At 49.1% G+C, this 62,900-nt stretch overlaps 1 protein-coding gene across 3 annotated transcripts; it reads left to right on the top strand.

Moving 5' to 3' along the window:
• The first annotated feature begins 27,122 nt into the window (after nucleotides 1–27,122).
• CCSAP (centriole, cilia and spindle associated protein) lies at nucleotides 27,123–47,874 on the top strand. 3 transcript variants are annotated; one of them, XM_047825911.1, is made up of 4 exons: nucleotides 27,123–28,386; nucleotides 43,140–43,408; nucleotides 44,958–45,173; nucleotides 46,145–47,874. In XM_047825911.1, the coding sequence occupies exons 1-3, from the start codon at nucleotides 27,996–27,998 to the stop codon at nucleotides 45,132–45,134; spliced, it is 837 nt and encodes a 278-aa protein (XP_047681867.1). In that variant the 5' UTR covers nucleotides 27,123–27,995; the 3' UTR covers nucleotides 45,135–45,173; nucleotides 46,145–47,874. The 3 variants fall into 3 exon arrangements, 2 of the variants coding, with proteins under 2 accessions (XP_047681867.1, XP_047681868.1); XR_007145433.1 differs by having other exon boundaries at nucleotides 27,126–28,386; nucleotides 44,958–45,220; XM_047825912.1 differs by lacking the exon at nucleotides 46,145–47,874 and having other exon boundaries at nucleotides 27,351–27,482; nucleotides 27,946–28,386; nucleotides 44,958–45,707.
• The last annotated feature ends 15,026 nt before the right edge of the window (nucleotides 47,875–62,900 follow it).

Consider the following 62,900-nt stretch of genomic DNA (forward strand, 5'->3'; position numbering starts at 1 on the left):
AGTTTGGTATTTAGTATCTCAGCGGTTGTTTCACTCCCAGCTAATACCCAGTTATTATTACCTTTTTTTAATGTTTATTTATTTTTGAGAGAGAGAGAGCATGGGGGTGGGGGGAAGGGACAGTGAGGGGGACAGAGGATCCCAAGCGGGCTCTTTGCTGACAGCAGACAGCCTGATGTGGGGCTCGAACTCAAGAACTGAGAGATTATGACCTGAACTGAAGTCAGACGCTTAACCAACCAACCCACCCAGGCGTTGCTGGCTATTACTGATTATTAACATGAGTCTCAAATTTTCTCTGGTTTGTCTATATTTTCTTGATTTTGTTATTTTTTGATAATGAGTATGGCATTTATTCATTCAATAAGCACTATTGAGGACTTCTAGACAGCCAAAGCATAGTGCCCCAGTTTGGATCAGGTTCGGTTGTAAGAGACACAAAATAACAGTGGCTTAAATAAGATAAAATGCCTTTCTCTTTCCTCTAAAAGCCTGAGGATAGACCATCCAGGACTGGAATTGTGGCTCTACTCCACAAAGTTCTCAGACACCCAGGGCCATCTCTCTTGCTTCGCGTGGTTTTAATTTGCATCAATGATGCAAATGTGGTCCAATGTGGCTGCACAGGTCCGGTCGTCACACACACATTCCAGCTAGCAGGAAGGAGGGAGGCAACGGACGTGACTAGCTGTCTTACGGAAAGCTCCTGGAAGCTGCTATTTAGTGCTTCATTGGTCAAAACGTGGCCAAAATACATCGCTTCAAGGGTAGCCCAGAAAAGTCGTTTTTATTCTGAGCGGCCCTGTGCTCAACTAAAATGTGGGCATTCCATAAAGGTGTAAGAAAGGAGAATGGTTTGGGGGGCGGATAACGGGCACAGTTCTTTAGGGATGCTTTATTTATGTCTATCCAATTCAGCAAACATTTATTGAGCAACTATTAGGAGCCAGGTACTGGCGGGACAGGTCCTGGAAGTGTCCTCCCTGGCAAGCCCTTATCCTCTCCTTGTGCTCCCTCTGATGAGGCAATCATTTCCTCTCCTCCTTCGGATCTGATTTGGCTTTGCAGAGATAGAATTTAAAAAATATATATTTGTATTTATTTATTTATTTTTTGCGGGGCCCCTGAGTGGCTGTCAGTGGAGCGTCTGTCCGACTTCAGCTCAGGGCAGGATCTCATGGTTTGTCGGTTTGAGCCCCGCATCGGGCTCCCTGCTGTCAGCACAAAGCCCACTTCAGATCCTCTGTCCCCGCCCCCTCTCTGCCCCTCCCCTGCTCACGCTCTCTCAAAAATAAATAAAACATTTAAAAACAATGAGAACAAAAGGTTTTTTTTTTTTTTTTCTGCTAGCCCTACCTCCGGATGTTGAACTCTGATGGCTAAGTGATTCTGTTTTACCCGCCTGATGCTCTGATTCTTTATGAAGAATCCCCTGGCCTCCATTTAAATTACCTCCAGGACTTGAGGGTGAATCGTCAATCAGTATTAAATCTCTCAGACTCAGAGTCACAGACTCTTAAAGCTAGAAGGGTCTCAGGGAGCGCTGAGCCCCGAAGCCCTCTGTAGACACAGGAGGACCCGTCAAGCCCAGAGGCGGGCAGAAGCTTGCCGGGGCTCTCAGGTGCCCGGGGTTCGCGGCCCTCCAGCCCCCGCTGCCTCCCTCCACTGATGGCTCCTGGCAGAGATCAGCACGCTGGGCAATCCCAGGCCTCAGTCACACGTCAGTCACCCAGGCAGTGCTGGGGGAGGAGGTCGTAACTGACTGACGTAACTGACGCTTCATCCCGTTCCTTAATCCCCAGGTGACCTGTCCCAGTTCTGCAGATGCGCATTTCTGAGCCCTGCATGAGGAAAAACTCAGATTTGGATTTGTATCCTCTTGCTCCCCGGGCCCCTCCCCCACCTCTCCCTGCTCCTCCCTCCCAGCCGCCTCAGTGTCACCTCTGCAGCCCTTGCCTACCAGTACTTTGCTACCGCTGGGTGCAGGGGGAGGGCCAGGGTGGCTCGGCCCCCTGCCCATCGCAACCTCTCCCGGGGAGGCCCCCACCTGTGACTTGTTGTCCTGGAAGTGACACTCCCAAGTCATACATGATGGGGTGTATGGAGGCAGGATTATCCCTCTACTAGGGATAATGACTTGGATGCCAGTGACCTCTCTTGAGTGGGACGGAAGGGCTGAAGTCAGGCCCCGGGGCGCTGGGGATCAGCCCGGCCCTGACACACGGGGGGAGGCGGTCTCAGAGGTGCCCCGGCCTCTCCTCTGCCCCCTGCCAGGGGACAGGGTGCTAACTGCCGGTCATACCACCTCCCGTCTTCATGTCCCAGCAGAGGGAATGGGGTGGAGTGAGGGATGGGGTGAGGCTCCCTTGCTGGGGCGGGGTGGGGGGAGGGGAGAGCCTGCCAGACCAGAGGCAGGACCCTGGTGGGATCTGAAGGGACAGAGCAGCCCCACCAGAGAGAGCATCACCCAGAGAGAGAGCCACTACCCTCAGCCTCCTTTGCCAACGGGGATCACCCCCCCCACCCCCACTCCCCGGCGAGCCTGGCTCCTGGTCCCTCCCTGGCCCCTTCCCTGCGGCACCGTCCCTGGTCCCTGTCCCCAAAGTGGTGTCTAGAGGGCCAGGAGGCAAAAGCAGAAGAGCAGGCGCCCTACCCACCAGCCAGCGCCCTGGGCACCACTGGGGCCTCCGGCCTGAATCCTGGGGCGCTGCAGCCGGTGGCCAGAGCTGTGCCCTCCGTGTGCCAGCACATGTACAGATGGGGCGGCGGAACAGGTCAGGAAATGAAGAGTAAGGGAGCATCGCGATCCCACAGACACAAAACCAGCCCCCTGCCTGCCTCTCCCTGGGGAAACGGATCCGGGTTCATCTCACTGAGGGGCTTGGCATCTGGCCCGGGGTGAGTTGGGGCTCTCTGAGCCCTCTGGTCTGGACCCTCCTTTAATGCACCGGGTGGGGGGTGGGGCACACATGTTGCTGAACTGGGCGGGGGGGGGGAAGGGTGGTGTCTCATCTGTTCCACCAGGAGGCAGCGAGGTGATAGGAGCCCCCCCTCCACCCCCGCCTTCTCCCCCCCTGCTTTGTTGCTGCCGCATCTGTCTCTTGTGCAGGTCAGAATTCCTCGCAGAAAATCTAACGAAAGGAGAAAAGCACATTTTCAAGCCCGAACAAGAAAGATGCTTCCCGGAAGTTATGACGTCATTGCATGTGGGGGCACTGTGCTTTTGTGGTGAAGAAAAAGGATGGTTAGTATTCCTGTTAGATGCAGACTGGTGGGTGGGTGGGTGGGTGGGCGGGTGGCCAATTTCTCGAGCATCATCCTAAGTGGAAGGCATAGCTGCTTCTCCCCCCAGCTATTCTCCTGGAGTTCATTTGCAAAAAAACTTGCTCTGAGTTTTCCTACAGGAAAAGAACGTACCCTGTTATTTTATGAGAAGGGGAAACACAGGCCACAAATCCCTGGTCCTCTTGGCCCTCGTCTGCCACACCCTTCCCCATCCCTGGCCACGTGGCTGCCCGGGAGGAACCCGCTGGTCGATGCTCACCCCCACAGGACGGCATGAAACACTCCCCTGACTCCCAGCTCGCTTACGGGTAATGTTTTCAGGGCACAGACAAGAGTGGGGTGAAGCGTGTTTCCAGGTGCTGCTCCCCAACAGACCCGTCCTAATCTGGCGCGTTTTGGATGCGATGGGAGTGACATCATAGGCCCGGCTACAAAAATGGCCCCAGGTCGCCAGCAGACTGAGCCTCCCAAAACTGTAGAGCCAGAGGTCTGTTGGGCCACCTGTCAGGTCGACCCTTAAGGCCACAGACACAGCCTCAGTGGGGTTCCCCCTGGAGCATGTACTCCTACTGTTTCTTCCTCTGTTTCCCAATCCTTGTCAGAAACCTCAGTGTCTCAGGTCAGGGGAGGGCTGTGGGGAGGTGGGATTAGACTTGGTCAGTGAATCTTTTTTTTTTTTTAATTTTTTTTTAATGTTTATTTATTTTTGAGACAGAGAGAGACAGAGCATGAACAGGGGAGGGGTAGAGAGAGAGGGAGACACAGAATCCAAAGCAGGCTCCAGGCTCTGAGCTGTCAGCACAGAGCCTGACACGGGGCTCGAACTCACAAACCGTGGGATCATGACCTGAGCCGAAGTCAGACGCTTAACGGACTGAACCACCCAGGCGCCCCAGCCTGTGTTTTCTTTTTTATGCTACGTGAGAATATCACCCATGACAGAGCCACGGCCTTTGGTCTTTGAATGAGCTCGCGCTTGAGGAAAAGTGTTCGATATTCCAGAGACGGTACCTGTTCCTTCCTCGCCCGCGTGAGTCAGGAATCCTTGTCTCTGGCAGACGGAATATACCCCGTCTCCTCAACTGAGAATTCTACTCTGGAAATAAACACATTTGTACGCCTGACTTGGATCCTCTGTTCCCCTCTCTCTGCCCCTCCCCTGCTTGCCTGCTCTCTCTCAAAAATAAACACTTTCCGGGGCGCCTGGGTGGCTTGGTCAGTTAAGCGGCTGACTTCGGCTCAGGTCATGATCTCGCAGTCCGTGAGTTCGAGCCCCGCGTCGGGCTCTGTGCTGACAGCTCAGAGCCTGGAGCCTGCTTCCGATTCTGTGTCTCCCTCTCTCTCTCTGCTCCTCCCCCACTTGCACTCTGATGCTCTCTCAAAAAAAAAAAATTGAATAAATAAATAAGCATTTGTTTTTAACCAAGATGCCAATTCGAATTCAGTAGATCTGAGATGATCAGAGATTCTGGCTTATCACCAGGTCCCTGGTGATGCGAGGCCGCCGGCCTGTTCCACGGAGGGAAGGCGGTGTCTCCCCATGTGTGGTCCTCAGGCCGTCTGCATCGGAGCCCCTGGAAGCACCTGGGCTCCCCTACAGCCAGAATCTAGGGGAGGACCCCCCGGCACCCGCAGTTCAGTAAAAGCCCCAGACGACTCCGGTGCAGACGGATGCCGGTGAGCAGCTGCTGTAGGGACGAGAAACATGGTCACTCGTGGCAGAGCTGAGGTTGAAATGGCCCATGGGCTTGTGCCGCTGCCGTGTGCGATGGTGTGCTCCTTCTGTGCCCCCAAGTTTTGGCCTCCTGACTCCCCAGAATAGATCTGCTTCATGGGATGGCTACCATAATTAGCCAATAAGGTCAGATCTTGGTATAAAGAGGCCCTAGGGGGAACTGTGGCCTGAAGGAAAAATGACTCAGGAGAGCATCGGAACCCGGGGCAGGATGGGGAAGGACCCTCACCCTGCTTTGTTTCATGGAGCCTCCCCTGTACCTCCAGCACTGGGCCCAGAGCAACCACCTGGGCAGGCAAGGAGGCCAGGGGACCCACGGGAACCATGCACAGCCGGCAGGCAGGAGTCCGGGTGCCGACAGGAGATGCAGCCTTGGGGGCTGGGCCAGCCCTGCGGGTCCCCCATAAAGCACTGCCGAGAAATGCAGGCTAGCCCGGCACACGCTGCCCCTGTCCCAGCCCCCAGGAGGACCCACGCTGGGTGCTTTGCACCTATGCTGGGTGCCCCGCCCTCCGCCTTCTCCCTCTCCCCCTTCGTCCCTGGAATATGTGGGGCGCACCTGCTAAATGTTGAGTGGGCACTAAAGAGAGAAGAGCCAGCAGAGGTCACAGATTATGGGCCGACACAGACAGCTGAGCAAGCTCCTAGATCCGCTGTGATGAGTGCGGCAAGGGTGGTGGGGTTGTCTGCTGTGGTGCAGGGGGAGGGGGCTGCTGGAAGCGGCAGTTGCCCGGAGTCAGCTCTGGAAGCTGGACAGTTTGATATTCTAAGGCGGAAGGTCTTTCCACCCGTAAGCAGCACGGCACCGGGGCACTTAGGCTGAGCGAGGGCTAGGGGAAGATGAGGCCAGAGAGGCAGGCAGGGGCCAGATCAGGAAAGGCTTTCTGAGTCCTGCCAAGGAGGCTGGCTTTTCCTCTCGCAGGAGCCCCCCATCGGGTCGTCAGCAGGGGAGCCTTGAGTGAGGTCCCCGAGGCGGCCGTGAGGAAGAGATCCTGGAGAAAGCATGCACGGCTGACCGCCTTGGAAAGAAGGGCCGTGTTGGTGAATCAGTCCTGCACTTGAACTAGTAGAGGTTTTGGCGGACTGAAGTGCCCGTCACGGGTCAGTTTTTCTCTTACTGCCCTTCAAACCCCGGTTGAAAAAAAGATATTGGTGCCCCGGATAGATCTGTTCAGTGAGGACAAAGAGGCCGTCCATCCACCACGAAGATGGAAATGTTAGCAGTGGTGGCGCCCAGCCCTCAGTTCATTTGCAAACAATTGACAGGGAAGATACTCCCCGCGGTCAGAGAAATGGTTAGTATAGTCATGACTAAAGAAAACAAAAAAAAACTGACCTTAAAAAATCCCAATAGGAAAGCAGGCAACAGATATGTACAAACAAATCATAATTATAGATATTGCTTTATTTTAGAGAGAGAGAGAGAGAGTGCATGAGTGGGGGAGAGAGGCAGAGAGAGAGAGAGAGAGAGAGAGAGAAACAGAGAATCCCAAGCAGGCTCCACACTCAGCACAGAGTCTGACGCGGGGCTTGATCCCATGACCCTGGGATCATGACCTGAGCCCAAATCAAGTGTCAGATGCTCAGTCAACTAAGCCACCCAGGTGGCCCCCCGAAACAAATCACGATTTAAGATACATATTCTGTAGAAGCACAAAGGACATGAAATAAACACACAAACCAAAACACGTGAAAAATGTTTAACACTGTTCGTGATCAAAGTCACGGCCATTTAGGCACTGAGAGTTGGCGCTCTTCGCGTATCAAATTGGCGATATTTAAGAAGCTAACACGCAACTCTGGACTGAGAAGACTAGCGGTGTGGGCAATCTCCCAGCATCCCGGTGGGGGGGGGGGGAGGGAAATGGGGAAACTTTTCCGAGAGCAATTTAGACAATTAAACCCCAAAGCCATAACAGTGCCCTGGCCCAGTTTGATAAGCTTACACTGCGTGGTGTAGGATGGACCACTGAGCAACCACTAGACGTATGTACTGAAGGATCTTGAACCGATCGAGGGAAATGCCCACGAGGCATCTCACATAAAACCAGTATATTAAACCACAAAATCGGCAGGGTCCCAATTTTATTGTTTAAAATGAGCATACACTTAAATAAGTGCTAGAAGGGCACACAACCAAGCGGGGGAGATTATGAGGATTTTCTTTTAATGCGATTTCCCCCTTCCCCTGTATTTTGCAGTTTTCTACAACGAATGTTTTCCTAATTATGTTTGAAAACTTAGTCTACGAAGCCTCCTCGCCCCATCGAGTGACACGGTCCTCAATGCCACAGCAGGTTGATGCTGGCCTCAAGCTGTGGTTTGGGGCAGGTGGGGTGGCAGGTGGCCCTTTGTGGGCCAGGTTTGCAGAGTGTCACCACATCATCGGTCCCCGCGGAGGGCCTGTGACCACAGAAAGGAACCCCACCAAACCCAAACTCACGTCTCCCTATCTCAGCGTCCTACCTGCCAGGTCCCCAAATTACCCGCAGCCAGCCCCATTCCGTATGAAGGAAGTGCACTGGAAGGAAGGTTGCAGTTAAATTACTTACTCTTGTAAATTTTGCCCAAACCAAGGACTTTCTAAAAACATTGCTAGAGGGGCGCCTGGGTGGCTCAGTCGGTTGAGCGTCTGACTTCAGCTCAGGTCATGGGCTCATGGTTCATGAGTTCGAGGCCCACATCGGGCTCTGTGCTGACAGCTCGGAGCCTGGAGCCTGCTTCGGATTCTGTGTCTCTCTCTCTCTCTGTCCCTCCCCCACTGGCGCTGTCTCTCTCTCTCTCTCTCTCTCTCTCAAATTAAAAAAACAAAACCAAAAGGACAGAGTTTGGAGAGCTTCCTGGTTGGTGAACACATGGGAATTTGGGGAGAGTGGTATCCTCAGAGAGGGCACGAGACCTCCTCACCCTTTCCCCATACCTTGTCCTACGTGTTTCTTCCATCTGACTGTTCCTTGTATAATGAATCGGTGATCTAGTACATGAGATGTTTTTCTCTGAATTCTGTGACAGGCTCTAGCAAATTGATCAAACCCAAGGACGGGGTCACTGGAACCTCTGATCTATAGCTAGTTGGTCAGAGGCACAGGTAACAGCCTGGGCTTGCGACAGGCATCTGAAGTGGGGGGCAGTCCTGTGGGACTGAGCCCTTACCCTGTGGGATCTGACACCATCTACACCAGGTAGAGAGCGTCAGAATTGAGTCGAATTGTAGTACACCCAGCTGGTGTCTGAGAATCGCTTCTTGACGGTGAGAGGAAGAACCCCACACGGGTCGGGACGGGCATTAGCATCATCAGATATGAAGCCAGCCCCTGAGGAGCTCAGGTTCTCGTTCAGAGCCCCAAACCTGCAGGACCCACAGCATTTTGTCCCAAGCTAGATTCCTAAGTCTTCCAGGGCACCAAATGAGCAGGGACCCTGGAGCTGGCCTCTTGAGTCAGAAAAACTCTGGGTCCCTTAGAAGGTTGAACCCTATTCATACGAGGTCCTTGGAGTCACGGCTCTGGGGTCTCTGTCCGGGATGGGTCCTCACACACCTGAAAACTTGGCCAATGAGAGCAGGGCCTTCGTTCCTACTTTCCCAGTGGGGCAGCTGGAAGGGGAAAGGGGGGATCGGCACGTTTGTTCAAAGGACTTGCTGAAGTCTGAAGGCTCGGATTCCTGAGCTCTGAGTGGAAGCCAGACCCTTGTGGGGAAGGACAGACACAGGGAAGGTATTTTTCTTGGATTCCTGGAGTGGGTTTGGGAACCAAGGTCATCAAGTGGATGGAGATCATGATTTACATTGTAGTTGAGGAGCGGGTGGGTGGGTGGAAATTGGGGTCACCTAAGAGACAGAAGCCATGCAATTTGCTTCGTATATGGCCGGCCACTTCTCGAGCAGGAGGCTTTGTTCTATCACCCAGTTGTCTGCGCTGCCGGCAGGAAAGCAATTTCGGGCACTCATTTAGAAATCAACATCCTTCCTGCAGCAAATGCATACTCGCCCCGAGAAGGATCTGGCTCATTACATTTCTCCGGGGACCAGAAACCTTCTCCCAGGCTTGTGCTCACCCAGCACGGCTCCCGCATGACTCAGGCAGGGACAGACGCAGGGCACACTGTTTCAGGACATAGGTGGCCTTGTAGACGGCAAACGCCGGGCGGAGCCCTGCTTCCCCCCACACCCCCCGCCCCCCCATCGCTGTGGCCCAGCCCCGCTCTCACTTCTTACAGAGCTGAGGGATGGGGCTAGAAGCTGACTCTGTTGCCCATTTCAGTTGGGTCTTGCCCTCCACCCCCCACCTCTGGGGACATAGCCAGTGATAAATAGTATCACAATAAGGCCACCAGTGTAGTGGTGTCACGTGGGTTAACTCAATTCTTCGAACAGCCTCCTGCTTAGCGCACAAGCCCAGGCATGCAGGGTGCTTAGTGGACGGTTGGCCAATCGGTCTCTTTGACCCCCTAGATCTCCGAAGTGCATGCTGGGTCTTTTCAGACCACCGCTTTACTCGCTACCTGGGATTACGCAGAATACCTCCGGGTAAGGATTTTCGCAGTTAGGATTAATCCTGCTGGCCACCCTTCAAATAAATTCTGCAGCCAAGTCCTCTTCTGTTTCTCTGGAGAAGCCAAATCTGGACCATCAGCCCCGTCAGTGAGAAGGTGCTGAGCCCGAGGCCCGAGCCCCTACCCGCCACATACACAGATCTGTTTCTGTCATGGGCTTGGTTCAATGCAAAGCATTCGTGCAAAGCAATGGCTGAAGAGCTTAAAACATTTCTCCTCTTTCTCGTCTCCGCTGACCCCTGTACGTCCAGGGGGGCCCTGAGTCCCTCTGGAGATGTTTGGAGCTATTTATAAACGTGACACAGGATGATGCCTGGCTTGGCAAGCGGGTCACACAGAACTTGAAGTTTTGGGAGGAGGAAACAGATACCCCGGTCCGAATCTGGCCATGATATCATTTACCTTCTAGTTCGTGGTGGCCCGCTGCCCGGGAAACGCCACCTGATCCCTTGAGGGATCCAGGGCTCCGTGGGAAAGTTCAGTCCCTGAGGACCCCAGCTGGTCGGTTTGGAAATGTCTGGACCTATAACACGCACGAGGGTTGGAGAAGACGCTAGCACTCGGTTTTCTTTGTCGAGTGATGCCCCCAGAGAAGCGCTCGTGTATTATAATGAAAACTGGAGTTTCTCTTTGCCTCACCGTCCTCTGCATTGTCCTTTTAGGCAAAAGCATAATCCAGGGCACAGCAAGATGCTTTATGAGTTTCAGACTTCAGACCCAGGTAGTCTATAACTGCATTCTAAAGATGCCCCCCGGATATAATTTGGAGCCCTTTGTGGTGATTTAAAATTTTTGAAATGTTTATTTATTTTTGAGAGAGAGAGAGAGAGAGAGCACTAGCAGGGGAGGGGCAGAGAGAGAGGGGACAGAGGGTCCCATGTGGGTTCTGCACTGACAACACAGAGCCTGACACGGGGCTCGGACTCAAAAATGTGAGATCATGGCCTGAGCCAAAGTTGAATGCTCAATCGACTGAGCACCCCTGGAACCCTTTTTGGTGATTTTAAAAGAATCACAGATGATACCTTAGATCTAGATAATAGGAATATTAAACAAGATTGGAACCAGGCTGGCATGTCATTTAAAAAAAATGTTTTTTTTAATGTTTATTCATTTTTGAGAGACAGAGACAGAGCATGAGCAGGGGAGGAGCAGAGAGAGAGAGAGACACAGAATCCGGAGCAGGCTCCAGGCTCCAAGCTGTCAGCACAGAGCCCGACGCGGGGCTCGAACCCACGAACCGTGAGATCATGAGCTGAGCCGAAGCCGGACGCTCAACCGACTGAGCCACCCAGGCGCCCCTCATTTTTTTTTTAAAGGAAAATATAGTAGATCCCGAGAAACTGTAGGTCTGTGTGACATTGCTTTCCAGAAAACTCCTGAGATTCATTGTTGAATATATGATTTCGACTATGAGGAAAAGATTTCTGGGAGTCTGCACTAGTTCAGAAAGAGTAGGTAAGTCATGCCAAAGTGATGCTATTGCTTGTTCAGATTGTGGTGCTCAGTCAATACCTCCAAGGGATCCCGCAAGGGTGTTTGGTCCGTTTCATATGGCATCCGACATAAAACCCTATGCATGAAATGGAGAAATGTGGGTTGGGTAGTGACACGCTTGGACAGGTGAGAGATGGGTTGCTTGAACAATGATGTTTGGAAACTGGATTGATATCGTAGTAGAGGGTGGAGTATTCTGTTCTAGTTTCTCAATGTTTGGAAATGGAAAACCTGCTTGCTAAATTCGTAGGCACTTCGAAAGCGACAGGCAACTAGTCGGCAGACAACCAAACTTGACAGCCAAGCTTGACAGCCTGAAATGGCGGGCTCAGATCAATGCCTGGTGGGCATCAATGCCAACCAGGATGAATGCCAAGGTTGGATTTAGATTTTTAAATGCGAGAGAAACACGTTGGCAATTCATGAGAAGAATCACTGGGGAGTTGAATAGAACACATTGCGGCGTGATTAAAAGAGATACACAATCCCGCCCTACCTTCCTGAAGCATCCGTGTCAAGATCATGTTCAAGCCATAGTACATGAAAATCAGTTTTCACTTAGTTTCTGTTAGTCCGCATCTCAGTTCAAGTCTGGGCTCTGCATTTCAAGATCCGGGAACAGTGATGAATTCTGGAACATTGAGCTGGGTGCCCAGAATAAGGAGGCGTGTGGAATGCCATACCAAGGAGAGTGAAGGAAACTTTTTTTAGAGTTTATTTATTATTTTGAGAGAGAGAGAGCATGAGAGTGTGTGCTTGTGTGCACACAGGCTGGAGAGGGGCAGGGAGAGAGGGAAAGAGAGAACCCTAAGCAGGCTCCCCACCATCAGCCCAGAGCCCGACGCGGGGCTCGAACTCGTGAACCGTGAGATCATGATCCGCACTGAAGTCGGACGCTTAACTGACTGAGCCACCCAGGCTCCCCAACAAAGGAAACTTTTTCATTTTGAAAACATGTGTTTTAGTTTTTTACTGCAGAAAAACAAACCCGTGTTATAAAAATTGGGAAAAGTAAAGAGCAGTGGAGAAGAGACACTTGTCTTCTCCCCAGGGAAGAGTTGCTTTTATACTGGAGAAGGTGAGGCCTGTGGAGAGGGGGAGGGGGAGCAGGGTGGAGGGAGGGGGACACTTGGTTGAGAGTCAGGGCTTGGCCTCTGAGATTCAGTTTCCTCCTTATCCAAATGAAGGGCTTGATTAGGTGACCCTTCAGGCCACTTCTAATGTCGTCAATGACTTACTGATAGGACGGGACTGTCTCCTAAACACTTGAAGGGCTGGGAGGTAATCCCAGATTGATCGACACACTTCCAGGTTCCCGAAGATAAAACTAGAATCAGAAGGACAGGTAAACTAAGAAAACTCGGGATAGTTTATTATTAAGTAAGCATTTATTAGGGGCGGCCTGGGTGGCTCAGTGGGTCAAGCGTCTGATTTCGGCTCAGGTCACGATCTCACAGTTTGGTTCCTGAGTTGGAGCCCCGCGTCGGGCTCTGTGCTGACAGTGCAGAGCCTGCTCGGGCTTCACCGTCTCCCTCTCTCTCTCTGCCCCTCCCCTGCTCGCTCCCTCGCTCTCTTAAAAATACACAAATAAACTTTAAGAAAAGTGATTTACGTTGAAATTGCTGTCACAGCTGCAGCCTTGGAAGGCAAGATCTCCCGAACGAAGTGCAGGGAGAGTGATGCATCGGACGGTCGTGCTTGGTCCCCGTTCTCATAGTCACGGGCTGCTGGGAAAGAAGCAGGGGGCCCTTCAGAGCTGTTCCCATAGCCCCTCCCGCACTTCCCCAGACACTAGTGGGCTGTGCTCCTTCAGGCTTTCACTGTCATCCCTGCCTTGACCCTGTGTCCTCGAAATGTTCGTCCAGCTCCGGTTTCTTCTCAAATGCCCCTCTTCAGAGAAGCCTTCCTCCCACTTTAAATTTTCTCCCATACCAGGAATCATTCTGTCAACTCGGCCACTTGTGGGTTCCTTTTGTCCGCGTGGAGGGCAGGCTTTGTTCATGTTGTAACATCTGTTCCTACACCGGTGCTGACCCCACATCGGAGGCTCGGGCCATATTCATTTTTTGAGAGAGCGTGAGTGGGGGAGGGACGGAGAGAGAGAGACACACAGAATCCGAAGCAGGCTCCAGGCTCCGATCTGTCAGCACAGAGCCCGACGTGGGGCTCGAACTCACGGACCGTGAGATCATGACCTGAGCCCAAAGTCGGATGCACCTGATTGAGCCACTCAGGTGCCCCTCTTTGACCATGGTTTCTGACACAGGGCTCTTAAATCCCTTGGAATTTCTTGGATGATACATGTGTCTGTTCTTTTTTTTTTTTTTTTTTTTTTAGAGAGAGAGAGCCTGGGGGAGAGGGGCAGAGAGAAAGAGACAAAGAGAGAGAGAATATCTCAAGCAGGCTCCACACTCAGTGTGGAGCCCAATGGGGGCTCAATCCCACGACCCTGGAATCATGACCTGGGCCGAAATCAAGAGGAGGACGCTTCACTTACTGAGACACCCAGGTGCCCCTGGAGTGTCTGTTGTTCTAATGAGGTGACTCCGAGTGGGCTGCTGGAGAGCTTCAGGATGGAGGTTGGTGACCCGCAAGACCAATCTAAGACCACGATTTCAGTCCTGCCTGCCATCCTCTGGGAAGGGGAGAGAGGCTGGAGGTTGAGTTAATCATCCGTCTTGCCTACATGAAAAAGTCTCTACAAAAATCCCAAACCTACGGGGTTCGGAGAGTTTCTAGGTTGATAAACACATCTATATGCCAGCAGAGGCACACTCCAGCTCCATGGGGACAGAAGATCCTGGACTCCAGACCCTTCTGGATATTGCCTTATGTGTCTGTTCATCTGGCTGCTCATTGATATCCTTTATCATACCCTTTGTAACAGACCGTCAAATGTTAGTACGTGTCGCCCTGAGTTCTGTGAGCCATTCTATCCCGCAAATGATCAAATCCAAGGAGAGGGGTCACAGGAACCTCTGATTTGCAGCCAGGTGGCACAGAAGTTGTAGGTAACTTGGGGACAGGTGGTGACCTGCGATTGGCCTCTGAAGTGGGGGCCATTTACGGGACTGGGCCCTTAACCTGTGGGATCTGAGGCTGACTCCAGGTAGATAATATCAGAACTGAATGGTAGGACACCCAGCTGGCGTCACAGAATTGCTTGGTGTGTAAAAACCTATGCATGTTGGTGTCAGTAGAGCGCTGAGTGTGGTGGTCACGTGAGAGTAAAAGAGAAACACACAGGGCGTTTTTCTCCAACTGGTCCCCTCCCTTCCCCTTCTCCTCGTGACCTGGATGCTATGTGTTGGGATGGCCTTGGGGCGGCTGTGTCACAAGATGGGGAGATCCAGGGTCCCTGACTCACTGCTGGGAGGACAGCCCCCTCTTTGAGTGAGAAACAGGCTTCTATTGTTTTCGAATATGCAGATTTTGGAATCTGTCTGCTGGAGAAGCTGGCCTGACCAGGTAGGAAATGCTCACAGGAACTACTAACCTTCTGCAGATGAGATGAACAGTGAGTAAAAACTTTAGCAAATATTCTTGTTTTTCTAGAGGGCGAGGATTGATACCTAAGATTCCATCTAAAACAAAACCCTAGGGGTACCTGGGTGGCTCAATGGGTTGAGCATCCGACTTCGGCCCAGGTCATGATCTCGCGGTTCATGAGTTCGAGCCCCGCGTCGGGCTCTGTGCTGACAGCTTGGAGCCTGGAGCCTGCTTCGGATTCTGTGCCTCCCTTTCTCTCTGCCCCTCCCCCACCTGCCCTGCGACTCTCTCTCTCTCTCTCTCTCTCTCTCTCTCAAAATAAGTAAACATTAAAAAAATTTTTTTAAAGGAAACTATATTTCTATCTGTTTCACCCGTTTAAGCTCCCTTGGTCAGACTTTCTTTAGCAAAAGATTTCCGTGTGTTTTCTTTAAGGCGTAAAATGTCAAAGCTTCTAGCATTTACGGAGTGCTTGTGAAGCCCTCAGTGTGCGTCTCACTGAATCCTCCACGACGTCTCTGTGACACGAGTGTTATCATTCCCATCTCTCAGGGTCTGGCAGCTTAGGCTCAGAGAGGCAGACGCCTCGCCCAGGGGCACGCTGGGAGTAGGTGGGGAAGCTGGGTGTTCAGCCCAGCTCTGTCCAACTGCAGGGCCCTACATACTAACTGGTAAGTGACCTCACTGATCTAATTGAGTCTTCCACTGAACAACCGAATCCCCAGCAAGGGTTTTCTGTGGTCCACACCTAAGCAGCCGGTCACATTTCGGGCCCAATTCAATTTGTAAGAAAGTTCTTCTTTTTCCGGGGGTGAAAACTGCCTCCCAGGCCGCCAATAAATGCTTAATGAATCGAGCCACCACGGTCCTACACTAGAACCACTGGATTATGTATGCATCTTTCCATTTTAAGAAGTCAAAGGATCTGTACGGGAAAAGGAAAGAGCTCAAGAAGAGTTGCCAACCAGCCATCACCGACTGCAGAGAGAGGTGCTTATTATAAAGTCGTGTATTTCGACATCATGGCAAGGACGGAAGTGCAGTGCTGGCTCCTGATGTCCCTGCAGCCCCCTTGTGCCGGACTTTCATTGCTATTTAAAAATTTTTAAAAAATGTTTACCCATTATTGAGAGCGAGCGAGGGAGAAACACGGAGTGTGAGTGGGGGAGGGGCAGAGAGGGAGACAGGATCTGGATCAGGCTGCAGGCTCTGAGCTGTCAGCACAGAGCCCGACTCGGGGCTCGAACTCACGAACCGCGAGATCATGACTTGAGCTGAAGTCGGTCGCCCAACCGACCGAGCCACCCAGGCGCCCCTCATCGCTATTTTAACACCCTGTATCTCTAAATTATGTATCTGAAACGTCTTTATTGGGAATCATGAACAACAGTGCTCTCCTGGTTCATCTTTGGGGTTTATGTCAGGTAGGCTCTCCCAGAATATATATATATATATATATATATATACTCATTTAATGAGTAAAATGAAAGAGAAAATTCTGGTCCCAGCTCTGACAATAAGTGTGTGATCTTGTGAAACTTATTTACCTTCACTAAATGACCTTATAACAATTTTTTTTAATGTTTATTTTTGAGAGGGGGGAGGGGTGGAGAGAGAGGGACACAGAATCCGAAGCAGGCTCCAGGCTCCGAGCTGTCAGCACAGAGCCCGACATGGGGCTTGAACCTGTGAACCAGGAGATCATGACCTGAGCCGAAGTCCGACACTTAACTGACTGAGCCACCTTCACTAAATGACCTTCTAAACGTATTCTCGGTTTTAAAGACTAGAGGAATGTGGAGTAACCAATATTTAAGCAACGTCAGGAGATCCATGAAAGGAGATGTGTTCCATCTACTCCCACCCACTCCTGCCAACAGGGATTCGAATTTAACTTTGTAGCAATGATCAGAAGGTTCAAACACTTTTTCTCTACTATCTACACTTTTCCACCAAGAGTCCTTTGCTCCACTGTGTACTTGTGCTTATTAATCTCTAATATTGAGAAGGTAGCGTGCCCAGTTCACAAGATCACCCTCGCTCTGGACACCAGCTCCAAGTTTGGGACGCCCCAGGTTTGATAATTCCTTAGAAGAACTCACAGAACTCACTGAAAGCCAATGGTTGCAATATAACGACAAAAGGAAGCGTTGTGTGGGGCAGTCCGGGAGGGTTCCAGAAGCAGGGCTTCTGGTTGTTCCCTCCCCATGGTGTCACGGGCAGTGCTAACTGCTCCCAGCAATGATGGGTGACGTCATTTGTGGAATATTGCCAACCAAGGAAGTTCACCCACGCCTCAGTCTCTATGGGGGCTCCTTCGTCAGCTGTGTATGTAGCTGGTCTCAGTTTCCAGATCTTTTGGAAGTTGAGCTGATATTGCAGGACTTAAAAGCGCCCCTCATAAATCACATTGTTAGACATTCTGGTAGGGTCCAAGACGCCCAAGCAAACAAAGACACTCAGCGGTCAGGACATTCCAAGAGCTTGGAGATTACCCACCAGGGGCTGAGAGCAAAGGCCAGGCCTCCTTCTGGGCCAGGTTAAGTCCTTACTATGCCTATGGAGAAGTTTTCTTTTAGAGAAGTTTGTGAAGGCCAATGTTTACAAACTATCTTGGCTTTTTTTTTTAAGTTTATTTATTTATTTTGAGGCGGATTGGGGCAGAGAGAAAGAGAGAGAGAGAGATTGAGAATCTCAAGCAGGCTCCTCACTGTCAGCTTGGCACCTGGCGTGGGGTTCGAACTCACAAACTGTGAGATCATGAGCTGAGCTGAAACTAAGAGTCAGACGCTTAACCTCCTGAGCCATCCAGGTGGCCCTAGAATATCTCGTTTCCTGTCTGAGACTCAACAGAGTCCACTGCATCATCAAAAAGCAAATGCATTTGAACATCCACCATGGTGCTCGGAAAATCCTGTGCTAATTGTCCACGAAGTTTACCCTGCCATTCTGAGCCCTGTCTCATCTATCGGCAGACATGTTTACGTGCCCCAGCAGCCCAGGCTAGATGAGGCAATGGAGGTGTTATCGCCCCTTGACCACACAGGGGGCTGAAGCTTTAAGCTGGCTTCTGACCAGCCATTTTTGTCATGGTTGCCAACTCCCAGGGTTCTAAAAAGAAGGCATGACAAGATGTGCCACAATGTCAGCAGCCACACAATCAGTAGTTGACTTGTAGTTCACTCAAGTCCCTTTCACATACGCGCTTTCTCCTCTGCAGGCTCAGGAAATGGGCAACTCTCTGACTCTCCTGAGTCACGTTTTTGGGCGATAAAGTTTCCTCGGCTCTGAAAGTTGAGTGGACTTTGCCATCACAGTGGATCTCCAGAACCGGCGAAGTCTATGCTGTGGACTGAACCGTGTTCCCTCCAAGTTCTTATGTTGAAGCCCTAACCCCCCTGAGCCGACTCAGACAGTAGAATTCCCCCAAAGCGGTCAATGTGATTCTCTTACAAATTCAGAAAGAACGTGTTTCAGAGGTTCATTTAAACTCTCAGGGGAGAGATCTGCACGATGGTGAAGGCTGTTCTCTGTCAGGCTTTGAAAATGAGCAGCTTACGTGGGCTATGCTCATTGCCTCACGACTCACATACTATTTATTTATTTTTTAAGGTTATTTATTTATTTTGAGACGGAGAATCCCAAGCAGGCTCCACGCCGTCAGCTTGGAGCCTGACGTGGGGCTCGAACTCACAAACCGTGAGATCGTGACCTGAGCTGAAATCAAGAGTTCGACGCTTCACTGACTGAGCCACCCAGGCACCCCACACACTATTTATTAAAAAAAAAAAAAAATATATATATATATATATATATATATATAATTTAAGTATAGGTGACGTACAATGTTATATTAGTTTCAGATGCACAAAAGTGACTTGACAATTCTAAGATTTGGCTTTTATCTCGTCTCTTCATTGAGACTTCATTTCTGAAGCTCATTCAACTCTTGCCAGTCTGATTTTTTTTTTTTTTTCCAGCCGTCACTATCCTAAGTTACTCGGCACACGGTCATCCTGGGCTGCTGCTTTCTGATAAAAAAGAGCTCCCGTCTCCTGGTTGCTTATTAAATGCACATGCAAGTTCCATTACTTCACACACTGTAATTGTATCCAATCCTCACAAGACCTTGCTACCGCATCTATTTTGTGCCTACGGACACTGAAGCACAAGGAGGTTAAGGTACTTGACCAAGGTCACATAGGGGCAAAGCCAAGATTCAAACTCAGGCAATCTGGCCCCAGTGCCCGGCACACTTACTCTCCATACCACATTGTCCCCACCCTCTTTATTCTCTGCCTCAGGGTACCTGGCCAACTGCTCCTCAGCCAAATTCCTTTTGTCTTAATCATCCCTTCTAGTAACACGCGCGTTAACTCTGGAGTCGGGGGCGTGCTTGGGTTCTAGTTTCATCGGCTACTTACTACTCACGTAATCTTGGTCAAGTTTTTTTATTAGGGCTAGTCCTCAGTTTTACCATCTCTAAAGTGGATGTAATAAGTCTAGCTGACAGAGTTGTTTTGAGAATTAATTGCGATAATGTGAGCAGAAAGCCTGGTATTAGTAAGCATTTGTTAGATACCTGAGCGTATAGTTTGCCTCACGAATACGAGATGGGGCTTCTTTCCCTGGGATCCATTAGCTGGCACGGGGACAGGATGACAGGCAGGCAAATGTCTTGTGTGTACATCTATTTTTTTCTGGGGAAAGAGCCCATAGCTTTATTTATATTCCCAGAAGAGTATGCGACCCCCACCCCCTCCAACTGGAAACCACTGAATGCTAGTGGGCCTGGAAGTTGAGTCCTGAGTCTTTCACATTTCCAGACCTGGGTCTTTTAGGTTTCCTCCCCCGAGCACAGTGCTGGACGCACAGCAGGCTCTCCGTGACGTGCAGGAAACCGAATTCGACTGCAGTTCGGCAGTGGATGTCAAGGCCTCGGATGGTGGGATCCCTTGTGTTGCCAACCTGTTTTCTTGCCTACAAAGATCCCCACTGTGGAAAGATTTCCCAAATCGCTTCTTTTGTCCAACAACAATAATCCAAAGCGGACTATTCCAAATGTTGCATTGGAAAAGGACTCTAGTGACATCACATCACGCTGTGACATCTACGGTTGGCGGAGTGCCACCTGGGCGGAGGGGGTGGCTGTGTGCAGGGCAAGTCTGTATTGGCCCTCTTCGCCCTTCCCTCACTCAAACACCATGACATAATAACGGCTGCTATGTAAAGAGTGGAAACACAAGCTATTCATTCTTATTTTTATCCATCTACTTGGGGATTGTGATGCCCACCCTCAATTCAAAAAGAGCTCAAGTGTATTTAGATATCGGTTTCCCATTGAGATATATAATATATCTTGCCTCCCTACGTAAGATCTGTGAGGTTTACGTTACATACCCCTGCGAGTCCCACTGAATTAAAAAAAAAAAAGTTTACACGTTACATCAGTTCGGAAGAATTAATGATTTTCAAACCAAAAAGGACTCATGCATGAAGAAAGGATTCATCATGGGTTTAAGTGAGCATCCCAAATACACCCTGCGCTAGGATAAGATCAGTAAAAGAGGCGACCAAAAGGACATTAAAACAGAACAAAGTGATGGGAGGTTGGTGCACGAGAGTGGGCCACACGTTTGCCCCTGTCTCTGAACTTGACACACTCGAAGCCAAGCAAACCCACAGGAGTTTCAGCGCCCAAATGGTAAAAATAAGTCAATGCGTCAACAGAGGACCCAGACAGATTTCTCCTGTGAGATTTCACAAGGGGATCATGGGTAAAGGGGCAGACAGGGCATTTCGACTCCCTTGCATGGATTTAAAAGAAAGTCGCATCTGGCTGTTTCTTGGAGAATCCACCCGTGAAGCCAGTGCCCTAACACCACATATAACGCCTCTGTGAGACACCAGAGAAATGCTCTTGAAGCACACTTGTCCCATGGGTTGGCTAGAAACAAGGAAAAGATTTAGAGGGGGAAAATAATCGCTTAGAGCGATGGAGTGAGTGCATACCCATTAGGCAATCCTCCATGAAAAATACGTTCTTGTTCCCAAGCCTAATAGAGTTGGGGGCTCTATTCTCTGGGGTGACGGGGGGGGACCTGGAATATAGATTTTCTATGCTGCTTACCTAAGTGGACAGTAGCGTGTCCATCCTTCCATGAACATTATGAAGCCGCAGGGGGAAAAAAAAAGGCATCCTGGTCTACACGGGGGTGGGCTGACAGAGTATATGCAGGTTGGGCCAAGATTTCTTCAGAAACACACACAAATAGGCAACCTGGGGCTCAGCGTTCAACATCGTGGAGCACTCTTTCAAGGCAGGCGTTACCAATGCAGCCAGATGAGACTGTGTTCTGACAAATTGCCATGGTAATCACACTGTGTTTCTGGATTTGACGGCTTATTGTCTAGTAGTCAAGGTAATTGGGGGTATTTTTGTTTCTCTGCTAGATGGGACCAAGCGTAGGAAGATCAGGGACAGGGGATTGCTCCGGAGGGGGCCGGAGGCTCTGTGCTAGAAGTCAAGCGAAGAGAGAGAGAGAAGGAGGCGGGGAGAGGGAGGGAGAAGAGGGAGGAAGAGCTTGTAGGGCTGTTCAGCGAACAAACTAGAACAGTCGGTGAAAGGCAGCAGAGGTGGAGGAAGGGCAGAGGACATAGGGGTGGCCACAGTATGAATGTTTGTGTCCCTCTCAAATTTCTATGTTGAAACCAATGCCCCCCACCCCCCGCCCACTTATGCTTCTTACTTCCCACCCTTCCAGTTGGTATTAGGAGATGGGGCCTCTGGGAGGTGATTCGGGGCTGGAATCACCTCAGCCCTGGAGACAGGGGCCTCTCACCTGACGGCCCGCCCCAGGGCTGAGGAGCCACTCAGAGGAGCTCAACTAGTGGTCAAGCTCAGGGTCTGTGGTCAGTGGGTCCTGGAGCAGAAGCTCTAGGCCTGTTCTCGGTAAGTGAAGGACTTTGGGTGGTTTCCCTTCCCCTCCGTGGGACTCCCGAAGCCGCTGGCCAGGAAGGAGTCTAACTTCTCTTCTGCAGAGAGATGGTGCAAATGGCCGGCGTTCTCTGCACGGCCACCCTCTGCCTGTTAACGGGGCTGCAGGCTTCTCGGTAGGAATTCAAGCTACACGCTGTGTTTCATCTTTTCATTCTTCCCGTGGCTGGTAGGGCCTTGAGACAGGAGGTTACGCCGACCAGGAACAATCCAGGCAAACAGATGCTTGGCCTAGATCTTGTTCCTGTGAAAGGAATTCTCTGTGTGTACTCTTGTGAATGACAATTCCTGGCCACGTTCGTTGTAGACAAGGAGGGAAGGAAGGCAGTTAAACAGTCCTGAGGTGTCCTGGGGATTTTTTTTTTACTGTTATTTTTCTAGACTCTCTTATTTAGAGTCTGGATGAGCCCACAGCTCTGACAGCTCTTTCCCACGCCACGGGCCCAGCTTCCCCTTCAGCTGAGGATCGGGGGAGGCCTTGTGGGTGTAGCGGCTCAGCTAGGCCTGCCCCTGACCGTGTAGACCCCTTATCTGATCAGGTCCTTGCTCTCTGCAGGGCCGCCAAGGGGAGTTGGTGCTTGTGCGCGTGCCCCCCAACTGGGCTGATAAGGTGGCGGGTGAGAGGACGGGCACAGGAAATACGGCCTGATAGACGTGATCACACCAGCGAGTGATTGCGCGTGGGGCACCCGGTCACAAAGATGACATTTTGACTGGGACTGGGAGAACGGACATGCCGTTAGCAGGAACTGGGACTCCAGAAGAAGGGATGGGCGGGGCGAGGACGGTGGTAGATACGAGCACTGAGCTCGAAGTGGTAGCCAGCTGGGCGCGAGGGGAGGACGGACGGTGACCTGGAAGGCGGTGTGGCCCCAGAGTGGGGGCGGGGCACCGGGGCATTGATGCCGTGATGCAGAGGGGTCACCGCTGCTATGCGATCCCTCGTGCGGGGGTGGCAAGGGGAGAGCGGAGGAGAAAGAATGGGGGGAATCCGTGGCTTAAAAAGGGAGACGGAGAAATAGGAAGCTGCCAAGGAAACTGGGAAACCCATCCGAGAGGAGGAGTCAGGACCGGCCGGTGTGTTGAACAAAGCGCCTGATTGCTCGGCAGACAAATCCGCTCTGCTCAGTGTAGAAGAAAAGACACATATTTAAAAACTTTGCCTGGGTGGCTTCCAGAAGCTCTGGACGGGCTGGAAAACACAGGTGTGGAGCTCTCAGAGGGAGAATAGCCACGGAGACCGCCACTGCCCTGGAGCCCTGGGTGTGCGGCTCCCATCCCTGACTCGGCTGGCTCTGGTCCCTGGGGTTTCTCCGAGCGCTGTGGCCACTGCTGCCCCAGGAACTCAGCCTTGAAACTGACACCGCGGCCAGAGAGCCTCCTGGTCCCTGCTTCCGATGCAACAGGAAACCCTGATGGCCAGCCTCGGGACAGGAGTATCTGACGAACAGAGTTTAGGGTCTCATAACTGCACTCCAGCCGCAAGAGAGGGTCTGGGAGAATATCTAGCGTTTGTAGCTTCTCCATTGGGAGGTGGAGTTATAAAAAGGGCAGGGTGGACGGGCGACTTGTGAGTATGTTCGTGTTTGGAGAGGGGGCGGAGGGGAGGGCTCGGGAGAACTGGGAGCAGAGCCCATGACCTGAAAAGAACATCTTCTCAGAAGAAAGGACAAGTGAAGTGGAGAGAGCTCTTGGAAGACGGCCTCCCTGCGCTAAAGAAAGACGAGGTTATTGACCCAGGATGGGATGGCACCCTGAGGGGGAGATAGTGCCAGATGCTTGGGGAGGGCTCTGGGAAGCAGGGAGCCCAGAGAATCAGCCATGCATTTTTGTGACCAGACTGAGTCACCAGCAGGCCTTTTTTTTTTTTAATTTTTTTTTTAACGTTTATTTATTTTTGAGACAGAGAGAGACAGAGCATGAACGGGGGAGGGGCAGAGAGAGAGGGAGACACAGAATCGGAAACAGGCTCCAGGCTCTGAGCCATCAGCCCAGAGCCCGACGCGGGGCTCGAACTCACGGACCGCGAGATCGTGACCTGAGTTGAAGTCGGACTAGCAGGTCTTAATAACGAATCTGTACGCCTATGTAGCAAATAGCTATTATTTTCCTATAGTCTCCCAGGATTCAGCGTTGCTTTCTATTGGCTCCCCAGTCACCCTGGTGGAGAGGCTCTCCCAGGGCTGCCTCTCACTGAAGCCTCCCTCTGCCAAAGTCAAGGGGGCAGATCTTCCCCCTCTTGTCCATCCAGGCCCCTGCAGCCTGGCCTCGGAGGTCTCCTTGAGGCCTGCCTGTTTTCCACCTTCTCTGTGTCTTCTGTGAGCTTCTTAGGCCATTCCTAAAATTTCCCTCTTGCTTAAGAAACCAGTTCCCAGGGGCGCCTGGGTGGCTCAGGCGGTTATGCGTCCAACTTCGGCTCAGGTCATGATCTCATGGCTCACGAGTTCAAGCCCCGCATTGGGCTCTCTGCCAGCTCAGAGCCTGGAGCCTGCTTCGGATTCTGCGGCTCCCTCTCTCTCTGCCCCTCCCCTGCTTGCGCACTGTGTTTCTCTCTCAACGATAAATATTAAAAAAACAAAAAGCAGCTCCAAGTCCACAACGTTTGCCACAGTTGTATCTTGTAACCACTGTTTACGGGCCCTAACCCCACCTGCAAATATGACGGACACTCTCATCCACATCGGCAGCTTTCCGTGCTGTATGAACAGACTATTCTTTTTTTTTTTTTTTAATTTTTTTAATGTTTATTTTTGAGAGAGAGAGAGAGAGAGAGAGAGACAGAGTGTGAGTGGTGGAGGGAGAGAGAGAGAGAGAGGGAGACAGAATCTGAAGCAGGCTCCAGGCTCCAAGCCATCAGCACAGAGCCTGACGCGGGGCTCAAACTCACAAACTGTGAGATCGTGACCTGAGCCGAGGTCAGATGCTCCACCGACTGAGCCACCCAGGCGCCCCGATTGTATTCAAATTCCTAACAGCTTAAGATCAACATACTTAAGATCAACTATATCCCACGTTTTTATCCCTCTTACACGTGCTGTCAAATTAGAACATTCTCATCTTGTTCTTCTTAGACACAAAGACAAACCTCCACGTGGGCACGCACAGTTTTGTGTGCCTATCACTCCTCCTTCTGAGGAGTCACTCCATCCTTATTCCCTGGGCTGTCAATCTCAGCCTGCCACCCTATCGCCATCGACAGAGATGGGCACGTTTCCCAGGCTTGGCCGATCATGTCACTTCCTACACCTGCCAACGGCTAAGCATGTGACCAGAGAATCTTTGTTCTCTTATGCTGGTGGTCCTCAGCTAAGACAACATAAGGCTACAAGGGGTTCTTCCTCAGCTATGTGGAAGAAGTCCATTTACATTGGGGGGTGGGGGTGGGGGTGGGGGTGGGAAAGGCCAGCCCCAGGAGGAAAGCAGAGCTCAAAGACAGAAAGAAATAGAATCCCAATGAAATTGACTGGGACTCTGGGTTTAGCTCGGCCAGAGTCAGTAAATGTCCTTTCTGTTTAAGCTGGCTGAATTGGTTTTTTATCACCTCCAAGTGGACGAGCCCTGATGAATAATAACACTTACAAAAATTAGAATCAAAGTAGCACGCTTAAGTGTGCACAACAGGTAAAAGCAAAACAAATCGGGGCACCTGCGTGGCTCAGTTAAGCGTCCAGCTCTCGATTTCACGAACCATGTGATCAGACCCCGCGCGTTGGGCTGCATGCTGACAAGGCATAGGAGTCTCTCTCTCCCTCTCTCTCTGCCTCTCCCTCACTTGGGCGTGCTCTCACTCTCAGATAATACACTTAAAAAAAAAAAATAAAACAAATCATTCCTAGTTCTATTTTCAGCTATACGAAAAACAAAAAACAAAAAAACCCAGTATATTACCTTGTAAAGCAGGACCACAAAGCACTCAGGGAAGTTAGCTGCTGCCCTTTTCCTGCAGGGGTGAAGTTTATTTCTCTCTGAATCTGGGCTGGACTTGTGGTTTGTTTGAGTATTAGACGCAGGAGAAGAGATGTATATGACCTTCCCAGGCCTTCCAGCTTGCCATTACCCTCTCAGAAGACAGGGGCGAGTGGAAAAGCCAGTCTAGCCTCCTGAGGATGAGGCCACAGGGAGGGGACCAAACGAGGCCAGTGCACAGCCAGCCCCCCCAGCAGGCATGGGAGGCCCTCATGAGCTCAACTCTCCCTCCGGCTAAAGGCCACTGTACAGTGAGTCTAGACCAGCAAGGCGAAACCAGAACTGCCTGGCTAGCCCACAGAGTTGTGAGAAACAAGCCATCTTTTTGTAATGTTAAACCACTAAGTTTTGGGGTGTTTAATCACGCAGCTAAGGCTGAGACAGCTTGCGTTCTGCATTTTTCATACAACTGCACATTGTCATTTCCCCCCAGGTTATTAATATATTTGTTACCATTCTTTGGGTCGCAACCATCCCAAACCACCCCTGGCCACTTCCACAAAGGTGAAATGCATTAGAAGTGTCTCAAGGGGGGTGTCTCAAGGATCAAAAGGCAAAGTTGGGGAAGAGAGAAGTCAGGGCTGCTGTGGGGAGGTCAACAGCCAGGGCTCATGCAGTGGTCCATCCAGAAAACTGCCCTTAACAATCCAGGGGTAATGACTCCTGGACTGCTCATTTCAAGTTCTCAGGACAGTCTGACTTGTCCCATTTGGGCAGTGTCGACCTCTGGATCAGTCGGCTTCCATGAGGGGCTGAGGCAGAATATGAATGAAGACAGAAGCAAAAATAGCAGATGAAGGGGCGCCTGGGTGGCTCAGTCAGTTATGCATCGGACTTCCACTGAGGTCATGATCTCATGGCTCACGAGTTCAAGCCCCGCGTAGGGCTCTCTGCCAGCTCGGAGCCTGGAGCCTGCTTCAGATTCTGTGCCTCCCTTTCTCTCTCTGCCCCTCCCCTGCTCGCACTGTCTCTCCATCTTTCAAAAGTAAACATTAAAAAAAAATTTTTTTTTAAAATAGTAGATGAAAAAAAAAAAATAGGTGAATGGAGGAAAACCCACTACGGAAGCCAGACCGGTGTAACTCACTCATGGATGGCCTAGGCCTGCTTTTCAACCGTTTTAAGTATTTTGATTTTCCAAAGCTGCTTTCGAATCTTTTTTGTTACGAATGTATCAAGGCTCCTTTTAACGGAGGGTAAGGATCTGCGTGGGGCCACACTTGAAACTCTAACGACTGCAGCAACATTGTATGCTGCCGCACGAGGCAACTGAATCTGTCCAGGCTTTCTGTGCTGACGTCTCTGAGAGGGTGGATTGGCGGGTTTAATGAAGTTGAAAAAAATGTTTGGGGTGCCGAGAAGAAAGGAATTCGTATTAACACGTGGAAAGGGGTTAAACCCACAGTAACAGGTGCTGCGTGAACACAGGAAGGAAGCAAGAGCGACCGCGGGGACTCGTTTCTGGGAGAGGAGAGCAGCGCAGGGGTGTCAGGAGGGGAGCGCAGAGGGTGCGACCCCGGGGGGGCTGCGCCGTTCACTGGACGGGGCAGCAACCCCAGCCCCTAACTGACGCCTCCCGCGGTGGCGGGCGCCTGGGACGGCGCCTACTGGGGACGCGGGGGCGCGGGCGCCTGGGCCGGGTGGGCCGGGGACGTGGGCCTGGGGCTCCGGGCTGGCAGACGCGCTGCACCCCCGCGCCTCGCGCTCGGCACCGAAGCGGCCGCCCCCACGCAGCGGGCGGGGGCCGAGACCGGGAGCGCGCGGGGGAGGCGTCTGCTCCCGGGGACTGAGGCGGCGCCTTCGCCTGCCGGCTGCCGCAGGGACGCGGGCCGCCGCGCCGTCGGCGACATCTTGCTCGGCAGGAAAGCGCGGGGGAGAGCGGGCCGCTCGGAGCTGCTGCGCCACGCGCGCGGAGGACGGGCCGGGGACGCAGGGCCAGGCCGGCGCGGGACCGAGGAGGTAAGCTCGGAGGGCTCCCCGAGGACCCCCCGCCCTTGCTTTGCCTCACTCCTGCCCCCGCCGGTCCCCGGCTTCCCGCGGCCCTGTCACACCAGCCCGCGGCCTCTGGCCGCCGTCCCCCGGGGTGACCCCCCAGCCCCCGCAGTCCTGGCCGCTGCGCCCTCCTCCTGGAGCCTCCCGCGCGGTACCCCGCGGGGGCCGTCAGGACAGGGTCACGGGACGAGGCGCTACCTGGCCCCGTCCTCCCGGGCCCCGCCCCTTCCCGGGGCCGGCCGCCCGCTCCCTCCGCCCCCTCACCTCCGCCCCCTCCCGGGCCCGGCCCCCTCTGCCCGCGCCCGCCCCCCCGCCCGCGCCCCGCCCCCGCCCGCCCCGTCCGGGCGGGGCTCCGGGTTTAAACGTCGCGGCGGGCCGGGTCGGCGGGAGGGGCGGGGCGGGTTTCTGTGTCGTGTCCCCGGCTCCGTAGGCGGCGGCGGCGGAGCGGAGCCGCGCGCGCTCAAGCCCGCGGGAGGCACCATGTCCCCGGGGAGCGGGGTGAAGAGCGAGTACATGAAGCGCTACCGGGAGCCGCGCTGGGAGGAGTACGGGCCGTGCTACCGGGAGCTGCTGCACTACCGCCTGGGCCGCCGGCTGCTGGAGCAGGCGCACGCGCCCTGGCTCTGGGACGACTGGGGCCCGGCCGGCGCCTCGGACGACTCGGCGTCGTCGGCGTCGTCGGGCGCCGGGGGCCCCGCGCCCCAGTTCGCCCCCGCCTCGCCGCCGCCGCCGCCCGCGGAACCCGCGGCGCGGGAGGGGCCGGAACGGCGGGCGCGGGGGCCGGCGGAGGAGCAGGGCGCGGAGGCGGCGGAGGCCGGGGAGGCTCGGGACGCGGCGAGCGCGGAGGAGGCGGCGGACGTGGCTCTGCCAGGTACCGGGCCGGGAGGGGGGACGCGAGGGGGCCGGGAGGGGGCTGCCCCTGGCGTCCGAGCTGCCCAGCTCCGTGTCTCGCAGCGCTCAGGGCAAGCCCTTCCTATTTATTCATTTTTTGTTTTGTTTTCTGGTAGACGGAGAATGCGCCTCCCTGGCCGAAATAAGGGTGGTGTCAGCCCCGCCTCCGCCCTCCCGCCCTTATTTCCGTCAGCGGGTGGCTCTGGGTTGGGCCCGCTGTGAACTGGGTTGAAGTGGCGCTGAACTCCGGGTCTTCCTCCGAGGGCCGTGGTTGCCTTAGTGAGCTCCGAAATCCCATCTATTTATATCTAAGCACCTCCCCCCCCCCCCCCCCCCCCGTAGAGGAGCCCAGCTTCCGTCAGATTCTCAGAGGGGACCGAGCCCAAGAGGTTAAGGTCGCTGAGCCCAGCTTTCAGTCTTATGAATGGGGCCGCTGTTTTTCTGTGTTAAGTCCCTGACCTCGCTGCATTGTCCCTGAAGAGTATTTTGAATTTGTTGACGCAGGCGGTTGCGTAACTCCTGGTTGGTGGGAGAATATTCGTTGTAAGTGCGAGGTGCTCTCCGCTTCTTGCCCACCCACTCGTCCCCCGTGCGCGCACCCCTCATCAAAAGGCTGCCGCGGGGTGGAGGTGGAGCCGTAGCTGGAAGACGGCCCTCGGGTGCTGTGCGTCTTCTGTTTCTGCCCTGGTCCTCCTCCACCTTCTTTCCTGGCCAGACGATGGCAGAGTTGGGGTCTCAGCGCGGGAGGCCGGATGGACGGTCGCTGGTGCTTGGGGCCGGGCTAAATGCCTTAGGATACAGCCTGGAGTAACCAGGGGTTCCCTCCTGCTACTTTCTAGCGTTGGCCAGACACTCCCCCCACCCCTCCCCCAGTCCCAGTTCTCCACCCCCGTCCCGGGTCACTCGATTTTAAAGAGGCTTGGGCGAGAAAAGTAACCAAAATGTGTTGACAGCTTATTATCCCTCCAGGCGCTGATCTTGGAATATGTATTTGCTCGCTCAGCGTTCAAAACAATTCTAAGTGGTAGGGGTGTAATTTTTATCTCCGTTTCATAGATGAAGAAATGGAAGCTGGGACAGATGATCAGTGACTTCAGTTTTGTTTGTTTACGGCACCGTAAAGCGGGGATTAATCAGCTTTTCAGTCTCTCATCGCAGCCCCTCTGCGAGAGGCTGGAAGAGAGAAAACTGAATCTTTTAGTCACAGAGCCAGCCTGCTTTGTTGCTGTTCTGTCAACTTCAGCCATTCTCAGTGCATCCTAGAGCTGCCTTTCCATCCTCAGATAACCTGTAAATCCCCCAAGATTTGTGGCTGTGTAGTAGCTTCCTAGCTAGCTTCTAGCAGCTTCCTACCTTCAATGATCCCTGGTGGAAATTTGAATAACAGAAGGCAGAGGGGGCAGGGGCACATGCCTTCTGGTTTAGTCCCGTGGACACTGGCCCACCAGCTAAATTGTGAGATGTACTTGAGGTGCCTGTGTTTGCCTGAGTTCCTGATTATTCTGGTTTCCTTAGAGACACGGAATCCTACTAGTGGCTGAGGTCAGTTATTTCTTATCTGCTGATATTTCTGGCTTAGGCATCAGGCAGAAGAAAGGATGTTTGTTGTGTCCAGGCCTCTCCGTTGCAGGACCATTTGCTTTGCTCCTGCCTGTTGATTCCTATGTCTGGCAAGACTGAAAAATCCTTGTTTTTACGTGGATGGTTTTATATACTAGAATGATGAGTACTCTTGAGTTTCTATGAAACAAACCTTTGGTTCTTGTTTTTACTGAAGCCGTATGTACACATAGAAGCATCTAGTTCTGTATGGCTTATTACAAGGATCCAGCAGACACACAGGGCAGCCCCCTGTTCCTTAGAGGACCACTTCCAGCGCCTGTGGCTTTTCCTTTGGTGTTGATTTTTCTCCGAGTGACAAGGCTTTTGTTGACACTCCTTAATTTTTTTTCTTTCAGTCTTTAGCATTATCTATTGGCTTTAACTCCCTCCTAACCCATACACACGGGCCCTCCCCACACCTGCTCAATAGTCGTCATGGAGTTTGTTGCACCTACAACTGTATCTACATTATTGTGCCTGGAAAATGTTGTGCCAAGCCGCCCTGTATTGTTTGCCGTGACTCCTTTTTCTTTCTTTCACAATACAACCAACACATCAGGTTCACTCTCGCTCTCGACATCTGAAGACATCCCTCCCAGCGTCTCTGACCTACTTCCATCTGGCCTGGTTGCTGCTCTCTCTTGCCTGCCTGGTTCCATGTTGGGCGGGCCCTTGGCTACCACCCCAGGGACTCCTTGGCTTCTCTTACGTAGGAGCCCTTGTGCGGCTCTCACATCATCTTCCTTCTTGGTTCACCCCTCCCATCGGAACTTATCTTCTAGTAGCTTCCCGAGAAAGGGTATGTGCGAGGTTAATTTTTTGAGAGCTGGCACGTCAAACGATAGCTTGTATTTCCGCCCTCGTGATTTGGTGAGTTCATGGCTGAGCCTGGAATTCTAGGTTGGAAGTACTGTCTCTAAAGAGTCTGGAGGCATTTGCTGTGTTGTGTTGTAACTTGCGGTATTGCGCTAGGGTCCTCTGGTCACCCGATTCTTGATAACGTGTCCCCACCCTCAGGAAGCTTTTAGGGTCTTCCCTTTGTCCTTTGCGTTCTGAAATTTCTGCTTGATCTAGGTCTGTCTTCCTCCAGTGTGCTTGTGAGCCCTTGCAGTGAAACTCCTGCTTTGTCATTTTGGGAGGTTTTGTTTTTTCACCTCTATTTCTGTTCCTGTTCCTTTCTTCTCGAACTCCTTAGTTGGATGTTAGACTTCATGAATTTCTCCTCTACCTTTCGAATGTTCATCTGTCTTTTTCTTCTGTTTTTTTTCTGGGCGATATTCTCAACCTTATCTTACAACTCTTTCTTTCTTTCTTTCTTTTTCTTTCTTTCTTTCTTTCTTTCTTTCTTTCTTTCTTTCTTTTATTTTAGAGAGAGTGAGAGACAGCAAGCGTGAGCAGGGGAGAGGGGCAGTGGGAGAGAGAGAATCTTAAGGAGGCTGCATGCTCAGTGTGGTGCCCCCCCCACCCCCCGCAACTCTTCTATTTTTTTTTTTTTTTCATCTGTGGGATTCTATTTATTTTTAAATTAATTTTGTTTTCTGGACTTGCTACCTTCCCTCCCTACCTTCTTCCCCCCCCTTCCTCTTTTTATTCCTTTGTTATAAAGTTCATTTATTTATTTTGAGAGTGTGAGTGGGGATGGGGTAGAGAGATATGAGGCTTGAACTCACGGAAACATGAGATCACGACCCCTGAGCAGAAACCAAGAGTCCTACGCTTAACCAGCTGAGCCACACAGGTGTCCCTCTTTTTATTCCTTCGTAAAAAACAGTATTCTCTTCTCAATTCGTGCATATAGTGTCTTTTATTATCTTGCTGAGGATATTACTAGAAGTTTTTTTTTTTTTTTTTTTTTCAAATTTTTTTTTTTCAACGTTTTTTAATTTATTTTTTGGACAGAGAGAGACAGAGCATGAACGGGGGAGGGGCAGAGAGAGAGGGAGGCACAGAATCGGAAACAGGCTCCAGGCTCCAGGCCATCAGCCCAGAGCCTGACGCGGGGCTCAAACTCACGGACCGCGAGATCGTGACCTGGCTGAAGTCGGACGCTCAACCGACTGCGCCACCCAGGCGCCCCTAGAAGTTTTTTTTAATGTATTTTCTTCTCATTGTATTTCTACGCCCTAGTTTCTGGCTCCCCACCCTCTCCCCACTTGCGTTTCTTTTTGCTTTTAACCCTGTATTTCATGTTAGAGACCTTTCTGAAATGTCTGATGATCCTTGGCTTCTCACTCTTATTTAAGAGACGGGTACGAAAAAGCTGTCAGGACGTTCTGTGCACCTGGTGGGTGTTACAGGAGTGTTCACTGTGCTATGCCTTGAAGCATGCTTTGGAGAGTCCTCCGAACTGTCTCTAGTGCCTTCATATGTCTCCTTTTCACTTAAATTTTATTTTTTAGCAAATTTACACATATGCATCATTTTTTAAAAATATGCTTAAAACGGGGCCGCCTGGGTGGCGCAGCCGGTTAAGCGTCCGACTTCAGCCAGGTCGCGATCTCGCGGTCAGTGAGTTCGAGCCCCACGTCAGGCTCTGGGCTGATGGCTCGGAGCCTGGAGCCTGCTTCCGGTTCTGTGTCTCCCTCTCTCTCTGCCCCTCCCCGGTTCATGCTGTCTCTCTCTGTCTTAAAAAAATAAATAAACGTTGAAAAAAAAAATTAAAAAAAATATGCTTAAAACGAAAAAAAAACAAATCTGACCTATTTCCCACCCATGCCCCTCGCTCCCGCGGACGCTCCTTCCAACTCTTTTTAGCTTTCCTTTCAGCGACGCCCGCCCTCTTCTCATCTAGAGGCTTTTTATTTTATTTTCTTCTTTTTTTTTTTAACGTTTGTTTATTTTTGAGAGACAGAGCACGAGCCGGGGAGGGGCGGAGAGAGAGGGAGACACAGAATCCGAAGCAGGCTCCGGGTTCTGAGCTGTCAGCACAGAGCCCCACGCGGGGCTCGAACTCCTGAACCGGGAGGTCATGCCCTGAGCCGAAGTCAGATGCTGAACTGACTGAGCCACCCAGACACCCCTCCGTTGGCTGTTTACATTTTATTTTAAACAGTATATATTGACTTCCCATCATGGGAGATGATGTAAGCTTAAGATCTTGGCTCTGCCCCGCCCACTCCCCGACATTTACCAGCCCCCGGTTTGTCCCACAGTATTAACTAGGTGACTATTTTGTTTAAAGCACGATTCTGCGTTTGAATTATTGTGGCTATGTAGAAGGATGCACAGGCGGGCCGTGTAGTATATTCTGACTACATTTTCTTTTTATTTATGTTTTTCCTGAAGTTAATCATTGTTTTACCTTTTTGTATGCGTGTGTGTGTGTGTGTGTGTGTGTGTGTGTGTGTATTCCCATGACTACTTCACCCTGAAATAGTCCGGTAGTATTTTATTTATTTATTTATTTTATTTTATTAAAAAATTTTTTTTTCAACGTTTATTTATTTTTGGGACAGAGAGAGACAGAGCACGAACGGGGGGGGGGGGGCAGAGAGAGAGGGAGACACAGAATCGGAAACAGCCTCCAGGCTCCGAGCCATCAGCCCAGAGCCCGACGCGGGGCTCGAACTCACGGACCGCGAGATCGTGACCTGGCTGAAGTCGGACGCTTAACCGACTGCACCACCCAGGCGCCCCATAGTCCGGTAGTATTTTAAAACTTGGCATATGCTAGACACATTAGGTGTTCTATTCATTTATTTTTCTTTTTTCCCTTGGAGACTTTTTTTTTTTTTTTTTTTTTTTTGAACCCCCATCCTCCTATTCCAATTTAGACGTTGTGCTGTCAGTCTGGGACTTCTCTTCACTGTTTCAGTATTTCTTTTGCTCACATCCTTTCTCTGATCTCTCTTGTACATCTCGAGTGTTCCTTCGTGTGGCTTATCCCTTCCTTCCGGGGTAACATGTCCTCTGTACGTCCTGAGAAATGTTGCATGGGAATAGAAATTTCGTGACCGAAAATGCCTGTATTGTATCCAAAGGCTGGATTGATATTTTGCAAGGTAGAGAACTATAGATGAGAAATTTCAGTGTTTAAAGATATTATTATATTGCATCCTAGCTTTTGGTCTTGCGTTTTAGAAGTACCATGCCATTCCAACACCTTGTATATGTGACCTCTTTTTTGGGGGGCGGAGAGAGCAGTTTTTAATAGATTCTCTTTATCCTAGGTGTTCTAACAGTCTATGTCTTTGTTTTTTTTTTTAAGTAAGGTCTACACCCAAGGGGCTTGAATACCAAGATCAAAGTCGCATGCTCTACTAACTGAGCCAGCCAGGTGCCCTTTATGTGTATGTCTTTTTTTAAAAAAAGTTTTTTAATGTTTATTTGAGAGAGAGAGAGAGACAGAGCACAAGTGGGGGAGGGGCAGAGAGCGAGGAAGACACAGGCTCCAGGCTCCGAGCTGTCAGCACAGAGTCCGACAAGGGGCTCGAACTCATGAAGTGTGAGATCATGACCTGAGCTGAAGTCAGATGTTTAACCGACTGAGCCACCCAGGTACCCCTGTCTTTTGTCATTTATTGGGCTGACAACTTGGTGGGCCTTTTTAGTCTGGAAACTCCTCGTTTAGTTCGGTAATATTTTCTAGTACTGTTTAAATAATTTCCTGTGCTCTATTTGCTTTTTCTTTCTATATTTACTTTTAGTTGGATGGTGTGACTCCTGGATCAAACCTCTAACATTTTTATTTAAAACTTTTTTGATATTGGAATTTGGGGTTCTGTTTTCTGGAAGAACTCTTTAACTGTATCTTCCAATCTTTATATTGAAAATTTTAGTTCTGTCATCCTAGTTTTAAATTTTGGAAAGATTACTTTTTTTTTTCTTTTGTCCCAAGTTTTATTTTTAAAAATTAAAAAAACAATGCGGGCACCTGGGCGACTCAGTGGGTTGAGCATCTGACTTTGGCTCAGGTCATGATCTCACGGTTCATGGGTTCGAGTCCTGCGTCGGGCTCTGTGCTGACAGCTGGGAGCCTGGAGCCTGCTTCCGATTCTGTGTCTTCCTCTTTCTCTCTGCCCCTTCCCCACTCGCTCACCTCTCTCTCTCTCTCTCTCAAAAATAAACATTAAAAATTAAAAAAAAACAAAAAACCATCCTGTTCTTCTTGGATTTCTTTTAACTCAAAAAAAAAAAAAGCCATAATTGAGAGGTCTGTTATATTTCATACTCTTTTTGTATACTTTGGACTTTCTCTTTTTAGAGGATGTACTCAGATGTTTGCTCTTAGCCTGTCTGCTCGCACGTAAGAGTGAGACTTGCAGAGCTTTCCAGGAGCTCTGGCTGTGGGGGTGCTTGTTGACTAATTGGATGAGGACGAGCTGTTTCTCTGGGGGACTTAAACATAATAAGTACCCATTTTTCTTGTGTTCACCTCCCCAGATGGCAAACCTCCAGTCTCCTGCCTGGGGCGGGGTACAAGCCTGGCTGTCAGCATTCGGGGAACAAGAGTTGGGGAAAGGGAGGAGGGGCCTTGTTCTTTACCACATAAACCTGTTTTTCAAGAAGGTGTCGCCCTTTACTTTTCCTGTGCCTCGTATCTCAAGCCCCTACCCACTCTGCTTCTCCATCTCTGGGGAGTAACCCACATGCCTTCTGAGCGAGGAGAGGGGCAATCATGTGGCATACCGACTGGAGGAAAGACTTTGCAGGAAGTGTCGACAGCGACATAACCGAGTGACCCGGAAAACTAGTGGCTTAAAATTCCACTGCTCATTTATTACTGCCCGAGGTCTCTGTGGGTTGGCACTTGCCCTGGGCACAGGGGATGCCTTGTTTCCACTCTGTGCCGTCTGCAGCCTCTGCTGGAAGGTGCCAGGGCTGGGGGCTGGCTGCTAGGGCACTCGCTTGTGACATCTTCATGCACCTGGCCTTCCTCATAATGTGCTGGCTGGCCTCCAAGGGCAACTGTTCCTGAGAGAGAGCAGGGCACGTGCTGGGCTGCCCTTTGTGACTTATCACCAGAAGCCATGGACCACTTCTTTCTCCCCATTCCTCGCTTATGAAAGTCTGCCCAGGTTCAGGGGGAAGAAGCATCCACCCCCCCCGCCCCCCAATCTCAACAGGCACGTTCATATTATGTTGTCAGAAGAGCATGTGGGTTGGGGGGCCTGGGCGGCTTAGTGGGTTCAGCGCCCGGCTTCAGCTCAGGTCGTGATCTTACGGTCTGTGGGTTCGAGTCCTGCATCGGATGTGCTGACAGCTGGGAGCCTGGAGCCTGCTTCCGATTCTGTGTCTCCCTCTCTCTCTGCCCCTCCCTGTTCACGCTCTGTCTCTCTCTCTGTCTGTGTCTCAGTCTCAAAAATAAACATACATTAAAAAAAGAAAAAGAGCATGTGGGCTGGGACACTGATTAATGCTGGACCTTTGGAAAAGGCATTCCATTACACTGGCCTTCTGCCTCATTTTCTATTTCCTTTTGGGGTTCAGTGTGTGTCCTGTGGGGCTTTCTCCCGCAGGGAGTTAGGATTCGTCCTACTCAGTTCTCAAGGTCACTTCTACGTCCTCATCTATGTTCCAGCTTCCAGAATTGTATGGACACCTGCTGCCTGGTGTCATTGTCTCCCTTGCTTTTTGTCCTATGGGTTATGCGTTTTTTCCTTCACTTTAGTGGGCTTTTGGGAGGAAGGGACTATATGCACATGTCATCAGTGCGTATTAAGCCTAAATTCCATTTGCTGTATTTTTACTTAGATTTACTAAATTTTTTTTTAATCTTTATTTTTGAGAGAGAGAGACAGAGAGACAGAGAGAGAACAAGTGGGGGAGGGTCAGAGAGAGGGGGAAACAGAATCTGAAGCAGGCTTCAGGCTCTAAGCTGTCAGCACAGAGCCCAACGTGGGGCTCGAACTCACAAACTGCGAGATCATGACCTGAGCCGAAGTCGGACGCTTAACCGTTTAACTGACCGAACCACCCAGGCGCCCACTTAGGTTTATTTTTTACTTCCTTCTTGATCAGTCTTGCCAGAGACTCGTGAATTTTATTAGTTTTTTTTCCCCCAAACTAACCCTAGACTCTGTGGATTTTCTTTATTAATATGTCTTTATTGATCCATGATCTTTTCTTCCCTTACGCTTTGTAAGATGGGTGCTTAGCATTGATTTTTTTTTTTTTACCTGCCTTTCTTTTTGGATATGTTGATTTCAGGTTGTAAATTTCCCCACAGTTACTGCTTTAGCTATACTGTCAGTTGAGTAGGATGAATCTTAACTCCCTGCAGGAGAAAGACCCGAGTTTTGTTATATAGTATTTTATTTACTTAAGCAAAATCATTATGATTCTTAAAATACATGAAAAAATTAATAAACCTTAGCATTTATGTATATAATACAAACATAAGGAAATGTTTTTTTCTTTAAAAAAAAAAAAAAAGACTATATCCTAAAAGCATAGTACAAACGTTACGCTTAATGAAGAAACTTCAGAAGCATTTCTAATAAGGTCAGGATTAAGGAAGGAATGCCTTCCATCACCACTTTTTTTTAATTGTTAAAAATTATGGTAAAATCTGCATAACTCGCTCTGCCATTTAACCATTGGTAAGTGTGGCATTGAGTGCATTCCCATCTTTGTGCAACCATATGATTTATTTTTGATCCGTGCGTTATTTAGAAATGTTTTTAAATTTCAAAACTGGAGATTTTAAAAAGTTACTTATTTTTGGGGCGCCCGGGTGGCTCAGTCGGTTGAGTGTCCGACTTCGGCTCAGGTCATGATCTCACGGTTCGTGAGTTCGAGCCCCACATCGGGCTCTGTGCTGACAGCTCAGAGCCTGGAGCCTGCTTCGGATTCTGTGTCTCCCTCTCTCTCTGCCCCATCCCCACTCATGCTGTGTCTGTCTCTGTCTTAAAAATAAATAAAACATTTAAAAAGTTAAAAAAAAAGTTACTTATTTTTGTTGTTTTATCAAGGTGATTTACACTATAATTACACCATAATTATCCACTATATAGAGGGTACATTCTGTTTGATTTCAATTTTGTAAACGTATTAAGATTTGCTTTAGAGACTCAGATGCGTAAATTCTTGTAAACGTTCCATTTCACCACATTATATATTCTGTAGTTATGGGATGCAGGGTTGTATGTATAGCCACTCGGTCAAATGTGTTAATTCTGTTGTCCAGATTCTTCAAAACAGACCCTCCAATAAAACTGAGTGGCCCGGTGGACGTGTTCTCTCTTTGTATCATCTGGCATGGTAGTTCCTAGCCACGTGGGGTTATTGAGCACTTAAACTCTGATCGGCTTAACTGAGGAATCGAATCTTTACTTTTATTTAATTTTCCTTTACGCTTATAGTTGATAGCCACGCGTATTGGCTAGCACAGCCCTACACCAAGACTGAATTTATTTATTTATTTATTTATTTATTTATTTATTTATTTATTTTTTAATTTTTTATTTATTTTTGGGACAGAGAGAGACCGAGCATGAACGGGGGAGGGGCAGAGAGAGAGGGAGACACAGAATCGGAAACAGGCTCCAGGCTCCGAGCCATCAGCCCAGAGCCCGACGCGGGGCTCGAACTCATGGACCGCGAGATCGTGACCTGGCTGAAGTCGGACGCTTAACCGACTGCGCCACCCAGGCGCCCCAAGACTGAATTTATTTTTGTTTGACTGTCCTGTCAGCTCCTGAGAAAGGGGCATTCTAATCCTCTCCCACAATGGCGATGACCGCTGTTTTTTGTTCCTCTGAGAAGGTCTTTGGTTTAAACTTCAGCCCTCCAGGTAAGATCTTGACCCGTATGGTCACATGCACTCACCTGACAGCAGGCAAGAGTTTCATAAATATTAATATTGGGCTGATAGGTTCTGTCTCTTCTGCATTTTCCGTCTTTGTCTCCTGCTGCTGCAGACGTACTTGAGTTGGTCTCTTTCTTTTAAGTGTTATGGAGAGTAAACGCAACGATTTGATAGCCTGTAAATGGAAAATTGCTCCCGCTGGCCCTTCCTTCTTGTCTTCTGTCCTTACGAGGCCGCCCATCTTTTGCAGTACATTCATAAGCGCGTTTGCAAAATTATTTGTAGGGATAACTTGGCCCAGGGTCTCTAGAGAAGAGTTTACTTCTTTGTACTGGGCGCCTGTGGACCCTCGGGATTTTTAACATCAGTCTTTGTTTATCTGTGGGGGGGAGGGCTGGTCCGGTAGCTCACGGTTAGCAGAACTAGGCCTCCACTCTGTCCGGTACGCAGCCCACCGTGACCTGGTGCCCCGACCCCGCGTCCCCCTCTGTCAGCAGTGAGGCGGCCTGCTTGCCCAATGCCGAGTCTCTTCCCCCTCGTCTGACGGACCCCCTCCCCCCTGCGGTGTTGAACACTGTTCACGGCTGCCTCCTTTACCAACGCTCTTCCTGTAGTTTCTCTCCTGGTGAGTTTTTCTCCTTTTCTAGCAATTCTTTCTCCCTCTTAGACTCTCCTTCTTCAGCCTGGCTGCTCCTTAAATAATGGTGGCCCTAGGGGCCTGATTCACTGTCCCCTCCTCTGACTCCGCGTTGCTTCCTGGATGATCTGTTCCACGTCCAGACCTCAGTTCCCACCTGCTGGCTCACTACCTTGTCTCCTAGGTTCATGGGCCTGCTGAGTTGTTCCAGAAGTATCTCCCATCCGACGCCGCAAGTATCCTGTCTTTATCCTTGGGTGGACCTCTGTCAGAGGACAGCAGGACCATCCCCACTAAACATCTGTGGAAGCCGTGGACTCCTCTTTGCTCCCAGGGCTGCGGGGTGTCTGTCGTCTTCACCGGTCTGTCGCAGTGTTGCTGGGCCGTCTGCTCTGGAGAGGCCTCGGTACCACCCACTCGCTGTTCTGATCAGTGTGTGGTTCACAGGTGCCCAGTGAGTCTGAGCACCTGCCAGGCTCGGTGGGCCCCCTTCTGGCCCTTTCTCTCCCCTCTCCACCCCTCCGTGACTCCTGGGCCCCACTGGCCCCCACTTCCCACCTCACCCCCAGACTCTGCCGTTGTTTGCTAGCTGGCCTTTCTGTCCTCGCCTCTCTCACTCATCCTTCACGTTGGTAGCTGGAGGCCCTATCCCTAAAATGCAAATAGGGCCATGTCGCTTTTTCAGCTTACAATCCTTTAGTGATTCTTCATCGTTTTCAGGATACAATGAAACTCCCGAGTCTGGTGTGGAAAGTCTCCTCCTTTGCCACCCGCTCCATGCATTCATCCACAGACTCTCTCTGGACCTGTCATTTTGAACTATTTATATGCCCTTTTCTTTCCGGGCCTTTGAACAAGACATTCCCTCTTGTTGGGACTCTCTTTTTCTCTTTTCTTCCTGACTAGTTTGTCCTTTAACCTAAATCATTATTCCCTTCTCTGGGCAGTCTTCTCTGGAAGACCTGGGTTAGACACATACAGACCAGGAGAGGAAGAGAAGGAAGGGAACTTTGGTAGAGTCAAGGTCATTGCTAAAGATAGAAGATAGAAATGACAGACGACAATCTGTCAAGACTTCACGCTTGTGCCCCAGTATCTTGACTTCCTATTCAGGGGCTTACTCTAAAGGGAATGTGGGCAAGAAAGAAAGAAAGAAAGGGAATGTGGGCAAATAAATAAATAAATAAATAAATAAATAAAAAAAAATAAATAAATAAAGGGAATGTAGGCCGAAACAAGAAAAGAGTCACAACCAGAAATAGGAAGGGACAAGAATGTGTCCTAAAGAGGTGATGAGGTTTTAGAATAGCAATCTGTAAATCATCACCTAGAGCCAAATTCTGGAGCATTTGAAGTGAGGGGTATCCTTAAGACCTAAACAGCTCGGGTAAGTGAAATGGAGTTGTAGATATATAAGGAGCCATTATTCAAAAGACTGAAATTAAATCACTCTGTTGCATCATACACACAAATTAACTCAAGTGGATTAAAGACTCGAATGTAAGACCTGAAACCATAAAATTCCTAGAAGAAAACATGGGCAGTGAGCTCCTTGGCAATTGGTCTCAGCAATGTTTTCTTTCCGGATCTGATTCCAAAGGCAAAGGAAACAAAAGCAAAAATAAATGGGACTACAACAAGCTGAAAAACCGCGCAGCAAGGGAAAGCATCAACAGAATAAAAAGGCAGCCCATTGAGTGGGAGAAGGTATTTGCCTAAGGGGTTAAATATCCAAAATACATCAAGAACTCACACAACTCAACAACAAAGCACCAAACAACCCAAGTGAAACATGTGCACAGGGTGTGAATAGACATTCTTCCAGAGAAGATACACAGATGGCCGGTAGGCATGTGACAAGATGTTAAACATCAGTCATTAGCAGGGCAGCGCAAATCAAAACCACAATCAGCTGTCTCCTCACACCTGTCAGAATTGCCATTACCAAAAAGGCAAGAGATGACAGGTGGTGTGGGGATGTGGAGGAAAGGGAACCCTCCTGTACTTGGTGGGGATGTAAGTTGGTACAGCCACTATGGCAGACGATATGGAGGTAAGAGGAGAACTAACCATATTATCCAACCATTTCCCTTCTGGGTATTAAGCTGAGGAATACAGAAACACTAATTCGAAACGACATAGGCACCCCCATGTTTATTCTAGCATGAGTTACAATAGTCAAGATAGAGAAACCACCCTAAGTGTCCACCGGTTGACGTTGACGAGTGGGTAAAGAAGATAAGGCATATATACACACGACGGAGTGTTCCTTACCCAGCCACAAAAAGAAGAAGGAAATCTTCCGTTTGGAACACCATGGGTGGGTCTAGCAGGTTTCAGACCAAGTGAAAGAAGTCAGACGGAGAAAGACAGATGCCATGCGATCTCACCTAGAAAACAAGACAAAGGAACAAAACAAAAGCAAACTCCTAGATCCAGAGAACAAGCTGGCGGTTACCAGAGGGGAAGGGAGTTGGGGGAAGGCTGCGTGGCCGAGGGGACTCAACTGCGTGGTGATGGGTGGTAACTAGACTTACCGTGGTGATCAGTCTGTAGTGTCTACAGATACCAAATTATAGTGTCGTGCACCTAAAGGTCATACGATGTGGTGTGCCGATCTTACGTCAGTAAAAACAACCAAACAAAAAAAATGGAAATGCGGGCCGAAACGAAACATGGGATCACGAAGCGTTGAAACAACATCACATAACTTTTACAACAAATAAAGGGTCTATAAAAAGCAATGAGTGGCCAAATGATAAAATGTTGTTAAGGGAAGTAGGTATGTTTTAGAGTACATCCTTCATGTCTGACGTTCACCTCAGAAAGGGCAGTCCCATTCTCCTTGAAGATTGCTCCAGCTCTGCTGGCGGGCTTTAGGGCTGTGTAGACCCTGGGCCCTGATTCATGCAGTCATTTCTATTGCAAGTGTTGGGGAAGCCCTCTTATTTTTTAATTAATTTATTTTTTTTTTGGTTTTTTTTTTTTTTTCAATATATGAAATTTATTGTCAAATTGGTTTCCATACAACACCCAGTGCTCATCCCAAAAGGTGCCCTCCCCACACCTCCAGCTCTTCATGCTGGGAATCCATAGTGAGTAACTATGGAAACCGCTCCCGATTGTGACTGAGGACTGTTCAAACTAAGGTGGGCAGCTTACTCTTTCTTACAGCATGTTAAGAGCCACAGGGAGCTCTCCATATTCGTGGCACCTCAAAAAGAAATGAAATTGAGCACGTTAAGAGCCGTAGGGAGGTTTCCGTAATCATGGTGCACCAGAAAGAAACGGGATCCCGGAACTTGAGTTGAGTGACTTCACACCTAACCTTTTACATCTGCTGAGAGATTACCGCAAATCCCGATCTGTTTCTGAAGTGAGGCCTTGATGATTGGACTTCCCTTGGGGTTGTGGAGAAAGCCATGAGGCTGTGGTGCTTTTTAGGTTTTAATATTTAATTGGGATGCTTGATATCGGACTGTGAGTGAGAGTTGTGGCTTTCGAATAGGTTTGGTCCAGCCTTGGTGGATTTGCTGTTGATTTTAAAATGGGCCAGACCATTTGAAAGGTATAACCCTGACTTGGTTTTGTATTTCTTGCTTACTTGGACTCGTGAATTGAGCCGTTACGGCATGAAGCGTTATGAATTTCACAACCCAGCTATTTGAAGTGATTATATAGAAACGTGATTTTAAAGCATTCTCGTCTTGTTTTATCTCCTTTTTTTTTTTTTTTTCTTCAAAAGCACTGCCAGTGAAAGACATAAAAGAAAAACCTGAACAACAGGTCAGAGCAAAAGAGACTGACAAGTTACCCAGCAGTACTGAACCTCGACAGCAACCAAGTGCCTTATTTGCTAGAGGAAATAGGAAAGCAGCCAAAAGTCCTCAAAGATCATCAACTAAAATAAAGGAGAAGAAGCATCCGTTTGCTCTTTATGGGTGGGGAGAAAAACAGACCGATACAGGAAGCCAAAAAACTCACAACGTCTGCGCGTCTGCCCCTGTGCATGAGGTGGGTTCGTGGGCACCTGGCTGTCACTGCTTTTCCTTGGAGGCTGGGGGTTGGGCTGCGTTCCCGTCATCGGGTGTCCTATTCTGTGTTCACCACGGTGCTTTGGGGTCATGGTAGATCTTAGGAGATGGCAGGGTGGGCCAAGGAAAGCCTGGAATTTGGGCATCTGATTGGCAAACAGATTGAGGGTGTCAGCTCCCTGGAGATCGAGGGGTGTTGCTGGGAATTAGCTGGGATTTGGAAGATTTACCAACATGGAACCAGGAGAAGAAGTGGCTGGAGTCAGGGTTTTCAAGTTCCGGGGGGGGTGGAGGGGGTGCAGGTGCAGAGGAGGAGCCCAGCGGGGCTGGTGGCTGCCCGTGTAGATGTGCCGTGGGCCTCTTGACAGGTTTCTGGTTCCTGTAGCTTTGATGACTGGTATTCCTCGACTCCCTTGTTATCTTTTGTTAGATTGATTCTGTAGTTCTTGGCACCTACTGTAGATTCCCTTTGGCTCTTTGAGTTCAATTCGGATGATTGTGTTTTCCCCTGCTCATCCACAGCCAGTGCCTTTTACTCATTGGAGCCTTAGTTGTCCTCTTTTTTTTTTTTTTTTTTTCCCATGTTTATTTACTTATTTTTGAGAGAGAGCACAAGCTGGGGAGAGAGAGAGGGAAACTCAGAATCCGAAGCAGGCTCCAGGCTCAGCTGTCGGCACAGGGCCCGACCCAGGGCTTGAACCCACGAACCGTGAGCTCATGACCTGAGCCGAAGTCAGACACTTAACCGACTGAGCCACCGAGGTGCCCCCAGTTGTCCTCTCAGTCCCGAGAACACGTCTGACCAGAGGTCTTCGTGTGTGTGCAGCCATAAAGCAATTACATATGTTAGCACTGACATGACTAAGTCGGCCTAAAGCAAAGAACGAATGAAAAGAAGCAGAAAATACAAAGAGTTTGAATTCTGATGAATTACCATGATCAGATTTTTACTGAACAGACTTCTCAACGAACCCTAGCAGATGGTGTTATTTGGAGTGATATTTGAGACAATGGAGCTGTGGTTTAACAAAAGACTCTGGCTATTGCATGGGATTAAGTTCAACAGAGTTCGTCTGTAGCATGAAACATCTTAAGTGGTAAAAGGCCTTTAATGGAATACTTATCCAGGCTTACTGCTAAGCATCTTCAATAATTTTCCAGAGCCAGTTTCTAGAGACACATGCAAATTAGTTGCTTACCATTTATACCTAAAATTTAATGTCCATTTTTTATTGTTTAGCGTCTTGGTCACTGACCAGGGGCAAGGGAATGGCTTTTCTGGAGGAGCTGTTATACCTAGGAGAAAGGGATATGATGAAGCCGGGCTGGCCTCTGCCCTGGTTTCCATCCAGCTGATACAGGAATCTACAGGAAGGAAGAGTGCCGAGTTCTCTGGAAGAGGGAAAAAAGGTCCTGGGGGTAGTAAATATTCATCGCAGATATTCTTGAAAATGAGTATAAAAGCCACGTAAGTTATTATACTTTTATTTTAGAAGTAACAATAATCTTTTTATTTTTGAGTAATTTAGATTCATGAATCAGCATTACGAGCCAAGAACAGAAGACAGGTGGAAAAAAGGAAACTGGTCACTCAGAGGCAGCGCGCTCACTCTGTAGACGTGGAGAAAAACCGAAAGATAAAGCCTTCCTCCTCGGAGAACCCATGGATGACAGAGTACATGAGATGCTATTCGGCAAGAGCTTAAAGGCCGAAACAGTTGCTTGGACAGCCTCTTCAAAAGAGTGTAAATGAAAAGAAAGAAGAAACAAAACAAAAGAAAACAGACATAGAGTTAAGAAACCAGCTGATTATGCAAGGTTTTCCGTAGGGCATGTCCAAAAGATTGCTCTATTTCAGTGAACCCGGGTCACCTACCTCAGTAGTAGGGCGACAGTTGAAGCCATAGATATTTGGTTATTTATGAAGCTCAGTCCCTAATATTTGATATTCTTATAAGGGTTTTTGTTTTAAAGCATCTTAATCTTCTCAGATACCGCCACCGAATGCCTTTAAATGGCTATTGATGCTTAACATTCAGTCTTCTCTGTCAGTGTAGCCGGAGCCTGTTTTCATCCTGTCCTGAGTAACTTTCCAGATTCCATAGTGAGGAAGATCATTCCGACCTGTAGCTTAAGACCCGTTTTCCTTACGCGTGGTTTTCTTCGTGAAAGAACGGCTCATCGAAAGGGAGTTTCGACACTAACGTCCATTCCTTGTATAGTGACGCCAGAACCCCCGCAGTTCCTGAAAGAGTAAACTCACTCGTCTTTCAATTATGGCACCACTTTACACAGACCGTGATATTTAAGAATTATCTGGGCTGGGTGAGGGTCCTCTTTTCTCTTTAAGTTGTCATCTGGGCACTTTCTATCTCATACAGATTTTAATAGATCGAATGCAGTCCCGCACGTAAAGTGCCAGTGCGGTGTGTTGAGAGGAGGACTGAACTTCTTTTGTGAAACTTTTCTTTTCATTATTGCAACTTTCTTAACACGTACCGGGAGAAGCAGCTCCTTGCTGCGGTCCAGCCTTTTGGCATAGACGCGCTGCGGACTCTTGCCTCTTCTTTAATAGTTGGCCGTGACATTTAGAACTTCCCGTGTGAAATTTCACTTAGCGATGTTGAGGTGGTCTTGCGCACGGGGTGGGGGATGACATCCAGGTACCAGTTAGAGATGTGGCTTACCCCTACTTTCTCCACTTTTTCCTCTACAGAACTCATTCGTAACAAAGCCTTGACGATGTACGTTGTTCAGACTTCCGCTGAAATGCATTTCTCCCGGATTCCTAGCCAGTGGAATGAGACGATGGTGGTGTTTGTCTAGGCACGGATGTTGAGCATGTAAATCGCTCCTTCCCTGGTACATTTCCTTTGGGATAGAACAAAATGGTTTTAAGGAATGCTGGTTTCCATCCAGCTGATACAGGAAAACTACAGGAAGGAAGCGTGCCGAATTCTCTGGAAGAGGGAAAAAAGGTCCTTTGCCTAGGCCAGGCTAGCACCTGTAGAGGGGTGAATAAAATTTGCTATTAGGTGTGAGGTTGAACATTCCCTTGCTGTTTTTACTCTGGATCTTTGAAGTGTTGTCAATTTTTACTCTTTTTTTTTTTTTTTTAAAGTAGGCTCCAGGCCCAGTGTGGGGCTAGAACTCATGACCCTGAGACCAAGAGTATGCTCTACCAATTGAGCCAACCAAGCCCCCCATAGTCAATGTTTAGAACACAAATATGTTGTATTCCACATAAAATCTTCACACGATGTCCTCTTACAACTGTATAAGCTTTGAAAACTCAAGAATCGCGAGCTTTAAAAAAAAAAAGAAAAAAGACTTTTTAAATACTTGCATCGTTCTGAGGTGAATCCTTTTACATAGAGAGCTCTCCTAATCATTGAGATGGGTATTTAACAGGAAGTTCTATATGTCGGTCCAAAACAACCCTGCTAATAATCCTGGTGAACGTTACTGTCGTTATTAAAGTCCTTAAACACTGCAGGTACCTAACGATCAAATTAACGTGGCATTGTGATGGTGCAGCTGACTGTGAAAACGGTTCCTTCCAAAGCCCTTCGTGCTCCTTTGTGTTTAGGCATCCAGCTCAAGCGTTCCTGTTGCACCTGACAATCTCCGGGAAGATGGCCTTGGGTGTAGGTCAGGTTCCACACTGACGGGCTGCCTTAGAAACCCAGCTTCCTCTCGGCTTTACCAAGCCGGACTCCCTCCCCTTTAGGGAACAGACTCGTATTCAATGTGCTTCCTACTGGCAACTCCAGATGGAGACAAAACCTAGAAGGCAATATTGGCCAGTTTTACCCCTTTTTTAAGTAGAAGACCAATGGACAGGGTTTTTAAAGTACTTTTCGTGTGCATGAACAATGAGTACATCAGGCTGAATTAACTGTGAGTCCCCTTCCCATGTCCAAGTCATTAGTTGGTGAGGGTGTCTTTTTAGGGGTGAAAACCACCTTTGGAGCCCATGAAGTTTTTTAAGCGGTAACAATTTGATGGTCTGACTGTTCCCTTCATTCTAGAAACTCATGTTCCTAATTCTTATAAATCGTGTTCCTAATTCTTGGGACAGCGTGGAAGACAGCAAGCTGGTTTAAAATTACCTTTCATGTTGAAAAGTCTGAAACGGAAAATCCAGTGAGAATATGGAATAAAATAATTGCTGCCTAAGATTCTCTTTTTTAAATTTTGGTTTTAAAATTAAAAGTTTGCCATAAACATGGTTTCTGTGTTACTTTTATTAAGAACAGTAATCGGATACTAAGTAACATCTAGCAACTCTGCTGGACCAAGGCAAATGACAAGTGAATAGAAATCTATTTCTTTTTTTGAAAAAATATTTTGAAATACTTTTTTAAGTGTATCTTTATTTATTTTGAGAGACAGAGCAAGCAGGGGACGGACAGAGAGAGAGGGAGACAGAATCCCAAGCAGGCGCCGCACTGCCAGCACAGAGCCCGATGCGGGGCTCGAACTCGCGAACCACGAGATCATGACCTGAGCCAAACTCAAAGAGTCGGACGCTTAACCGACTGAACACCCAGGCACCCCCATTCTTTCATTTTAAACTAAAAGGCTGCTCTTATTTAGGAGGTATCAAAATAGTACCTCTGGGTTTTATATATATATATATATATATATGTATGTATACACACACACACACACACACACACATATACTCCTATATATATATAAACTCCACCGCGGTAACATTTCTAAGTACATATATACATTTTTTAAAAGTTTACTAAAGGTATAATAGGGTATAGATTCTCTGAATTGCTCATGATGTAGTAGGCACCTATTTATGGTACTTCATATGTAATACCTTTGTCATTGTTTCATTAAATAAAAATTGCCAATAACTTGAAAGGTGTGTGTGTGAGGTCACTCAAACTCTGTAAACTGCACGGAAGAATGGTGTCTGTGAGCCATTAGACGTCACCCCCCCCCCCCCAAAAAAAACCTCTCCTCCCCAAACAGAATTTTGTGCAATTTGCAGAGTTAAAAAAAAAAAAAATTCTAGTGATAACCTTCCTCCTTTGACTTGAAATGCTGTACTGAGCATAAACTTTAAAAATGGAATGTTATCGTACTTGGTATTTAAAATGTTCAAAAGTATTATTGGCAAGGAGGGAGAGAGGCGAAGCATATGTTAGAAGTGAAAACAACTTTTCTGAGTAAAAAATAGTTTTACACTGGATTAGATACAAAATGGTGCTAATGTTTCTTTATCTTGATTCTGTGTTTGGTTTGATACTAAAATGCTAATGCCTGACTCATAAGGCCCCTGCTATATAGTTTGGTGATAAGTTAACATTTAAAAAGGAATACTGGGGCACCTGGGTGGCTCAGTTGGTTAAGAAGCAGTACTAAAAATGTGACCTGATCATTTCAAATGCTTTTGAAATGGAGTTTTTGGACAGCAGAGTGAATAGGGAGTAATGCAGTGTAAGAACACACTTAATCCCAAATTCTAGGCAAGGAGCTATGTCGAGATCATTGGCCCAGATTTGCTCCCTTCAAGCCTAGTAGCGTGAAAGGGAAATAAATTGCTTCTTTAACACTTATTTCCATGTTGAAAGTCAGGACACCTGCATGAAGACATTGGAAGCCTCTCTTGAGATTTCTTTTACAATTTGCAAAACTGCACTTAAGAACTGTCCCTCCCCCCTGCCCCCCTCCCGCCATGTTGTTTTATGGTTATTTTGAGTGGTGCCTTCCCTTTAACGTTCTGAAGGAATATACGGCCTACTTACAATCCCAAAGCTCAGGCGATGAGAATTCTGGGTTGTCTTTTCGAAGAACTACGTATTTGCTTTTAGCTTCTATGTAATATTGCAATTACTTGGAAAAATGTGAATAAACTTAGGATTATGGGCTGAAACTTCTGTGGGAAATACTTCTGAGTAATAGATCAATGGCTGTGTGTACGATGCATGATCACATTGACTCCTGAATGGGTTCTTTTTTCCCTCAGACAAATGTTACCAAGATACATTACACCCAGGAAAAGATGCTTTCTGGATATCCGCTTTGAGTTGAACGGTAAGTGTTTCGTTGTCGTTTTGCTCACGTCGTCCCGTTTTGAAAATTACAAAAGCAATAACGCGTGCATGCTTAGAATCGTTCAAAAAGAGGTATGGAGTAAAAGGTGGAAGTTCTTTCGATACCACCCCTGCGCCGAAATTCCTTCTTCGAGGAAACCCCGGGTCAGGTTGCGTAGGTAAGCTTGAAGACCTTCTTCCCTAGGCACTTACCTGTGGAGCCGCACAGACTCCTTTCTTCGGTGCACAAATACGCAATAGTGCCATACGCCTTCGAGACCTTTCTCTCAATATCGCGGGGAAGGTTTGTTGTTCCGGCTTACGTGGAGTTAACACACGCCTTCCTTTCCCTTCTCGCTGAACACGGCTGCGAAGCCCGGACAGAATGTATGGCACCACCGCTGGACGACACGAAGAAGTAAGTAGCACCAAGCAGGTTGGGGAGAACCCCAGAATTCCAAGCACCCCCGAGGTGGTGAGTGTGCCGGCTTCGTGGTCCTCTGGGTCTCCCAGCCGGAACGCAACGCAGCCCCAGATGCAGCAGTGGGCACGGTGGTGCCGGGATCCTAGAGAAGCCAGGCTTGAGAAACACAAATGCTAGAGCCCAGAAAGAGTGGGGGAGATGCCCGCTTCTTCCCCTCCTTTGTCTCCATGTTTCAGGCGAGGCCTCCCTCGGCTGCCAACAGGAGGCCTGCGGGAGCCCAGAGTCTGAGGGAAGGCCATTTCTCTTCCATTTGGTAGAGCTGTGGCACCAAGGAGGTAAGGCTGAGCCCGTGCGCTCGCCCTCCTCTCTCAAGGACGGGGCTCGGTTACAGGAGTGGGCCGGAAGTGGTGGGCTAGAGGACCCAGAAAGTGCCGGGGAGAGAGTAGCGAGGAAAGAGCTCACCCAAGTGACTCCGCGAAGTTATTCTCGAGCTCTGGCTCAGCCCTGACCTGCTCACCTGTTCACGCTGTGCACCCGAGGCGCTGGTCCTAACTGGCGTACCAAGCACGTCGGAGACCTGAGCTGATAGGAAGATTCCCTCCCCGGGTCTCCCAGGGGTCCCAAGATGGTGACAGATCCAAATAGCACTTGCAAAGGCTTGGAAAACCGCACTGACGTGAGAACCAGCACTCACAGAACGTATGGCCCAAACCTAACCAGACTGATTACTTGCCAAGACAAAGCTCAGCGTTCTCCATAGGATTGGCTCCCACCTCCTCATGCAACATTCAAAATGCCTAGGATTACTGTAGAGTTCAACACAAGTCCTCCATTCCGATCAACAGAGAAGAAAGGAAAAGTTTCAGGGTCAGGTCATAGCGACGAGGGACCATAAGGCAAGTTGAGGGCCAAGCACAAGCTAGCACAACCCCCGCCCCTCCCCCCCCCCCCCCCCCCCCCGCCCCCCGCCCCACCAAGGTGGGATAAGTGTGAGGTTCCTCAGGCACTCCTGGCTGCCCAAGAACAAAGGAAAGGACAGAAAGCAAATGGTTAAACTGCTAGTCTCCATCAGGTTACAAATATCTCATCAATAGATCTCCAGGAACTCCCCACTACCTCAATGATAATGCTTCGCTAGAGGGAAAAACAACCTTAGCTTGACAATAGCTAGGCCTCCAGTAATCTGTAACTCCTCTTTAGCATATGGAAATCCCTTTAAGAAACTGACTCTTGACTTTACCTCCCCTCCAAACTCCACGGGAGATAAGCAGTCACTCTGCACAACCCCAGGGCAGCTCTTCCTGCCCACGGGTCCTTGTCCCCATGCTTTAATGAAATCACCTTTTGTACCAAAGTCGTCTTCAAGAGTTCTTTCTTGGCCATCGGCTCCAGACCCCACGAACCCCACCATCACCCCCAGACCCCATCAGTAGGAGTCACAGCACGAGAAGAGCAAGCACAATGCTTTATAAACATCTGCAGAAATGAGGGGCTGACAACCTCCCAGGTAAGCCGAGTGAACGGGAAACGGGTTCGACCCAAAGAAATCCACGCCAGACACGTCCTAAACAGTCGAAAACTAAAAGACATCTTGAAAGCAGCCGGAGAAAACGAAACGTTACCTATAGGGGAGAGTTCAAACGACAGTCCATTTTTTCATCACAAACTAAGGAGGCCAGAAAAAGGGACACATTTCTTAAAGTGCTGAAAATAACTGAGAACTCAGGATTCTCTATCCTGTGGGATAGCCCTCAGGAATGGAGGTAAAATGGAGACATCTTCAGATGAGAATAGCTAAGAGAATTCATAGCTGGCAGATCTGCTTTAAAGGAAGAGCCAAAAGATGTTTCTTCAGACCGAAGAGGAAACTTGGACCGTTGGGAGTGAAGAAGAAGCAACAATGATAATATTCGGTCTTTGGCCCTCAGTTCCCGAAACAGTTCCAGAACCGTAAAGGCTTGTCTTCATGACAAGCCCCTTTCAATCACACCCGGAATTTGGGTTAATGAAGTGACTTTGGGAAGTACCCAAGGACGGGGGCTGGTTGCCCGAGGAACTCCTGCGATTAGGGGGTTGGAACTGCCAACCTCTGCCCTGACCTCTGGGGAGGGGAGGGGGCTGGAGATTGAGTTCAGTCATCGAGGACCAACCCTCAATCATGCCTGTGTCATGAGGCCTTCACAAAAACTCAGAAGGACAGGGTTTAGAGAGCTTCTGGGTTGGTGAACACAGGGAGATGTGGTGTAAGGGTTAAATGGTAGTGTAGGGCTAATGCTTAGCTTGAAAAATAACAGCTTTATGTTGACACTGAAGGTTAAGCGATAACAGCCTTGCTTTGCTCTGCTAAACTACGCCTCATACCCTTGCAAATTAGGCTTCACCAATCAAGGAAACAAAAGTTCAAAGAAAAGAGCGTCAGAGGCAGGGTCAAGGAGATCCACTGGTTGCAACTTAGAGGCAGAAAGTCTAAAGTAAACACCTCATTAGGCAACTGTTTCTAACTCATCTGGAACCTGTTTCTTTGTTCTGTTCCCAGGTGATAAAAGGATGTGATCGGCCATAAAAACTCTGCACCCCGGCTGTTCGAGGCCGCACTCTTATCAAGAGTGTTGGTTCCGATCTGTCGGCCTTGCCTCTCATTGTAATAAACTTTGTTGTGACTGTCACTGGTGCCCGTAGCATTCTGTGGCAGGAGTCGTGTGGATGCAACAGTGGGAAAAGTGGTGTGCCCAGAGAGCGTGGTAACGCCACACCCCGTCCCCCATACCTTGCCCTGCACGCCTCTTCCATCGGGCTGTTCCTGAGTTCTAGCCTCTTACAATAAACCAATAATCTAGTATGTAAAATTTCCTGATTTCTGTGAGCCACTGAAGCAATTTATTATTACCAAAAACATTCCTTAAACGTGTCCGCCATTTTTATCGTCCCTTTGGAGAACATAGTGTTTATACCCTGAGGTCTCCTCATGTTGCTCGAACTCCTTTGCTGACTTTGAAGTGAACTTCGTTCTCACGGTGCGAGAATCCGTGTTAGGGCCTAGAGCTCGTATAATCCAAACCTCCTCATTTAAAAAGAGTCAGGGGAGGTCAGAGAGGAAGTTGAATTGCTCAGACACCTCCCCCACAGTAGAATGGAGCCTGTGGATAATGGAGCGACCTGTGAGATCAGGACCTAAGCTGAAATCAAGAGTTGGATGCTCAACCCCCTGAGCCACCCAGGTGCCCTGGAAGTTTTCCGCTATTATTTCTTCAAATAAATAATTTGAAGCAGGTTCTTCTGCTTCATCTAGTAAGCTGTTCCATCTGGTATGTTTTTAATTTTTTTTTTATTGTGTTCTTTATCTCTGATTGGTTCGTGTTTATCCAATTGTTAAGGGTCTTGCTGATGTCCTCCACTCTTTTCCCAAGTCCAGTGAGTATCTTTTTTTTTTTTTAATGTTTATTTTTGAGAGAGTGCAAGTGGGGGAGGGGCAGAGAGAGGGGGACAGAGGATCCCAAGCAGGCTCTGTGCTGACAGCGGCGAGCCCAATGTAGGGCTGGAGCTCATGAACTGCGAGATCATGACCTGAGCCAAGGTCCGACGCTCAACCGACTGAGCCCCCCCCCGCCCCCCCGCCAGTGAGTATCTTTTTTTTAAATTTTTTTTTCAATTTATTTTTTTTTTTATTTATTTTTGGGACAGAGAGAGACAGAGCATGAACGGGGGAGGGGCAGAGAGAGAGGGAGACAGACACAGAATCGGAAGCAGGCTGCAGGCTCTGGGCCATCAGCCCAGAGCCTGACTCGGGGCTCGAACTCACGGACCTCGAGATCGTGACCTGGCTGAAGTCGGACGCCCAACCGACTGAGCCACCCAGGCGCCCCCCCCAGTGAGTATCTTTATGATCATTACCTTAAATTCTCTCAGGCGTATTATCTCCATTTTGTTTAGGTCTCTCGCCGATTCTGTCCCATTCTTTTGTTTGGGACATATTCCTCTGCCTCCTCATTTTGTCTAACTTTCTGTATCTGCTTCTGTGTGGTAGGAAAGACGGCTACGTCTCCTGCCCTTGAAAGTAATGGTCTTCTGAAGAAGGGGTCCTGCAGTCCCCTGTTGTGCAGGGTCCCCTGTTCGCTAGAACACGCCGTTTCAGGGGTCTCTCCTGTGGGTCCTGTGTGCACCCCGCACTAAACTGTGGCGGCACTTTTCCTGTGTTGTCCCCGGGGAAAGCTTTTGTTGGTGGGTGGGGCCTGAAGTCAGACCAGTTGTCTGCCTCCAGTCCACTGCTGGGGCCTCCGTCTGACTGGCGTGTGTCGTTCTTTCTCTCTCTGGGGCAGGAGTCACTGTGGAGTGGTGCTGGCCACTGTAGGGACTCCTCGCGCTCCCACCAGGACTGTGATAGTGCTGTGTGTGGACCCTGGTCAAGAGTGTATCCGAGAGGGCGGGTCCACCAAAGTATAGCACAGAGGGGCAGTGCTGGGGGGTTGGGTGGAGGGTGGGGGGGGGGGGGTGGGCGCCAGCAAGTTTGGCCTCCCTGCTGTCCCTCTGCACGGGGAGCCCTGCGGTGCCTGGATTGAGGCAGGCTCTCCAGGATGGTGGATTGAGAGAGGCACAGCGTGGGTGGGGACAGCAGCGGTGCTAGTAAGTTCTACGGTGGGCTGTGTGTTTATGCTGGCACGGGGAGGGGCGGGAAATGGTGCCTTCTGGTTCCTTTATTCCTGGAGGAAGTCCCCAGTGCTTTCTGTCCCTCTGGGGCATGCTCTGAGATTAGTAAATAACTCTCCTTCCCATATGCCCCAGGTGTTTTTCAAACTGCTGCAGGGTCTCCGCGGGCTATTTGTTGTGCTTTTTTTTTTTTTATGCTTATTTATTTATTTATTTGGAGAGAGAGAGAAGGAGGGAGAGAATCCCAGGCAGGACCTGAGCTGTCAGCCCAGAGCCCAACCTTGGGGCTTAAGCTCAGGAACCGTGAGATCACGACCTGAGCCAAAACCAAGAGTCAGACGCTTAACCTGTGAGCCACCCAGGTGTCCCTGTTGTGCTGTCATTTTCAGGGCGGGGACTCCGCTTCTTCTTGCCCACCTGCTCTCCCAGAGCGGAGCCCACTAATTTTTTTAATTATAGTTTTAAGTCCCACTGGTTGTAAGGATTCCTGAAATTTGGCCCTTTTGGTTTTCGAAGCCAAACGCTGTGGGGATTCATCTTCCTTGCGTGGGCTCCCCGGGGTGGGGGTCTGTTTCTCTCCCCTCTCTATGCCCGTGGCATCCCTCCCTCCCATGAACAGTCCCGAGGGTCCATTGAATTCTCAAGCCTTGACCCTTCCTACCCTCTTTTATGTGGCCTCTTCTCTACCTTCGGTTGTGAAGTTTGCTCTGCCCATCTCTGGATTATTTTTCTGGGTTATTCACACTGAGGTGCCATTGAGTTGTATCCATGGGATAGGTGGGCCTACAGTCCTCCTCTGCCTTCTTCCCCAGAAGCCTCTCTCTTTTTTTAAAAACAATTAAAATATAGTTACATTAAAATACTAAAGAAAGAAAGGAAAGACATGTTACATCGGTTTTCAGGGGTACGGCACAGGGATTCAATAAGTCTGTACATCATACTGTGCTCACCGCGAGTATGGCCACCGTCTGTCATCACACAACGCCGTTACATTACCATTTACTCTATTCCCTACGTTGTACCTTTCATTCCTGTGACTTAGTCATTCTGTAAACTGGGAGCCTGTCCTTCCCACTCCCCTTCACCCATTTTGCTCCCTCCCACCCCCTCTCCTCCGACAACTGCCGGTCTGTTCTCTGCATGTATGGGACTTTCTGCTTTGTGTGTGTGTGTGTGTGCGCGCGTGTGTGTGCGTGTGTTATATTCCACATAGAAGTGAAAGCATAGGCTATTTGTCTTTCTCTGCCTTACTTCACTTAGCGTAACACTCTAGGTCCAACCACGTTGTCGCCAGTGGCGAGATTGCATCTTTTTTTTTTTTTTTTTTTTTTTAAGGCTGAGTGATACTCCGCTGTGAATATCTTCTTGGGAATTACTGGGTCGGATGGTGTTTCTTTTTCACAATTTTTGAGGAACCCCCATACCGTTTTCCACAGCGGTCGCACCAATTTGCATTTCCACCAACAGTGGATGAGAGTTCCTTTTTCTCCCACATCTTCACCAACACTTGTTACTTCTTGTCTTTTTTATCCTAGCCATTCTGACAGGTGTAAGATAGCTCAGTGTGGTTTTGAGTTTCTGTGATGATGAGTGATATTGACACTCTAGCAATTTAATAGAACCCGGGGAGGGTGTCATGGGACCCTCCAATTATAGTTGGTCAGACAGAAGAACAGGGAATAATCTGGAGTTGTGATCAGCATCTGCAGTGGAGACAGAAAGGCTGTCTCGTGGGACTGAGCCCTTAACCCGTGGGGTCTGATGCTATTTTCAGGTACATAGTGTCAGAATTGAGTTGAATTGTAGCCTACCGCTGGTGTCACAAAACTGCCTGATGTGTGCAAAACCCCCAAATCTAGTGTCAGAAGTGAAGTCGTTAGTGCTCTGGTTAGAGTACTGAGAGTAGAGAAGACACATATTAGGAATTTTTCCTCAGCACCTAACAACAGCTCAGTCGCTTAGGCGTCTCACTTGGGCCCAGGTCATGATCTCACGGTTCATGGGTTTGAGCCCTGCGTCGGGCTCTGTGCTGACAGCTCGGAGCCTGGAGCCTGCTTCGGATTCTGTGTCTCTCTCTCTCTCTCTCTGCCCCTCTGCTGCTCATGCTCCGTCTCTCTCTCTCTCCCCCACAAAAATAAACATTAAAAAATTATAAAAAAACACTGACATGAAAGAAAAATGAAATTACGACATATTAGAATTTGTGGGCACAGCTAACAGCACAGTGCCTAGAAGGGAATTTAGAGCCTTGAGTACTAATATTAGGAAAGAAGATCTCAGATCAGTAACCTACGCTTCCAGTTGTTAAGCAACCGGAAAAGGATGAGCCAAATGAACCCACATGAGTAGACTGAAAGACAAAGAGTGGAAATCGATGAAATTGAAAACAAAAACAGAGAAAATAAATGGCAGGTTTTGCAAAAAGAATGAGAAAGTTGATGAACATCTAGCCAGACTGACAGAAAAGAACAAGTCGTGTATTACCAGCATCAGGAATAAAATGCGGTTAATTGGCAGTTTACTTGATAAGAGTGAGGTTAGCATCTTTTCATGTTTATTAATCATCCATTTCTTTGATGAATATCCTGTTTATGCACTCTGCCCAGTGAAGAGCCCTTACTGATATAAAATGCCACATCGTATTTTTTCATAAATTGCCATGGATGCGTGAGGTTTCTAGATGCTTGCTCTTCTGTGGATCAATCTGTCTACATGTGAGCTCCTGCCACTGGTTTAATTTAATTTTGCAGTATACTTTAGTATCTGGTGTTGCAAGCCTCTCTATGCCCATCTTGTTCTTTGCTTTTCTTGGCAATCTTCTTTTTTTTTTTATACGAACGTTGGGATGAACTTACCAATTCTAAAATTCCATATGGGAGGTTTAAAAAGATTTTTTTTTTAAACGTTTATTCATTTTTGAGACAGAGACAGAGTGAAAGCAGGGGAGGGGCAGAGAGAGGGAGAGACACACACACAGAATCCGAAGCAGGCTCCAGGCTCCGAGCTGTCAGCACAGAGCCGGCCGCGAGGCTTGAACCCACGAACTATGAGATCATGACCTGAGCCGAAGTCAGATGTCCAATCACACCTGAGCCACCCAGGTGCCTCCATGTGGGAGTTTTATTAAGGCTGCATTAAATTTGCTAATTTTGAAGGATTCATATCTTAATAATACTGGGTCTTTCTATCCCCAAATATAGTATGTCTCCATTTAAGTTAGTCTTCTTGTATTTATTTCAAGAGTCTTCAGCAAAAATGTCTTGCACGTTTCTTGCCGGATCTCCCCCTCCCCACTTCCAGCAAATTTTCTAAATGGTTCTTTCCTATATATAGGAAAGGGGTTAAAGTGAAAGGAACGCTATTACTTTTTTGATAAACGAGGGAAGGAGAACGTAGGCGAGGACTGAGAAATTAACAATGCTGTCGAATTGAGTATTTTGGAATTACCTCCAAAGAACCAGGGAATTGGAAATGACCCAAATGCTTATCGGTTAGGAACTGGTTAAAGAAACACGGTCTATGCACACAAGGAAAGCTTTAGTGAGAAGAAAGCTCTCAGTGTTTAGGCAAAGAGCTCCAGGATACAGTATAGATGGAGAGTAGGTCATACGTTACCTTTTATTTAAGAAAAAAAAAAAGAATACAAAATCTCTGTCTCTACATCAAGAAACTGGAAAGAGGCACGAACTAACAAGTGGTTACCTATAGAGGTGAGGGAAGGAATGGAGTGGTGGTTGGGGAGAGAGGCCAATGTTTACGTTTCATACCGTTTTGATTTTTGAACGATAAGAACGTATTCGGTATTTAAAGAAGTCCTAGAGAGAACACAAACTAAATACCCCTCTCCAAAGACAGGTCCTCCCACTGAAGATTCGTCTTTGTTACATTTTAGCTTTTCCATAAATACTGTAGCAGTCACGAAGAAAGTATACTTCCACTCCGCAAATAGCAGTCTATCCAGCAGCACTGTTAACGAGATTTAAAAAAAAAATTTTTTTTTTTTACATGTATTCATTTTTGAGACACAGAGAGCAACAGAGCATGAGCAGGGGAGGGGCAGAGAGACAGGGAGACACAAAATCTGAAGCAGGCTCCAGGCTCTGAGCGGTCAGCACAGAGTCCGACGCGGGGCTCGAACTCACAAACTGCGAGTTCATGACCTGAGCCGAAGTCGGACGCATAACGGACTGAGCCACCCAGGCGCCCCTACACTGGGATTTTTGAATAGTGAGATATAAATCCTGAATTTTCACTAAAAGGACTAACCTTTCCTAGGTTAATAATGACAAAATATAAACCTTGTTGTTGTTGTTGTTGTTTTCTAAAGTGTGGATTTAAGATTGGGCCTCTGGCTCTAGGAGTGGGAGTATAAATTGGCGTTAAGTTCACTGGAGGGCAATTTGGCCTTATCGGAACACATCTTTGATGTGGCAGGTCCACTCTTAAGCACTTCCTGGTATATCCCTGAGTGCAGGTGTGCTGGCCGAGGGAATTCACCAGGGTAGCACAGCGGGCAGACTGCCTGCCTCTCGCCATGAACTAGACCAATGGGGGAGGGGGAGGGGTGCGGGGATGAAGAAAGGAAAGTGCCCAGCAGTCCTGAAGCATACAGGCTCCCTGCACCATTGCTAACTGCTCACAGATGTACGGGGTAGCCTGGGGCAGGAATCTTGCTATGTGTATATGGTTTCAGTTTGTGTCGAACTATGACAGACAGTCTGACCCGGGCCAGAGTAACTACTTCTAACCATTGGCCTTGCCATTAAGTTATCTTTTAGTTTTTATGGCGTAGGTGTTGACTAATATCTGTGATGACAGCATCGGTTTCTCTCTCACATTCTTATGGCTTGAGGATTTCACAACTGGGGCGTTACCTTGTCTTTGTGCTGCCCTGCTATTGAGAGGAACCCTGGGAAGTTGGGATCAAACGCTTGTTTCCTGCCAAGAGCCTCCTCGAGTGGCTCACCACGCTCGGATGGCCACCTGCTTCTTGGGCGGGCCCCGCACGCCGGCTCAGCACCTGGGGCTTTTGCACCCTGCTCACTGGTGCCTGATTCCTGCCGCCCTTCCTGCTTTCTACAACACCCGCTGGACTGGACTTTTACTTTACCCGCAGCCGAGGACTCTGCTGTGTCACCCAGTGACAGACCAGACCCGACATGGGGGTAAAATCTCGTGCCAACGGGAGAGCCCTATGAACAAATCCCAGACTTGGGCTACAGTGGAGGCCACTGGACGGGTCCCAAGATATGACTACATTTGGTAAAAGTTTGGAGCAACAGGCTTGCACCTCCCGCCAAAATTACTTCTGGAAATAAAAAGGGGGGAAGTAGAATAATCCGATAGGTATAGATTAAGTGAAATCCTAAGTAAGGCGATTTCTCTTTTACTCTTGCTCGAAGACTAAGTGAAATAAGTAGAGACGAGAAGCAGCAGAGGCTACGACTAGCCTGGGTCCAGAGTTTATTGCGCGTGCGCGCGCGCACACACACGCACACACACACACACACACACACACACACGGCGCAGGAATGTGGCCACAGGAAATACACGAAATGTTGCGGTGAGGGATGTAAGCCCCAGGTATAAGGTAGAGGACACTCTCATGAGGGGGGCGACCGCCGTTAGCACAGGCCTCACAGGCACATTCTTACCTTTACCAAAGAAATATTTAACTCGCACACAACCTCAGGACTGGACAGCTTTAAGAGCCAACGAGAAGATATTGACAAGCATTCTGAAAAGAGTTAGCATGCGCTTTCGGTCACGCACTTTTCATTTGCTAATATTTTCAACTCACCGAAGGCAGGGCCAAAAGGCAAGTTATCATACTTGTAAGTTTTTTTGTTTTTTGTTTGTTTTGGTAAATCAAAACATGGTGTCACAAGGATGACATCAATATCTTCCTCACCTCTAACGATTTGGCACTAAAGTTTTTTTTTTTAATTTTTTAAATGTTTATTTTTTGAGAGAGAGAGAGGGAGAGGGCGCCTGAGGAGGAGGGCAGAGAGAGGGGGAGACACAGAATCCGAAACAGGTTCCAGGCTCTGAGCTGTCAGCACAGAGCCTGATGCGGGGCTCGAACCCACGAACCGGGAGATCAGGACCTGACCCGAAGTTGGTCGCTTAACCGAGCCACCCAGGCGCCTCAAGTACTAAAGGTTATTATTCTTTTTAATGTGTATTTATTTTTGAGAGGCAGAGTGCAAGTGGGGGAGGGACAGAGAGAGAGAGAGGGGGAGACAAAAATCTAAAGCAGGCTCCAGGCTCCAAGCTGTCAGCACAGAGCCTGACACGGAGCTTGAACTCACGCACTGCGAGATCATGACCTGAGCCAAAGTCGGACACTTAACTAAGCCACCCAGGCGCCCCACTAAAGATTATTTTTAAAATAAAACATTTTACTATGTGAAATAAAAACTCTTTATAAGTTCTTAAAAACTCCAGTAAATGTGTGTTTGAAATTTCGAGGGAAGGATTCCAATCAACACAAATCCCAGTGCCTTTTCCGACTGCTGTGCGGTGGGGTCCACAGCCTGCACCCAGGGCCTCCTGTCACTTCCTAGGGGTGGCCGGATGCTACCCTCTGCCCTTTGGGCCCTAACTGCAAAGGGCTGTGTTGAAGGCTAAATCAGGCGTTAACGTGAAAATACTTTTCCGCTGCAAAAAACCGCAGAGCTCTTTCCAGGGCTTAATGTTATAGACATTTTAATTGACAGTATTAAAAATGAGCTTGCTAAACTAAATTTTCTGGTAATCTCACGCGTAAGCATTTTTATTTTACAATTTTTTTTTTTTTTACAGATTTTAATCTCTACACCGAACGCGGGGCTTGAACTCACAACCCCCAGATCAAGAGTCACGCGCTCTACTCAGCCAGCCAGGTGCCCCAATAAGCTCTTTTTTAAAGAATCAGTGGTCACCACCACCTGTCCTGCCAGCCATCTGTGGTTTCAGTTACCTGTGGTCACTCTGGTCCAAAAATACCAAACGTAAAACTTCAGATATAAATAATTCATTAGTTTTCAATTAAGCTGCATGATGAAATCTTGTGCCAATCTGCTCTGTCCTACGCAAGAGGTGAATCATCCGTTTTTCCAGCACATCCGGGCTGTGCACGCTACGTACCCATTGGTCACTTGGCTGACTTGATCAGATTGGCTGTTGTAGCGTGGTTCTTGTGTCCAAGTAAGTACTATTTTATTTAATAATGGCCCCAAAGCACAAGGGTGGTGACGCTGGCAATTTGGACATTCTCTTACTGTGCTTAATTTATAAATTAAACCTCATCGTAGCTATGTATGCGCAGGAGAAAACGCAGTATGTAGGGCTCAGCCCTATAGCTGCAGGTTCAGGCACCTACTTGGGGGGTCTTAGAATGTACACCCGTGGATGATGGGGGGACGGCTGCACCTTGATCAGAGAGACCGTGAACGACCCAACGAGCGCTCGGCAACGGGAACTGGATTTCTCCAAGTGCAAAAGTACAGTTCTCATCGCTCAGGGTGAAGGTGCGGAGAACCAGTCAAAAACCTGTATAAACAATTTAAGGAGAATGCAAAGTTTGAACGTTGCCATTCCTCTACCCCTTTGGCAAGGCTGCAGGTACTGAGTTTTCAAGATCTGACTCCAGCCCTGGCTCCTCCAACACGGGGACTTGTCTGTTGTTAACAGGGTTATGTGATTAACAAAGTGGAGAGATTTGACACATTGCAGCCCCAAGCATTTAGGACCCAGCATACAATCCTTAGACAGCTGAGCATGCCTAGGCCTGAAAACAGGGGCTTACGGGTGATCATACGCTCGATGGCTTCCCACAGCCCTCAAGCCTAAAGCTCGGTGACTGCAGCAGCAGGTTGGTGACGATGGTGCGTGGACCTTGGCCACCTGCTTGCCCACGGGCTGTGCCGCGAGGTGCCAAGAGGCTAGCCAAGGGTACACAGAACGCTAGTCCAAACAACAAAATCTGCTGCCCCAGAGTCAAAGCTCTTGCCCCTAGAATTTAAAATAACTGGGTACCTATGTTCATTACCCAACTTTTGGAAAGGGTGTAGGCTGCACCAGGAGATACGATTTTAGACACTTTTATGTGCCTTAGAGAAGAAATTTTGGTGTGACTCATCAGCTTCATGAACTTGGATGTGCAAATGTCTCTCCAGGTTTGGGAAGTTCTCAGCCACTACTTTAAATAAGCATACTCCCCCTCCTCCCTCCCTCCGTCTGGGACTCCAGTGACGCATAGATTGTTTCTTAACGGCGTCCTGTAAGTCCCGTAGACTTTCTTCATCCCTTTTCATTCTCCCTTTGCTTCTCTGACTGGGTAATTTCACACCACTTGCCTCCAAGCT

The sequence above is a fragment of the Prionailurus viverrinus genome, chromosome D2, assembly GCF_022837055.1.
Source record: "Prionailurus viverrinus isolate Anna chromosome D2, UM_Priviv_1.0, whole genome shotgun sequence".
Lineage (NCBI taxonomy): Eukaryota > Metazoa > Chordata > Mammalia > Carnivora > Felidae > Prionailurus > Prionailurus viverrinus.

Coding starts and splice junctions, on each gene's coding strand:
- CCSAP (XM_047825911.1), top strand. CDS start 27,996: ATGTCCCCGGGGAGCGGGGTGAAGAGCGAGTACATGAAGCGCTACCGG. Junction 28,387..43,139: donor GGCGGACGTGGCTCTGCCAG/GTACCGGGCCGG, acceptor TTTCTTCAAAAG/CACTGCCAGTGAAAGACATA. Junction 43,409..44,957: donor CGTCTGCCCCTGTGCATGAG/GTGGGTTCGTGG, acceptor TGAGTAATTTAG/ATTCATGAATCAGCATTACG.